The 63,985-nt window shown below is 35.4% G+C and overlaps 2 protein-coding genes across 7 annotated transcripts; one reads left to right on the top strand and one right to left on the bottom strand.

The window, feature by feature from the left end:
- The first annotated feature begins 29,551 nt into the window (after positions 1-29,551).
- LOC114306804 (FCS-Like Zinc finger 10) lies at positions 29,552-32,448 on the top strand. Of its 3 annotated transcripts, none has more exons than XM_028252116.2 (3): positions 29,552-29,827; positions 30,721-31,827; positions 31,929-32,448. In XM_028252116.2, the coding sequence occupies exons 2-3, from the start codon at positions 30,746-30,748 to the stop codon at positions 32,056-32,058; spliced, it is 1,212 nt and encodes a 403-aa protein (XP_028107917.2). In that variant the 5' UTR covers positions 29,552-29,827; positions 30,721-30,745; the 3' UTR covers positions 32,059-32,448. The 3 variants fall into 3 exon arrangements, with proteins under 3 accessions (XP_028107917.2, XP_028107910.2, XP_082759590.1); XM_028252109.2 differs by having other exon boundaries at positions 29,607-29,956; XM_082903464.1 differs by having other exon boundaries at positions 29,802-30,047.
- Positions 32,449-35,396: 2,948 nt separating this feature from the next.
- Positions 35,397-41,546, bottom strand: LOC114306817 (putative E3 ubiquitin-protein ligase RZFP34). 4 transcript variants are annotated; one of them, XM_028252145.2, is made up of 12 exons: positions 39,098-41,546; positions 38,519-38,974; positions 38,341-38,428; positions 37,709-37,768; positions 37,578-37,610; positions 37,126-37,203; positions 36,809-36,852; positions 36,417-36,457; positions 36,221-36,303; positions 36,016-36,107; positions 35,816-35,927; positions 35,397-35,736 (listed from the first exon to the last, which is right to left on the bottom strand). In XM_028252145.2, the coding sequence occupies exons 2-12, from the start codon at positions 38,659-38,661 to the stop codon at positions 35,623-35,625; spliced, it is 888 nt and encodes a 295-aa protein (XP_028107946.1). In that variant the 5' UTR covers positions 38,662-38,974; positions 39,098-41,546; the 3' UTR covers positions 35,397-35,622. The 4 variants fall into 4 exon arrangements, with proteins under 4 accessions (XP_028107946.1, XP_082759588.1, XP_028107956.1 ...); XM_082903462.1 differs by having other exon boundaries at positions 37,709-37,763; XM_028252155.2 differs by having other exon boundaries at positions 38,519-38,782; positions 41,289-41,546.
- Between the last annotated feature and the right edge of the window lie 22,439 nt (positions 41,547-63,985).

Below are 63,985 nucleotides of genomic sequence, written 5' to 3'. Positions count from 1 at the left end.
ATTAGATTGAATAATTAAACATGCCTAAGTTATTTTCTATACCATTCCCCTTTATTGTAACCTATGATGTAACATGGCTATGTAATTTTAGTAAGGAAAATGTCTCGTAGCTCAAATTTTGTGGCTCAAAAGTGGCTCAAATGGCCAAAACGACGTCGTTTTGGCCATTTTTATGTTGTTCTGTACTCAAAACGACGTCGTTTTGGCCATTTGAGCCACTTTTGAGCCACAAAATTTGAGCTACCTAACATTGTCGTTTTAGTAAATAATTATTTAAGAATTAAACAATTCATTCATTGGTGTCAAGCATTGGAATCACAGTTATACCTTGGGTAAAAAAATAATTAGAATTGACTACTTATAATACTCTTTTTAGCCATTGGGTCTTGTTTGGAATCTACTAAAAAAATAAAATTAGTTTTTTGGTTACAATTTTTTTTCAACACTTAAAAAAGTTAAATATTACATCAATTTTTTCATTTATAAAAAAAGAAGGAAATTTAGTCAAAACTACTCTATTAGACCGTTATTTGGTGAAAATGACAGTCTAATTTATTTTTCTTCATAAACCTCATAAGGAGAAAACACATAATTGAATAAGGACAAAGTAAAATATATATATATATATATATTTTCTTTCTTAAACGATACTGTCAGAGTAACATGTTACTGTGAACTAGAGTAGTATGTTACTGTCAAACAGAGTAACATGTTATTGTTACTGTTTACATCAAAAAAAAAATTCATAGTCAATATGAATCTTATTTGATGGATTTTTTAAAAACCAACATTTATATCAAAAGTTATATTATTTTAAAATTTAATATTTTGATGATAGTGATATTTGTTAGAATTTTTTTATAAAAAAAAAATTGTACTTATCTTTACATTAAAATTTTATTATGAGACTGTAACTACCCAAACACATTAATTTTTTTTTTTTTTATTTAAAAAAAAAAAGACAACTCCAAATGAAACTGAAAAATTTTAATACTCCCTCCGTCCCAAAATATTAGTCCCTTATTCCATTTTTCATTGTCCCAAAATATTAGTCCCTCTTCAAAAATCAAGTACAAAAATAATATAAATTTCTTATTTTACCCTTCTTTTAAATTAATAAACAACATAAAAAGTACAATTATGCATTGATATTCCCAAAAAATGTACTATTAAAAGGATAATTTTGAAAAATTAACTTTTTTCAAATACAATAATTATACTACCAAAAAAAATTAGATTCCCCAAAAGAGACCATTATTTTAGGACGGAGGGAGTATCTTATAACTAAACCAATTTAATTTATCACATAAAAGCACGAGGATGATTCTCATGAGTTGACGTTGAAAAATGTTACAGGTAAAAAAACTACTAAAAGGATACGTGCTTCAAATTCAGTTATATTATAGATTCATATTTGAAATGAACCTGGGTTAACTTTTTAATTTTTTGATTTTTTTAATTATTTTAATTTGGGCTAAAAAGTTTAGTTTGGGAAGAACTTTTTAAGTTTTTGACTTTTTTAACTTTTTTTGTGAGAGAAGAGTATAATAATTATAAATTAGATGTGATGTTTTGTTTGTTGGGACTAAAATAACTTATTTTATTTTTTATAACTAAAATAATCAAAAAAAATCCTGAAAACCTTCTCCTCAAACGGTGCAGTATTTTTATCTTGATATTTTTGGGTGGTTGATTTCTTGGCGTTTAGCATTGTTCACTTTTTTCAATTGCATAGTGCGAGATGCACATAATTTGTCCTACTATAACATGAAATATTGAAATATTATAACAAAGTTGGAGCCTGTGTGTTATATTGCCTATAGTGCTCCATGTAGTGTCAAGAACATCTTTTAAGAGGATGGTTAAAAAAAGTTTGTTTGGTTTTTTAGTCAATGTAAATAACTCCAATTACATTCTCTATTTTTCACTAATTAAAATATAAAAAAAGTATGCATCAAAAAAATAAAAATACAAAAAAATACACTTTTTATTTTATTTAATTACTTTAACTATTATGTTTTCCAATCACACTCTTTATTTTAGCTAATCATTCAAACTAATTTAATTAATTTTTAAAACAAAAAATAATAATTGCTGATATTTTACTAATATAAATTTGTAATAATAATAAATTTGCCCATACAAACATACAAAACCTGTAGAATGAGGAGAAAAAAATACAAAATACAAAATAAGTTATTCCGTAATTCATCAAACAAAATTGTAAGAACATATAAAATTACTACATACACATATACATATATAAAATACATAAAATCCCAAATCCAAGACATAAATATACAAAAATCCAAGATATATACATACATATTTGTTTGGAGAGCCTCTGGGACTCTTCAATTATAGCCACCAAAAAAGTAGGATGGTAAAGTAGCTAGTCCAATAGCCAACTCATTGGAGTTCAAAATTAGAGTTGCATTGGCTAAAATGCCTAACAAGCCTTTTTTAACTATCCCCTTGGAGATGCTCAATTTTGAGTTCCAATGGGTTGGCTATTGGGTTAGTTGCTTTACCATCTTACTTTTTTGGTGGCTACAATTGAAGAGCCCCAAAGGCTCTCCAAACAAATATGTATGTTTATATCTTTGATTTTTGTATATTTATATTTTGGATTTGGAATTTTATATATGTATATATGTATGTAGCAATTTTATATATTCTTTTAATTTTGTTTGATGAATTACGGAATAACTTATTTTGTATTTTGTATTTTTTTCTCCTCATTCTACAGATTTTGTATGTTTGTATGTGCAAATTTATTATTATTGCAAATTTATATTAGTCAAATATCAGCAATTAATATTTTTTGTTTTAAAAATTAATTAAGTTAGTTTGAATGATTATCTAAAATAAAGAGTGTGGTTGAAAAATATAATAGCTAAAATAATTAAATAAAATAAAGAGTGTATTTTTTTTATATTTTAACTAGTGAAAAGTAGTGAGTGTGGTTGGAGTTACCTAAGACTTTATTTTGAGAGGAAAAGAGTGTTTTTTTTTTTTTCCTCCTTTTTTTTCCCTCCTTTTTTTTCTTTCAAGTTTTGACCCAAAACGGTTGTTTTGGAATATGACAAGAACCCCTATAAAAAATCCAAATTATATTATAGCATCATAACTAATGTGATTAGTTCCTTTCAAAAAAATTAGGGTAAATTATTGATAAATCCCATTTAGAAGTGTTTTAACTCAAGAAGTCCATAAATGAGTTTTTTAACCCATTTAATCCCATGTATGTATAGTTTTATTTCATAAAGTTCTTTTTCTTGATTTACACTATTTTCTTGGACACTTATGCCCTTATATTTAATTTTGATACCCTTATAAATATTTTTTTAACGGTTAGCAATTTTATGATATGAACATTCATATTTTAAAATTCACATTGGTAGGAATGTAAAATTAGCCCGTGGGCGGCCCGAAACCCGCCCGCGAGCCGGGGCAGGCTCGGCCCGTTAACAATGTGAATATTCACATTGACATGTTAACATTTACATTAATAGGAGTGTAAAATTGGCCCGCGTCCCGTGGCTGCGCAAAACCCGCCCGCGGCCCATGGGCGACCCGGGGCGGGCCCGGTCCGGCCCCGTTGACAATATAAATATTCACATTGACATGTTAACATTCACATTGATAAGAGTATAAAACTGGTCCGCGGCCCATGGGCGGCCAAAAGCCCGCCTATGGCCCGGGGCGGGCCCGTCCCAACCCGGCTCGTTGACAATGTGAATATTCATATTGACATATTAACATTCACATTGATATGAGTGTAAAATTAGCCCGCGCTCCGTGGCTGCCCGAAACCCGCCCACGGCCCGTGGGCGGCCTGGGGCGGGCCCGACCCGGCCTGTTAACAATGTGAATATTCACATTGACATGTTAACATTCACATTGATAAGAGTGTAAAATTGGCCCGCAGCCTGTGGGCTGCCCGAAGCCCGACCGCAACCCGAGACGGGCTTGGCCCGACCCGTGACATTGTGAATATTCACATTGACATGTTAACATTAACATTGATAGGAGTGTAAAATTTGCCCGTTGCCCGAAGCTTGCCCGCAGTCCGGGGTAGACCCGGCCCAGACCGTTGACAATGTGAATATTCACATTGACATGTTAATATGCACATTGATAGGAATGTAGAATTGGCCCGCGGCCCGTGGATTACCCGAAGCCTGCCCAAGGCCCGGGACAGGCTCGTTTGGGTTCGGGCCCGAGCCGGTGGGTCGAGCCTCGGGTCGGGCCGATAGGCCTGGACCTAGCCTCAGGTTTAGGTCGGGCTTGGGCGGGCCTGGCCATTTTTTTTAAATTCTTTTTAATTTTTTCTACCAAAATTTTATTATTTTCCACAAAAAAAGACACTAGGCCTCGCGCGCGGGCCGGGCCTCGGACCGAGCCTTGAATGGGCCTTAACCGGGCCAATGGGCCGGGCCGGGCTTCGAAGTGATGGCCCAGGCCCTAGCCTAGGGTTTCGGACTAAGCTCGAGCCCGGGCCCAAACGAGCCTTTCCCGGGCTGAGGGTGGGCTTCGAGCAGCCAATGTTCTTTTTGACTATTCCATTAAGTTCTATTTGAGGTAAGAAGATCAAAATACCATTTTCATCTACTTATATTCTATTTAGTCCACATTATTTTCTTATGTTTTAAGAAGTCCTATGGGAGACATAATTACCAAAATACCCATAATATGAATGTTCACATCGTCAATGTGAATGTTCATATCATCAATGCGTAGAGGCCCGGGCCGGCCCATATTGAGCGTCGTGGGTGTCCGAAAAAATTCGGGCCGGCCCGGCTCGGCCCACGGGCCAAAAAATTAGGCCTAGGCCCTAGCCCTAGTACAAGGGTATTCGGGTTTTGGACGGGCCGATGGATCGAGCCCCGGGTCGGGCCGGTGGGCCTGGGCCTAGGCCTAGCCTCGAGCTTAGGTCGGCCTTGAGTGGGCCTGACTATTTTTTTTAATTTTTTTTAATTTTTTCTACCAAAATTTTATTATTTTCCATAAAAAAAAAATGCATTGCGCATCGGGCGGTCTGGGCCTCGCACCGAGCCTTGAATGGGCCTTAAGCGGACTGATTGGCCGGGCCGAGCTTCAAAGTGATGCCCTAGGCCCTAGCCTAGGGTCTCGGACGTGCTCGGGCCCAAACTCAAACGAGCCTACCTGGGGCCGTGGGTGGGCTTTAGGCAGCCCACGGGTTGCGGGCCAATTCTATATTCCTATCAATGTGTATATCAACATGTCAATGTGAATATTCACATTGTCAACGGGTCGGGCCGGGCCTACCTCGGGCCGTAGGCAAGTTTCGGGCAGCGGGCAAATTTTACACTCCTATCAATGTTAATGTTAACATGTCAATGTGAATATTCACATTGTCGCAGGCTGGGCCAAGCCCGCCTCGGGTTGTGGTTGGGCTTTGGGCCGCCCACAGGCTGCGGACCAATTTTACACTCTTATCAATGTGAATGTTAACATGTCAATGTGAATATTCATATTGTCAACGGGCGGGGTCGGGCCCTCTCTCGGCCGCTGGGCAATTTTATACTCTTATCAATGTGTATGTTAACATGTCAATGTGAATATTCATATTGTTAACAGGCCAGGCCGGGCTCGCCTCGGGCCGTCCACGGGCCGTGGGCGGGTTTCGGGCAGCCACGAGGCACGGGCTAATTTTACACTCCTATCAATGTGAATGTTAACATGTCAATGTGAATATTCATATTGTCAACGGGTCGGACCCGGCCCGTCCCGGGCCGCCCATGGGCCGCGGCGCGGGTTTCGCGCCACCACGTGACGCGGGCTAATTTTACACTCCTATTAATGTAAATGTTAACATGTCAATGTAAATATTCACATTGTCAATGGGCCGGGCCCGCCCCGGCCCGACTCGAATTTTTCCGGGCACCCACGAGGATCAACAAGGGCCGGGCCCCCACACATTGACGATATGAACATTCACTTTGACGGTATGAACATTCACATTAGGGGTATTTTGGTAATTATTTTACCCATAGGACGTATTGAAACATAAGAAAATAATGTGAACTAAATAGAACATAAGTAGATGAAAAGGGTATTTTGGTCTTCTTATGTCAAATAGGACCTAATGGAATAATAAAAAAGAATATGGATTGAATGGAATAAAACTCTTAGAAAATGGATTTATCCAAAAAGTTCTCAAAAAATTAATGTGATTAGTTCAACTGATGAAAACTTACTCGTTATTAGGAGATTAATTATTCGACTCTTCTAATATTCTCTCTAACTTTAATAACTATTTATATATAGGGCATAATTAAATTTTAGTAAAAAGTCGAGCATTTAAAATTATTCGAATTATACCTACTCAAAAAGGAACAAAATTAAAAAATGAATAAATAAATTATATCATATAATAACGACTACCTGACCACCATATCTTCTCGAGTTGGACACTAATAAAAATAATATTAATAAATATTAACATCATAATAATAACAATATATACGAATCTATATTTAATTTAATTTATACACCATTGGAATTTTTCGTTACTTGTGATGTACCATGCCCAAATAAAATAATGGTTAAAGGTTTAGCATTAACTACTAAGAATATAATTATATTAATGATTAAGTAATGTATATCATTCATCTGTGTCTACCATTGGAGGAACAATTTTCATGGTTAAGTATTTTGGATGTAAAATTCCAAACAGCCTAGGTTTTGCTACTTCCACGCACCTTTTTTATGCCATTAATAATAAAAATGTTAAAATATTTAGGAGTTGTTTGGTTGATGTTAACTTGTTTTTTGATTTATTTTTTTATTTTTTAAAAAATAAGAAACTAGTTTAAAATATATTTGTAAATTTTAAAAAATAATGTATGCCCACCCCCACCCCCACCCCCCTCCCAAAAAAATCATATAAAAATAATGAGTGTTTTCTTTTTTATTTATTATTTATTATTTATCAAACTAGGTATTAATCTATTTTTTTTAGAAAAAAAAATTCTAAAAACTCAACTAAACAATGAATATTTTATACATTTAATACACTTTTTATATATACATTAAAATTAATGATTACTTATTAAATAATTATTAATTATTTAGCCTCACAGGTGGTTGTAGCCACTTTATCGCCTACCAAACAAAAGGGAGTTGGTTTGTTGTGATAAAAAACAAAAATGATATCTATACTATTATATATGTGAGCACATGACTTGGTGTCTAATAGTGTGGTAGCTTCTCCTTCTGCCACGTGACAAATTTTTCTATCCTAAAATAAAAAAATGTTATTCAAAGGCATGAGTAAGATTTGCACCCAAAACCTTGGGTTTCATTAAGAACACTCTTACCATTTAGACAATATACATATTATTGCATTAATTTCTTTATTATTTGTTTTTATGCTTATTTATCTGAATTGCACATGCATCGCATGTGCCACACCACTAGTATATATATATATACATTGTATAGTGATAGTAAAGACTAATGTTTTCAAATCTGGACTGGATCAGGCGGTCGGACCGGCTGGATTGAGAACCGGGCCTTGTTCCGGTCCGGTCAACCCTCGAAACCCGGAGTGTAAGCAAAACCGGTGAAAACCAGTGACCCGGACCGAGTTAGAAGGGTCGACCTGTTTTTTTTTTTTTTTTTTTTTTCTTGTTTTACCTTTTTTTTTATTCTTTTCTTTCTTTCTTTCTTTATATATATATATATATATATATGGATAGATCCATTTGTAAATTGTTAAATATGTTGAATATTTTGACTATCAGAAGATCGTTGATTTTGGGAATAATTTTCATTGACAGTAACCCAATCGTCAGGAAGATTGATATCTTTCCATTGAATCATTTTTGGAACAGTAATATTGGTTGCAGTGGTACTGCCTTGAATTAATAAAGTTTTATCCTTTGGACTTTGGTTAAAGCTTGAACATTTAAATTCGTTTTAATACATTTATAATAGATTCGGTAAATTAAATCAATGTTATGAACACTTTCTAACATATTAGTAAATTCTCTAAATAGTTGAATATTCAATGTTAAAGCTCTTAATATGTGAGGATCTTGTAAACTTAAAGTAAAATCAAGAAAACAATTAAAATGGACAAGACTTTTATGGAGGCCGGATTCCATCATACCCATTACACTTGCATTATAATTAATAAATCGGGCATCTCTTAAACATAATAAAACATAAGTATTTTTACCTTGTTGAGTTAATGGATTTATTCCTACTTGAATTAAGCCTAAATAGATAAAATTATGACCAGCTTTGAGATGTTTTCGAATTGCATCTTTGGATAATAATTGGCAAGTTTCTCTTGGTTTACTTAGAGTATAAACTTGTTCAACAGTTTTGACTTGTAGATCAACATTAAAAGTGGACTGTAAAAAACTAGTTTTATATATTTCTTTAGTTTTAACTTTAGGGATATTCCAACCTAAATCAATTTTTACCTCTTGATATTCATGTTCTTCTGACTAAGGTATATATATATAAATATATTTCAAAATTTTGACTAAAAATTCTTATTTCAAGAGTCTCATTTCATAAGAAAGAGTCTCACTGAAAGCTTAAGAAGATTATAAAAGTCTATTCCTATTTATAGGAAAAAAAAATTCAAAAAAAACCTACAAAATTCTATGTGTGATTTAATTAAATTATTTGAAACATATTGATTGGAGGGAGGGTTGAAAATTTCATTTCTCTCCAAAATTAAATCTAGCATTTAGTCAATTTGTTTGGAGGGAAGTTCAAAAAATTTAATTTCTTTAAAATAAGTGACTTTTTTTTATCAATTATGACTTTATTAAATATTATTAATAAATACTATGCAACAATTTTTATTTTTATTTGATTATTTATATATATTTTTATTTATTTATAATTTATAGTTATATTTTTTAATTATATAATATTAATTATGACGTCACGGTTCGACCGCTTTGACCCAACGGTTGAACCAGTGATCCGTCCATCTGATCCTTTTTCCGGTTTACTCACCGGTCCGATTTTGAAAATATTGGTGAAGACCCATAGTTTTTTATTTAAAAAGTGAAAATTAACTCATGTAAATGGCATTGTTTATTTGAGACACATGCTAAACACATGTATCTTAATCTTTCATACAATTTTACTTTCCAAAATTTGTTATGAAGAACAAAGTCTACATCTACCTAAAGTTTGTACTTTTGTGTGCTCAAAGTGAGTTCTTCCCTTGTTATGCTTTTATCTTTTTCCACGCTATTTATTACAAAAGCTCATCACAAAACATGAGAGACACATTCAAATTGCATTCCAAGTTTCAAATGTTTAGTAGTGCCTTTGTAATAGACAATACTAGTGAACTCTATCATTAGAATGGAAAATCAAACATTCAATTTTGAAGCATACAAGCTACTAATTGAAAGGGCATATATTTTGTGCTAAGATTTGTCAAAAAGTTCAGTGTGTTTGGTTTGAATTTTTTGGATTAAATTTTTTGAAAATTGAGTTTTTTGATAATTATGTTTTTTTGTTTTTAGTGAATATTTTTAAAATTTTAAATATTTTTTTACTTTTTTAGATGCACCTTACTTAGATATATCCAAAAAGTAAAAAAATTGTGAAAAAATATTTTAAAAAAATAATAAATACATAAAAATATAAAAAATATACTGAATTCTTTTTTTTTTTTGTATTTTTGGTATTTAGTGAATTTTTAAAAGATTTTTTTCAATTTTTTTTTTTACTTTTTAGGTATATTTATGTTAGGTATGTCTAAAAATTAAAAAAATTGCTTAAAATATTAAAAAAAATCAGTAAAAACAAAAAAATACGAAAAATAAGAAAGTAGAATTTTCTAGAAAGTGTTTTTGAAAAATAATAACCAAGCAAGGTGATTCAATGATATTTCCATTCTATTTTAAGTTACGCACTTTATTTTTTGTCCTTTAACCTTAAAGAGTGTGAAAATTGTGAAAATCTTTACTAAAAAGATTAAGAAACAGACGGACAAATTACGAGAATAGTCTCTATAATTTGTTGTTTGTATTGTTTGGTTCTTGTAAGCACACGCGTTTCACATAACTTATTTTTATTAGAAAAAGAGTAATAGATGTAATTTATTGTTAAATTTGAAAGAGTAGGAACTAAACTGATAAATAATATAAAAACTATTTACGTAGTTTATTCCAAAATATATGTATTTTTGTGTTAATTAAATTGGTCATAACCAAGCAATATTCATACCTTTGAAACTTTAGGATTAAAATTAGTTGATAAATGATTGTGCTTTAGGAAATAAACTTGAGGAACAACATGAGCACAAATGATCATGACAGTTCATTTTGATTGAAATTTTAAGGACAACAATCCACTTCTTGTGTTGAATACAAGAAATTAAATGGTGACTTTTGCTCTTCACTATACGAATTGAGAGTTCCACAATATTATTTTTATTTATTTATTATTATCCCATAACTGCTCAATGGGTGGGTGTTTTGAAAATGTCTTGCAACTATTTAAAAAAGAGAGTGATGAGATAGGAAGGAAAAAAAAAAAAAGAAAAAAAAAGAGTTTGGGTTGAGGTCTTGAGATCAAGCCTTTGTAACATGTTGTGACGAAATGTGTTTTGAATGAGATACCCATTTAATATTCAAATACTTACTGGAATATGATAAAAAGAATTATCACATCATTCTAAAAGGTGAATACAAAATTTTTCATAATCACATTTTAAAAAATTTCATTTTGTTAAATTAATTTAAAATTATATCAAATAAAATACATAATTTAGTGTAGCACATATATTTTTTCAACATACTTAGCAATATTGAAAGGGTGGTGTTACATGTATCAATTAGTGTACTAACTAGTGTACCAACATTAGTCATGACATCATTGTTGACCCCACTTATTATACAAATTACAAATATCAAAAATATCTTAAATTATGTCACATCATCAATTGATACACTAATTAGTATATTAATTGATACATATAGCATTGGTCATTTTGAAAAATTTCAAACTTATTAACTTGACATTAATTTAACAAACAAGACATTTTTGCTGAATCATTTTACTTTTATCATAGCACAAACCCTTCTATTGTGTCAACAAATTTTAAGCAAAATTTACATCGTGCTAAAATTTAGCATTTTACTCCTATCGTGCTATCAACAAGATTATGAATACATAATTAATTACAAAACCAAACATATAAAATAATTTTGACCATATATATTACATGATAAAATCTATCATAAAATATATAATTTTACTCAAACTGTGTCATCTATATTTTATGTGGTTGAGTTTGTATACTTGACTTATCGTGTCAAATTATAATACTTAACAAGATACTCTTATTTCATAAGAAAATATATATATGCAATTTTGTTACAAATAATTTAAGTATAATAATTTTACATATATTAACAATTTTATTAAAAATACAAGAGGTCAAATATAATTAGTGTGTGGGTGATTTTCCGACCACACTGCCCGCTTAGTAACCAGCTGGAGAGCACTGGCAGAATAGATGGCACCTGACTGACCTGCAACAGAAATATAGGAATCCCGCGGTGGTTTCGACCACCCGGGGGCACTCCGACGATCAAGTCAGTATATCTCTCAAAGATAAATCAAGTACTAAACTCACAAGCTTGAGTATCAAAAAACATACCTTAGACCCATGGGGGTGCCTCTCTTTTATAGCCAATCCAATCCTAGTCCCAATAGGAGCCTGGCCCTAATGGACTTAGGATTACTGCTAATCTGGGACTCCCAGTGGGATTAGGATAAACTCTCTAAGAGTCTTATCTTTACCCAAACGGAAGTCTTCTTCCAATCTAGGACTCTTGTCCATATCCAAGTTGAGTTCCCTCTTCATTCTAGGACTCTTGTCCCTTATCCGCTTATCTCGGATTCCGATATCTTCGGAGGCAACCTCGGCCTAGCCGAGATCACCTCGGCGTCACGACCAGGACACGTGGCACCTCGGCTGACACATCGGCGTCACCTTGCCACGTGTTGGTACTCAGAAAATATATCCCCACAACTGCCCCCTAGGTTCTATTACCTCGGCATTCTGAGGTGATCGAACCTACATTGTTCGTTCATCTGTGCCCCTCTGTCTGAGATCAAACTTGCCGACCTCAAAGTTTCCTGGACTTCGCTGTCCACTGGTGTCAAGAATCAAGTTTCATGCTTTCCAAACTGCTTGAAATCGCACCTCCTAGCCGAGATTCTGGTTCCTTTAATTCGTAAACTCCAAGAGCTTTGCAACTGCTCCACTCACACTCTCTGGTGAGTTCCCGATTTCCAGTCACCTATTTGACTCCGGCGATTTTCATATCGGCGTTCACTTCACTTTGTAGGTTCATAAACTCTTACTTTTTTATTAAGCTCAATCTTTCATAACTCTTCTGATTTACTTTGAATCTGTTTATTTGCCCTCTGTTGTCTTCTATTTTTGTCTGTCTTCAAGTTTTTGAATTGTTAGAATGCCTGGAACTGTTCTTGTCATATCTGTTTTCTGTTGCTAGCATCATGCCTGGTTCATTACTTTCTTGTTCTTCACATACTTACTTAGTGCCTGTGCACTTAGCTTTATTCTTTGAACTTTGTCATTTTCTTGACTATTTTTCTTTTTTCATTCAATCCTCTGGCTTCTTCTCTTTCTAGCTCTTTTGCTTAAATCCGTCATTTGTTCCAAGCTTTTAAGCTTCTGTAACTGTCTTCTTTTCTCTCCTCTGGTGAAGCTTTACGTCATTCTGTCATTGTCGTCAGACTTCGGCAATTCTCATTTCGGCTTCCCTCTTTCTGGTAAGCCACTATTCCTCCTGGTTTTATTTCTTGTTGCTTTCCAAGAAGCTCTGCTTCATTGTTAATTACCATTGCTTGTTTTACCCATTATTTCCAAATCATCTTTCTTGAATACACACTGTTCACACACATCTGTTGATTTCTACCACTGTTCTTGGCTTGACTCACTTGTACAGTTTTTTTGTCTTGCTTTCTTGATAGCTTCATCATCATTCTTGATTACATTCTTGTTTCTGTTTTCTGTGTCTTTTTTCAGATTCTTGTTTTCAATCCTTGCTTTTAAAACTCCGAGGTGCCAATCGCCAAGAAGAGCTTTTGATCAAACTCTTCAAGAGGTTGATGCTGAGCTTGTGGCTGAGAAGGCTGTTGAGAAGTTCTTTCCAACTGTCTTCTGGGGGTGAGACACAACCTACCGCTGATGCCGAGTAGTTTTGCTTCCTTCTTGAAATTGATGCCGAGGTAATGACAGAGAAGTTCCTCCAACTGACTGCCGAGGCTGAGCCATTGTCGTCCGTTGAAGCAGATTAGTCCGACGTTCTTGCTTTCAGTCCCTAGTTCTTTAAGGTCTTTATTTTTGTACTTGCCAACCTTCTCAGCTCTTAACAAGCTAGTTGGTCATCTCGGTTGATCATATCTCGGAAAACGTCTTTCAGTGTTATCTCGGCTATACCAAACTTGTAAATTGCTATAAATTTCAACAAGTGGTAGACTTCATAATCTTCGGTTAACTCATCTTGTAATTTGCTCAAAAAAGTTCAACAAGTGTTAACATTCCTTGCTCCTTAATTATCATTCCTACCCCCCTACACCTTCTCCCTGCCCCCTAATGTGAACGCAAGTTGTACTTAGGATCACATTAGGGAAGTGGGCCTCGTGCTATAGACCTGATGTGTTCTTCTTTCGCCGATGTATTACAACTTCTGGTATTTAATTCACCCCCTTTAGACCCTCTTTCTCTTTGGCCTTTGCAAATTATAATCGCTGTTTCTTGAAGCATTTATTCCTTTTCACAATTCTGGTCACCACTTCTGGCGTGCATTTAGTGGTTCTAATCAAAACGACGTTTGACTCTGGAGAATCTTTTGCCGACATTTAACTTTGTGCACTCTTTAGCTTGTAAATTCTCTCAGAATTTCAACAAGTGTTAAACATCATTTCGGTTTAACTTCGGTTAAGTATCATCTCAGTTTAACTTCAGTTAAACATCACCTCAGTTTAACTTCGGTTAAACATCATCTCGGCTTAACTTCGGTTAAGCATCATCTCAGTTTTTGAAGTTTTTCTTTTTTTTTTTGTCGCTTGTACTCTTGTACCTTTTTGTTCTTTAGATAATGTAAGCTCTGCATATGGCCGATGTGCCTCCTTGTTCTTCAATGTCTAATTCAACTTTCCTTCTCTGAATGAAGCGTTCTTCGTCGCCCTCCCGGACGAGGATTTTCTTCAGTGTCTCTTCACTCTTTTTGGCTGGCTCCTTGCCGACATTATCTAGGACCTCCATGTCCTCGTCTTCAATCTCTGCCTTCCCTGGTTCCCGAATGTTGCAGGTAGTTTTCATTGCTGCCATGGAGCAATTCTTCGCCTGCAGTTGATCCCCTCTGACTCTTTCAATCCCATGTTCTGTGGAGAACCGCAATAGTTGATGCAACGTTGAGGGAACTGCCCCCATTGCATGCAACCATGATCTTCCCAAGATTTGTAAGGAGATGGAGTGTCGATGATGGTGAATTCTGTTGTGATCTTTCTGGGGCCAGCCTGCACCTCCAAGCTTACTGCTCTTAGTGGCCATGTCGGCGTTCCATTGAACCTAACCAATGGGCCATTGGGTTGCTCCATATCATCTAGATGAAGGCCGAGCTCCTTGTAACATCAGATATACATGATGTCACAAGAGCTTCCTTGGTCAATCAGGATGCATTTCACTTGGCACTCCCCAACCTGGAGGGATACTACCAAAGCATCATTATGCGGGTGCTGGACCATCTCGAGGTCGGCTTCGGTATAAGACACTACTGGTCCCAAGCATTCATCTGCCCAATGTCTCTTGTCCCCGACTTGGTAGACATGTTGCAGGTGTTTTCACCTTCTGAGTCTCCCCCCTAATTTCGTTCTCGTTAACCCTCGAGTGAATTACATTAATTACCCGAGGTCTTCCTGCCTGAGGTTGTTATGCGGGGGAAGGCGGAGCTGCTGGCGCCCAAGGAAGTTTTGCCTGTTCTTCCCTTGTTCTGGTCTCATCGACGAGGTCCTTTCAGATTGTCTTGCCTCATCAGATCTTCTAAGTGTGCTTTTAGTGTTCTGCAGACCTGAGTCATACGCCCGCCTTCAACATATACCTTTAACTGTGCAATCTCCTCGGGGCTACATACCTCGGGTATAAAACTTTTGCTTCGGCAAGATACTAACCTGTAAACTTTTCATAAATTCTAACAAGTGTGAAACATATACTACTCAATGTTAACTTTGCAAACTTTTTCTCAAGCTTCAACAAGTGTTTAAACGGTGATCTCGGTCTAACCTACTTGTAAATTGCTACAAATTTCAACAAGGATTAACATAACAAGTGTTAAACAATAATCTATTTGTAAATTGCTACGAATTTCAACAAGTGTTTAAACAATATACTTAGCTTTTACCTCAACCTGTAAATTGCTGCAAATTTCAACAGATGATCACATGTCGGCTTAACATTATCTTGTAAATTGCTACAAATTTCAACAAGTGTTAAGCATCTTCTCTGGTTTAACCAACCTGTAGATTGCTACAAGTGTGCAGACTATAACCTCGGCTTCACTTCGACTTGTAAATTGCTACAAATTTCAACAAGTGAAGAGAAACAGTAATCTCGGCTTAACTCCAACTTGTAAATTGCTACAAATTTCAACAAGTGAAGATAAGGAATCAGCTTAACTCCAACTTGTAAATTGCTACAAATTTCAACAAGTGAAGATAAGGAATCAGCTTAATTCCAACTTGTAAATTGCTACAAATTTCAACAAGTGAATTAAGGAATCAACTTGACTCCAACTTGTAAATTGCTACAAATTTCAACAAGTGAAGACAAGGAATCAGCTTGACTCCAACTTGTAAATTGCTACAAATTTCAACAAGTGGAGACAAGGAATCATCTCGGCTTAATTTCAATTAAGCATCATCTCGGCTTAACTTCGGTTAAGCATCGTCTCGGCTTAACTTCGGTTAAGCATTATCTCGGTTTAACTTCGGTTAAACATTATCTTCGGCTTAACTTCGGTTAAGCATTATCTCGGCTTAACTTCGGTTAAGCATCGTCTCGGTTTAACTTCGGTTAAACATCATCTGGGCTTAACTTCGGTTAAGCATTATCTCGGCTTAACTTCAGTTAAGTATCATATCGGCTTAACTTCGGCTAAGCATCATATTGGTTTAACCAACTTGTAAATTGCTACAAATTTCAACAAGTGGTAACCGCATTCTTCTTCTCTTTGCCCCCAATGTGAACTTAAAATCCACTTGGGTTCTCATCATGTAGCTTCGACCTTGTCGCCGAGGTTGAATTCAATCCGAGGTTGTCGGCCTTGGTTTCTCTATTGATCTTACTTGGCTCCAACCTGAGTTTGATTTTCGGCCTCGCATCGGCGAGCCGTTTCTCTTTTCTTGTTCTGATGCCTTTGTTCCTGGCATGTCTTCCTCGGCCCTAGCATACTTCTCAATTCTGGCCAACTTTAGTCTGATCTTGTGTGTTTCCTTTTTATCTTCTGGGATTTGAGATCTGCTCATTGTGCTCTTCTCTTCTTGGACTCAGGTCCTGAGATCTTATCTTCTGGAATCTTGGATCTACTCACTCAGGTTGAGCTCTTCTTTTCTCGGACCTACTCATCTAGGCCGAGATCATGTCTTCTGGGATCTGGGATTTGGGATTTGCTCACTCAGGTTGAGCTCTTCTATACTTGAATGTTATCTTCTTGGGAGCGCTCATGCCCCCTGTCTTTGTATCCCTTCTAGAAGGGTCTTCGTTCCTCCGCAGGTATCTATCCTTTCATATCTGGAGGTCGTCTTCGTTGCTTCGATCTGTTGTCTTTGGTGCGTCACCTTCCTGGCCGGCTTCTTTCACTCCGTGACTCTGGTCACGAGTGTCTGTGTTGCTATTGTCCCCTTCAACGTCGGGATCAATAGGTCTTCCACTCCCAGCAGGAGCGTAGTCTCTAATCTAGTCATTCTGTTCGTCATTGGCCATCTATTCTTCTTTCTTTCCCACAGACGGCGCCAAATTGTGTGGGTGATTTTCCGACCACACTGCCCGCTTTAGTAACCAGCTGGAGAGCACTGGCAGAATAGATGGCACCTGACTGACCTGCAACAGAAATATAGGAATCCCGCGGTGGTTTCGACCACCCGGGGGCACTCCGACGATCAAGTCAGTATATCTCTCAAAGATAAATCAAGTACTAAACTCACAAGCTTGAGTATCAAAAAACATACCTTAGACCCATGGGGGTGCCTCTCTTTTATAGCCAATCCAATCCTAGTCCCAATAGGAGCCTGGCCCTAATGGACTTAGGATTACTGCTAATCTGGGACTCCCAGTGGGATTAGGATAAACTCTCTAAGAGTCTTATCTTTACCCAAACGGAAGTCTTCTTCCAATCTAGGACTCTTGTCCATATCCAAGTTGAGTTCCCTCTTCATTCTAGGACTCTTGTCCCTTATCCGCTTATCTCGGATTCCGATATCTTCGGAGGCAACCTCGGCCTAGCCGAGATCACCTCGGCGTCACGACCAGGACACGTGGCACCTCGGCTGACACATCGGCGTCACCTTGCCACGTGTTGGTACTCAGAAAATATATCCCCACAATTAGTTGTTAAAAATCAATGATACTTAAACATACAATGATTGATGATATGCATTATTTTAATAAGATTGTCAGTAAAAATTTAAATTGATGGAGCATTGCTCATTTAAGCAATAGAAATTTTACAATCATCAAATTCAAGTACCTACATTTACAATTTGATATATAAGATACCAATTTAGACTCATATCAAATTTGATGAAAATTTAGTAAAAATGGTATTTTAATTATTTTATCAAATTGGTATAAAATAAAGAGAGTCGTACTTTTTTTTATCCAATCAAAAGAGCGTTTAACATTTCATCAACTTTTACAAGTGACTGTTGATAAACGACAAGATGAATGATCGTCCGATCAACTGGATGGATAATCGAATTAAAAAAGATTTGATAAAAATTTACATTAAGTTCCAAACAACCAATCAAATTTAATAAAACAATCGGAACACATCATCATGTTGATTAAGTCTGCCCTCCTCCGTACGTCGTCGCTTAGTCACCTGAAAACACAAACGTGAGCTAGCCGGCGGGTGTGTGCCGGAAACCTCTCCGATGCCTAAGTCAGTAAGCTTGACAAATAGACAAAAGCTCTATGTATTCAGAAAGCAAAGTTGTGTATTACCTCCTCCAAGGTGATGTTTGTGAGCTTTTATAAGTTTCGTGTAGCACAATCCTAGTAGGACTTCTACTTCTCCATGCAGAGTCCTCCTAGGATTCATACTCTTGAAAGATAATATTTATCCTTCAACACCCCCCTCACTGCTCAAACCAAGTGAGATGGTTTTTACCATGGCCGAACTACTACATGGCCGAAATAATACTGGCTATGCTGAGCCGCGGAGTAGGCCGAACTATCCTTAGTTCGGTTCTTTCTTTTCTACTCCCTATCTCGGTTCTTTCATGTACAAACCATGGCATGTTTAGACCGAGCTACCGAGTAGCAAGGTTTTGACTGTTCTAACCACAATACGTCATGACCGGACTAACTTTGAGACCGGCCTAACTCCAAGTTGCTTCCGGACCGGAGTAACTTTACAATTCTTGGGCCGGAGTAACTTTATCTCTCTTGGGCCGGAGTAATTTTTCGGCCTTTTTACCCAGTCCTTCGTACTTTGGGCCATAAAGTCCATCTCATAGCTCGGCCCTATTTTCACCAAAATTACCCTCTCAAATGGTATTTCAATTATTTTATCAAATTGGTATCAAATAAAGAGAGTCATACTTTTTTTTTATCCAATCAAAAGAGCGTTTAACATTTCATCAACTTTTACAAGTGACTGTTGATAAACGACAAGATGAATGATCGTCCGATCAACTGGATGGATAACCGAATTAAAAAAGATTTGATAAAAATTTACATTAAGTTCCAAACAACCAATCAAATTTAATAAAACAATCGGAACACATCATATCAAATGAAAATGCTCTAAGGTATTAAAATATAGGAAAATGTTTGATGGCCACAAATTATGTGGCTTAAATAGTCCGAAAATGCCAAAATGACGTCGTTTTGTCATTTTCAGAGTTATTTTGTATCCAAAATAACGTCATTTTGATATTTTCAGACCATTTGAGTCACAGAATTTGTGTCGCCAATCATTGCCCTAAAATGTATGTCTCATTAAATTAATTTATTCGCTATATTTATTGATGCTCAAATTTGGCCATTTTTTTATTATTGTTTAATTAACACAATTTAATCCGTAACAAAAAATAATAAAATTGAACAGTCTAATCCACTCAGGAAATGCCACGTGTGATGAACCCGTGCGGTGGCCCCACAAGTTTAAGGAGACGTTGGTGTTCGTATTACGAATGGCATGGAAAAGATAAATGCACGGGGTCGGTGACCGGTTCAACTGTGAAGGATGGAATCTTTGCCTTACGACCGTTGGATTCGCGAGGGGATTCGCGACGATTTGCGGACAGGTGGCGATCGTACAAAATACCAAAAAGCCGAGTCACCCACAAAACGACAAAACAAGTACAGTACCTAAAAGCGATTAAAGGCCAAAAGAAGTGAGAGAGGGCATGATGACCTGTGGTTAGAGATTTTTTAACTCTGGTTAAGTCAACTAACCCCTTATTACGTGGCACTTGAAAGTGACAGCCAATTATATAGTTAACGGTTGATTGACGGTGTTAAACGCCGTTATGTGTCACTATCAGGGGTTAAAATTTGACTTGGGGTTGAGGTTTGACCCTTAACCCGGGTTAGGAGTATGAAGACTCAATTTAAATCGCCGATTTGGGAAGGATGAGTGTTTGTAGCTGTGTGGACAATGTCGATAATACCCTCACACAATTGTGACATTCACACTCTTATGAATATTTTGTGCTACTTTCTATAGTTGAGTTTGTGTTAATATTGTTAAAAGAAAAATATAAACACATGTAAAAACAAATTTTTTTTTGGTCTTTTTTATTTATGCAACATAGATTATAAATACGAATTTTATTAATGAGTATTCTAAAGATATTAACTAACATATTTTTATATTTTTTACGAGTAAATAGAATTTTGTAATGTTTTGAATTTATTTATGCATAAAGTGATTTTTTTATTATGTCTAAAAGTGATGCTAATTACAATTCAATTTGACTATGATCAATAACTCAAGTTTTTTTCTTTTTTTTTTTTTCAAGTTAGATGATTGAAAATAAAAATACATTTGATACTTTACGAAAAGTGTGTAGAATGAAATTTCCCTTGATGTAATGTGTTGTTTTGAACTTCTTTTGAGTAAGTGAATTGCATGTGTTATAAATTTAACAAACGAAACATGTGTTGAGAAGACTTTGGATCATAGTTCATATATATGACTAAAATACGTGGATTGTATGAAAAATAATTATAAAGCATCATGTTAATGTCAAGTTTTGTTCTTTGTATAATTGTGATACCTTTCTTGAAATAATTAATCTCTTAAAGACTTTATAAAAGCATCCACATTTACACTTTTATTTTTTTTTATGACAATTATTCTATTTACATATATCATACACAACAGTCACAGTTATACAATTGATGGAGTCAATTCCGAATTCTACTTTGATGATTTCGTACATCAAATAGAACATATACATGAAAAAATTTAAATTAATCAAATATCAATAGTCCTTTTATCAAACTACATTTATGTTTAAAAAGATGAATGGTAAATGTGATTTTAATAATAAACTGAATACAAATGTAATTTGATGAAAGGACTATGATGCCTGATCAATTTAATTTTTTTTTGCAAGTATTCAGATTATTGAAGTAGGACCGGAGTGGGCCTAATCAGCTGCACAATAGGCACCTCAATCCCCAAGTAATTTGATAACATAATAGAACACAATTCTCCTATATATAATGAGACTAATTAAATATAAGGATCCCAACCCAAGTGAAAAAGTTATATTTAATTATGTGATTGAGGATTTAAAATTTTTATTCTTGTAATGGTAACAAATTCAAGCACATGTCAAATATGTAATAAAACATTTTGTAGCTACAGTTAAAAAATGGTACTTTTCACTAACACAATTTGCTAGTAATTTATCCTCACATTATCCACAGTAGTGTTTCGATTAATTTAATACAAGTAAGTAAGCACACAAGATTCACATGAATGAATATATGAATTTAAAAACATTGTCGCCTTCAATCTTAATAATCACTATAATTATTATTATTGAACTTCTTTTAAGACACCGGTAAAGAAATGAACATGGCATGTGCTGTGGACAAAAGTAGGTTTAGAGAGACCCCATCAATCTTAAAAAAAAGATAAATTACAGACACATTTCTTAAATTTACTTAAATTACAAATTACCTTTTGTGATTTTAAAAATTATATTACACCCTCTAAAATTTTTAATTTCATAATAAATAGGTTTTTTTATTAATAAATCATCAAATTAATTAACTGTATTTAATAATGTTAAAATTTTATTCAATTAATAATTCGGATAATTTTGTTATTGTATAGGTGAATAGTTAGAAATTTCACTTTTTCAATTAATTCTGTTAAACAAAGAATTCTGACAGGGAAATATTTGTAATTTTCTAAGTCACAGGGATAATTTGTATTATAAGCAAACTTCAGGGGGTGCATTGCCAATTTACCATTAAAAAAAACAAAAAAACAAAGAGTGTTGTTATGTATTTATCATATTTGAAAAAATAATAATGAATTTTGTGTATAAGATGTGAAAACAATAATAAAATCTATCATATGACATATATCATTATTCCAAAACAAAAGTAGAAAAAATATGAGAGTTAAAAAATATGAGATGAGAAATAAATAAGTAAAATAAAAAATTAAATATAATATTTAAATATTTTATTTTTATTATATTTCCGAAGAGTAAATTACAATTACATACATATAAATATATTTAATAAAAATACTTGGAATGAGAAGAGGAGATGAAAACCTGTCTACACTAATTTTCTCATTAAGCTTGTGGCCCGATAGCTCCGACTCATTACAACTATGATGTCTAGTTGGTTTTAATTCTTGCCATTTGCATCATCATTTTCTATTATATATTTGATGTTCTTCTTGATATTAATTTTTTTTTTTTTTTAAGTGAGAGGGGTGTTGGTTTCATTTGGAGATTACAAGAAAATTAGAAAATAAAACAGATAATAAGAAACATCAGTGTTAGATCCATTTTCTACAATATCATTATTATATGTGCCGATTTTAGTATTGTTCAGTACTTAGGCCTTGTTTGAGAACAGATTTTTTTAGCCACTTTTTGATTTTTTGATTAAAATGTGATATAAAAAAAATTAGAATATGTTTGGGATGACTTTTTAACTTTTAGAAAAAGATGTGTAAAAAGTAGAGAGAAAATGAAATCTTTAACTTTTTTGTATGAATTATTAATTTTTTAATTTTTTTAATAATCTTTTAACTTTTTAACTAAAATGGATACTTGCCAAACAAAACCTACTGGTACATAGTAGCATTGAATGTGATTTAATTTTGCAGTGAAGATACTCAAAAGTGACCATATTAGGTGTACCTGCAATTAAAAGAGCCCAACACTCAAACTTGTCAAAATTTATCCTTTTTTTTTTTTTTTTTTTTAAGTAACTCTAAATTCATTTTTGTCAAACAAAGTATGGAAGAAAATTTCATTTTTGTTTTTATACTTTGCCCTGATTTCCAATTAGATCTCAGATTTTGAATAATTTTAATTTTATCTTCAAAATTTTTGAAATCGTATAATTTTTATTCCTATAGTTATTATTTGAAACAGAAAACGTTAAAAAAAATTATATTTTGATATCAAATTTCAAAAGAAATATGCAAACTCACCATTTCTTACCCAACCCACCCTCTTTCCTCACCATCACTTTAAGCTATTCTATCTCCTTTGTCATAATTTTGTTTCGTTTTATTTTTACGTCGTTAGATTCACTTCACGACCTAAATTTCATATCACCGCTCACACGTATCGTTCTTCCTCTTTCTGCATACCGTTGAAACTCTAAAAAAAAAAAAAACTTTTCTTCTCGTTTTTTACTTTTTCTTGAGTCATCTTCCAGACTTCATATCTTTTTCGATTCTTGGTGGTTCTACTTCATTCTTTCGCTATTATCTTCACCTCACTTTCTATTTCGTCCTACACTGCCTCACTTTCTCATTTCATTGTGTGATGGACGGTTTCGGTATGCTGAAAGTTGTCTAAAAATTAACTTCGAAAATTTTGAAACATTCATCTTTTGTTTCTTTCTCTTTCATATTCCTTATTCTTCTTCTTCTTTACTTATAACATGACATGGAGTATGGTTCTAAGTGGGAGCGGAGCTAGTGATGGTGGTGGTGGCAATCCGACTATGATGGCAGAGCTCACGGTGATGGTGATCGTGGAGCTTGATGGTAGTGGTAATAGAACTTGGTTGTGAAAAGGGTTTGGTATTGAAAGGTGGTGGTGATGGTGATGGTAATGCTCATGGTGGCGGTAATAAAGTTTGGTGGTTGTGTACTTGGTGGTTTGGGTGGTGATGTTGGTAAAATTGATAAAGGTGATGAAGAGATGATATGTTTATATATATATATATATATATATATTGAGTGAGTGAATTTGGGTTTGGGAGAAGTTGGGTTGGATAATTGAGTGATTGTGGTGGTGATGGTTGGTGGTGGTAGCAGCGCTTGCAAGGGCGGAGGAGAGGGAAAAATTGGATAAAGATGAGAGATGGTGAGTTTGGGTAGGAAATGGTTGGTTTTCATATTTCTTTTGAAATTTGAGGTCAAAATATAATTTTTTTTTAACGTTTTTTGTTTCAAATGCAATGGTAAGGGTAAAAATGACACGATTTCAAAAATTTTAGAGGTAAAATTGAAATTATTTAAAATTTGAGAATATAATTAAAAATCGAGACAAAGTATAAAGGTAAACTTGAAATTTTCTAAAAATATTGTAAAAAGCATTATTAGCTTATTACATTTTAAAAAAATAAAAAATTATTAAAGAAATGGCTTCTCTCTTTAATGGTGATTTGACTGGAGAGAGTTTTGGTGAATTAGGGTTTATTTTAGTGATTTAAATAATTCATTTTGTAGATTGTTTGAGAAATTAATTCACGAAAAAAAATTAGATTGATCAGATATCAATAATTGTATATTTAGATTATATTTGTGTTATAAAAATTCAACAAAAAACATGATTTTTTAGAATATATGTTTTTTTCATAAAAATAAATGTAATTTGATTATCTAGTTCCTATGTTTGATCAATATTCACCCAAAAAAATGTTTGATCAATTTATATAGGGTAATGTTAGGGATATCAAATTTTCTACCAAATAAATGACCAAATGTCTCAAATGGGTGTGGGGTCCGCAATTTTGTGAACCTCACAGTCATGTGAGACATTTGGTCATTTATTTGATAGAAAATTTGGAACTTCTAACATTTTTCATTTATATTTTGTATAAACATTTTTCACATTCAAAATAACTTTTATATAGATCACGTCATGGTTTAAATTGGCGAGGAGAAACGGCGATCAAATCGGCCTCGTTAACTCAGTCAAAACTAACCATGGTTAGGGAGCAGTGGACGTTAAGTGAGTCAGGTTTTCATCATTCAATAAATAAAAACTTTCACAGTGAGAGTCACAAACAGGAGAGGGGTGGCCCACAAGGGTCAGAGAGGGGGTCAGCTTTGTCGTTTTGTGATGAATCATCACCTCAAAAAGAGTAAAGCTGGAACTGAAAGGATTCCCATTTTTTTTTTCCAAAAATAAACCATTTTAGTAATCATAGTTATACATATATATATATATATATATATATATATATGCCCAACTTGTACATACATATATACATACATGTAGTATACTAACATATATATATATATAACAAAAATTAAAAATATAAAAATAAAAGTGCGCAAAAGACACAAAATATGAGAGATAAAAAAAACTAGACCTTATGGGCATGTTTGATTGGGTGGATTAGAGCATGGGATTGGGATTATTAATCCGTGGGCCCAATTATCCTATATTTGTGTTAATATTTTGATTTAGGATTATTAATCCAATGGATAATTAATCCAACAAATTTGTAGGATTATTAGTAATGGGGTAGGGGTGAGGTTATTATTAATCCAATTGGATAATGAATACCACACTAATTTAATAGGATTATTAATACTTCACTATTAATCTTGTGAATCAAACATGACCTATATGTGAATAGAAAATATTACAACAATGATTCATCCCACTAAAAACATCACCACTAATAGCACTAATGCATTAAAAAAGTAAAAAAAAAAAAAAATACAACTCCAAGACCAAAACATCACATCATTAATGACGGAACCCACTGCCACCTAATTAGTGGGAGCACTAATTAGTACTCCCAAGCATTTTTCAAAATATTATTTACACACAAAATCTGTATACAAAATGTGCAGAAACTCTCATAGACGGGTAGGTTCCATTTGTGTCTGTGTGTCCTATCTTCATGTGAGATCTTTTGTGTATTTTGTGCACAAATTTTTACATTTGTATCATATTTGTGTCTCATTATATAAAATCTCATGTGTTCTTAGTTGACGTTATAATGCAATTTAAATAACACTTTAGTATTTGAATTTGTTTAAAAAATAAAATTATAAATATATATTTATTATGAGAACTTTTTAATCATTTTGTCCATAAATATGGTAAATAACTTTGATTTTTGTATAAAACATATATTAAAATATATTAAATATTTTAATATTTTTTTTAGCTAACACCATATTAAAGTTTTTAATTAAGGGTTGACTTGATAATTATCTTTTTACTTTACTTTTCTAAATTATTTTACTTTTAACACACCTCGTAATTGAGAGAGAAGACTATTTGATTAAGGGTTGATTTGATAATTATCTTTTTAATAAATCTTGTATGTTAAATTTGTTAATGAAAATACATTTGATAAATGTTACAAAAGTAGTTGTGGGAAAAATTAGTTTTTTTCACTTAGCTAAATAAGCCATTGCTAAAATAAAATTTAAAAAATAAATACAAATAAGTAGTCTTTACACACACACTGTGAAAACCCATCTTTTAATTATTCTTTAAAGAATTAATTAATTTTGTCCACAGTCTATCTGAATTATATATTAGTGTAAAAGTTAGTTTTAAATCGACTCAATTCAATCACTAACAAGACATTATTAAGAATAATAATTTTGTGGGTGTTCAATATTTGTTGTTTATAAATTATTTTAATTAGGATTCAATATAATAACTATTCTTACTAAATACCTTAGTTAAAAATCTTAGTGTGTCAATTTTCAGAAACCCACACAAAAAAATAAAAATAAATAAATAAATAAAATAAAATAATAAAAAAATAATAATAATACAAACAAACAAACAAACCGTGGGCAAACAACCCACAGCTCCTACTAAACCCACCATCCTTTATAAAATTTAGGGAAGAACTTATAAAAATTAGAGAAAGTTTGCTCTTAGAAATTGGAGAAAGGGAATGAAATGTTTTTGAGAAAATAAAATAATGGAAAGAATGAGAGGGAGAGAGAGATGTCTTCAATTTATATATATGCATGCAAGCCTTCCTTGTGCATGCAAGCATTCGATGGGAAAAAAAAAAAAAAAGAAGAGAGAAATCCCCAAAGCAACCAAGCTTAATGATAGGAGAGGAAGAAGAGTAGGAGATTAAGGAAGCCAAAATTCTCAACCATTTTGTCACCCTATTACTAGGTAAGAAAACTCTCTCAATTCTCTCATTTTTTTTACATAATTGAAATTTTCAGATTGTGTACATATGATACATTGTCTAAATTGTGTTGAAGATAATCTATGTTGAATCTGCCAGCATGTTGCCCGAATTTTTAGACAATTTTATACTCAAAATTTCGAGATGATTTCTTCTACAAAATTGTTGATAATGATGTCTAATTTATCCAGAAATTTTTGGAAATAATTTTTGATCTTTCTACGAATTTATACAAATTTTTAACTAAATCTGAAACTATGTTGAGAAATCCGTCTTGAATCTGCCAGCATGTTACCCGAATTTTTAGAAAATTTTATACTTAGAATTTCGAGATGATTTCTTCTAAAAAGTTGTTGATAATGATGTCTAGTTTATCCAGAAATTTTTGGAAACAATTTTTGACCCCTCTACGAATTTATACAAATTTTTAACTAAATCTGAAACTGTGTTGAGAAATCTGTCTTGAATCTGCCAGCATGTTATCCGAATTTTTAGACAATTTTATACTCAGAATTTCGAGATGATTTCTTCCACAAAGTTGTTGATAATGATGTCTAGTTTATCCAGAAATTTTTGGAAACAATTTTCGAGCTTTCTACGAATTTATACAAATTTCTAACTAAATCTGAAACTGTGAGACAGATTTTACCATGTATTTGAAAATTTATTTAAAATTCTATACTAAGCCAAATCTGGTAATTTCTAACTAGAAGATGAAATTTGAGAAGTCTAGTTTCATAATAAATTTTTAGATTATGGGTTTGATCTATAAATTTAAACATGGAATTAATGTAAGGAAATGTGACAAATCTGTGTCATAAACACCCTTGGAATTTGTTTAGAATTATTTATAAGTTATTTTTGGAAAAAGCTTTCTGAAAAATAACCATAACATGTTTATTGAGTATCCTGTAGATTGATATGAATTTTAGAGTTGTATAAGTAATGTATTTATAATTTTAATTGCAAGATATATACTCTGAAAATTTTTCTGGACAGAATAAAATCACCACTTTAATATTATGCTAGTCTAATTTTGTAAATCAAAAATTTGTGCATGTGTGTGTTTAGGGTTTAATTCTTGTATCTAAGTTATTATTTCATACCATGGTTTAAATAAATTGTTTATTTAAATTCTGTACTTTTATTTAGTATTGTGTGACACATGCAATATTTTATGATTGAGAATTTTAATGAGTTGGTATAACATTATTGGTGATTAAAAATTTGGAATTATTTGTGATTAATATCAAAATTAACTGAAATGATTAACGGCATATACAAAGTTAACAAATGACGGTTAATACCAGTTGTTCGGGGTGAGTCTTGGTTTAAAGACTTTACGGAATTAAGGGCTGACGATTAACACCGGTTGTTTAGGATGAGCCCTGGTTTTTGAGAATTCTCACGTAAATTGTGTTGCGAAACTCTAAGATGGCACGGGACTTATTTGAACCCTTTTCGGTATTCGGTTTTGGAATAAGGGTGGATGTGCAGGTGGCACACAGGGAGGTTGCTTACCCCTGGCAGACCGTTTCCTTGGGGCAGACCACGAATGCCACTACTTGGGTATATAACTCCGGACGTGGGCATCCCTGATAGTTACGGTTGGTAACACTTAAATATTTGACCAAGGGAGGGTTGCAAATTAACCGTTGCCATGGTTAGTGGTTGGTAAGTTAAATCTCTTTGGTGAGATTTCGAGTGTCACCTAATTTATTAAAATTACTGAAACTATTGTAATGGTTGTAATTTATGTGTATAATTATATTGTTATCTCATGTTTAGAATATTATTATTTGTCTCTTAAAAAGAATGGTAGGTTGGTTACGTTTTCTTACTGTGTTGCAAAACTCATGACATATATTTTGTTGTCCTGGCGTTTCATGCCAGATTATGTTGAAAAAGGGACTGAGACTGAAATTGGAGCTGCTGCCAATATCGAACCTTGGCTGACTTAGAGTCAAGATTTTGTCAGAATAAAATCCTATTATCCCTTGTATTAGGATTAAATTATGTTGTGACGTTGTGTGTGAACTCGTAGTTTTATTTTGTCGTTGGACTTTGGCTTTGTAAGAACTTAAAAGTTCTTAACTAGTAGTTAAAATTTTATCTAGCAAGTTATTTTTATTTAAAATCTTATGACGTTTCAAAAAAAAAATTTTGGGGCGCCACACACACACATACACACACACACACATATATATATATATATATAAATATATTGTCTTTTAAAAGGCCAAAAAAAAAGGATAATTATTGGGTATTTTGAAAATATAATCACAAGAGATTTTATGATGAAAAATATTAAGAATTCTAAATGTTTTATCAAATATTTTATATGAGTGTCAGACTCACATCATGTGAGTTTTATATAAGTCTCACACTCACGTGAGATATTTGATAAAATATTTGAAATTTTTAACATTACTTATATTATGATTGGTTTAAAAAATGAAATATTATGATTTTATATTGGATAATGTTAGGGATGCTAAATTTTTTACTAAATATGGATCTCACACTCATACCTTTCGTCATTTATTTGGTATAAAATTTAGGATTTATAATATTTTTCTTGTATATTAGATGATTGTATAATATGAAAGAAGATAATAAATGATTATTAGTAAATGAATATGGACATGTATCTAATAATTTTCCAGAAAGGGTATACTGTATACGGTATACAATACGTGTGAGAGAGAGAGAAAGAGCAGTAAAAGAGAAGCTCCCTCACTCACTGCTTCTCTGATTTTGATGCATGTAAGCAGGAGAGGTGAAACGATTACTGAACGAGTTTTACACACACATTCACACCGCAGAGAGAGAGAGAGAGAGAGAGGAGGGTCTTGTCTTGTCTAGACATCTATATTTTTTACTGCATTTGGGTATTCTTCTCTCTATCAGCTCTGTGAAGTTTTCAGAGGAGAAAACCAGGTGGGCATTCCCATCGCTCTCTCTCTCTCTCTCTCTCTCTCTCTCCAAGATTTCATTCCTTATTCCCACTGAACCCTATGATATGCATTCCTCATCAAGTTCTTTTCTTGGGTTTTCTTGGAACTGAGAGTAAGATTTGATATATATCAAGCTTAGTTTTCTCACTCTTCCTTTTCTTGTTCATCTTTTTATGTGCATCCATTGAGTTTTCCCTATCTGGGTATCTTCTCTGAAATCTTGATCATCTGATGTTAAATATCAGTGAAGGTTGATAATATCTATGTCTGAATATGTATTTATATATGTATAGAGAGAGATGATCAAGATCAAGGGGTTTTCTCATTTGGGATTTGGGGTTTTATAAAAAAAATAAAGTCCAAATGCAACTATATATATGATCAAGATTCAAGATGATCTTCAGAAATTTTTGTCTGCATTTGCAACTTTTGTGTGTGGAGTCTGTTCATCACTTTACTTTTATGCACTTGATTATGAAATTAATTAATTCTGTTTCTTGTTGGTGGTTGGGGTTTTTCGGATTTACAACTACTGTGAATAGTTCTGATATTATCTTGAATTCATGCAAGCTCCACAGGATCTTTATTTTTATTTATTTGAATCATCAGAAACATTTCTCATCTGGGCTGATCATTGTTCAATTGAAAGCAATTTATTTCTGGATTTAAATGTGTTGTTTTATAAATTATCTTTTTTATGATCTAGATGTTACTATTCCTTTGTCCAATTCATCTCATGGGTCTGATGTTCTTGTACAGTTCTTTGTCTTCACATGTCCATTGATTAACACATTCATACATTATTCAACTTGGAACATTGATTTTTGTTTTTGTTTTTGTTTTTGTTTTTTTAAAACACTGTTAATTTTGTTTCAGATAAAGGGCTTTTAGTGCTTTGAGAATGCTGAGGAAGAGGACCAGATCACATCAGAAAGATCAACACATGGGACACCTAATGTGTGATGCTGCTGCTATACCTGAGTCTTGTTTTCAATCTGATGTTTTGGGGCAAAAACAAAAACTCAAAAACAATTCTTTTTTCAATGTCCCTGGTTTGTTTGTTGGGTTTAGCCCTAAGGCTTCAGAATCCGATTCAGTTAGAAGCCCTACTTCTCCATTGGATTTTAGGGTTTTATCAACTCTAGCAAACCCCTCTAGGTCCCCAAGATTGTCCCATGAGGGACATCACAAGAGCTGGGATTGCAGGAAAGTAGGCCTAAGCATTATAGATTCGCTTGATGACGACCCAAAACAAACGGAAAAAATTCTCCGATCATCGAATAGCAAGAACATTCTTTTTGGACCCCAGATGAGGATTAAAACCCCAAATTTTCATACCCGGATTGATTCTTTTGAGGCTTCCAAGTCACTGCCAAAGAACTATGGAGTTTTTCCTCATACCCAGATGATTAAACCATCCAATCTTCAAATGGGTAACTCCAATGTTCTGTTTGGTATTGGAGAAACAGCATTTGAACCCGAACCATTTGGAAAATTTTTGTCTTGTTCACTGGATTCTGGAAGGTCTGGGGGGTCACATCTAGCCAGTTTAATGAACAGGAGTAGCGATTCAAGTACTGGGAATTTTGGTTCTGGAAATGGAACAAACCCAGTGAGTTCACTTAAAAATTTAGGCGATTCATCGGCTACAAAGTTGAATCCAACCCCTATTTCCATATCCTCTTCCCATGATTTTATTGGGTCCCTCTCGGCAAGTGAAATCGAGCTGTCTGAGGATTATACTTGTGTAAAAACATATGGTCCCAACCCCAAAACAACTCATATTTTTGGTGATTGCATTTTGGAATGTCACGACAATGATTTAACCAATTTATCTAAGAACAAAGAACAGAAGATTCAATTGCCTCCGCCAATGTCAATTCAATGCTCGGGAATCCCCGATCCGTACCCCTCCAGTGACTTTTTGAGCTTCTGCTACTCTTGCAAGAAGAAGCTGGAGGGAGAAGATATTTACATGTACAGGTTCGCGACAAACCACTCAAAAAATTCTGTGTTTTATATGCTGTTGTGATAGGATTTGGTGTTGGTAGTCCGGGTTTTTTATTGTTTTCGATTTCTTGCAGAGGTGAGAAAGCGTTTTGCAGTTGGAATTGCCGTTCAGAGGAGATTTTGATTGAGGAGGCAATGGAAAACTCTTCCAAGTCAAGCACGAGCGAGGAATTTCCCGAAACCAAACTGTTCATTGCGACATAAAAGGATAAGCCGTGGTTGCTTTATCCCCTAGCCGCTAAGCCCATGATTGATGAGATCATCTCCCGAAAGGTAAAAACCACTTGATCATCTGTTTTACCAAGAGCTGTTTTATGTGCATCTGTTATCAGTCAGCCATGGATGATCATTGTGTACATTGTTCCTTTCGCTGATTGTGTTTCATCGTTCATGGTCTTAGCGGGTATTGGGTTGTGACTGGCTAGTTTTGTTTTGTTTTTCATAGTCCTGACATGGATATATAAAACTTCTTAATATCGAAAAAGGTTGAAGCCAAATCTCTATGGCTCCCCTGATTTCTTTCTAAGATGGAGTTTTTTGACTGATGAAATATAAATCTCCTTTATATACAAGAATCATTTGCCTGTTTAATTTCTTGACGATGGTCTTGGAAATGAATTGTTAAGCAGTGTTTGTTGTTATGTTATTACTTTTTTTTCGCCTCGGGAATCAAAATTGAAACTGATGGAATTGCTTCTCTTTCTGAGAATTGGATAATAGTTATTGCAGGGGCTGTTTAGGAGTCCTTTTATCAAAATCTAGATTCCCACTATGGTGAAGAAGATGATGATAATTCCTTAATTTTCTTTTGTCTGATCTTTCTACCTTAAAGTGATTTTATGCAGATGTTGGGTTTGAAAATTTCACAGAAAGAAATTTAATTTTTTTTTCCATGCTTTATTTATTTATTTATCAAACTCATCAAAAGCATGCTAAAAACTTTTTTGTCAATATACATTTTGAACACTAGTCCACCAAAGCATTGCTCATAAACTTGTTGGATATTTTGAGTTGACCATGTAATCATAATTGGATTTGATACAGTTTATTAAAGGGTTTTTTTTTTTTTTTAAGGTCCCTGGTATTATGATTTTATAGCATAAAGGACACTCAATATTTTCATAATATCTAAGGTCTCTCAATATCAATCTAGAGAAAATTCGATCCAGAGAATTTCTCTGGACACATTATAGAGAAAATTTCAAATTTCTTTAAGTTTTTGTGAATTTCTCTATACTAGAAGGAAATTTTTACTGACTTTTTGTGAATTTCTCTGAATTGGAAGGTAATTTCTCTAGACTGAGAGAATCTCTAGGGCAACTTATCAAATCAATAGAACAACAGATTCAACTCTACCTATTTTGTCATAGAGAAAATCTCAACAGAGAAATTCTTAAGAATTTCTCTGGATTTTTTAGAGAAATTTTAATTTTGAAAATTTCTCTAACCTTTCCCTGACCTTCCTACTCTCCAGAGAAAAATTTCTCTGGCCTTCCCTCTCTCCAGAGAAATTTCCCCTTCTATTTACACAATAATCACAGATACAAACCAGAGAAATTTAGTCAATCCAGAGAAATTTACTCAAATTCAGAGAAAATTGCTCTTCGACCCAGAGAAATTCACTGAAATTTAGAGAAAATCCCAAGAAAATTTTAAACAACCGGACTGAGAGTCCACCATGAGACAAATATAGATGAACAGCATTTTCGGATTTATCAGAACACTAGAGATTTATATCATGTAATACAAAACAAAGAACAAAAAATCTTAAAGATTGTTCTTCTATCATTTTTCAAAGTTCAAACAAGCAACAAAAACTGCTTTATGATAAATTCATCCAATATAATTCATGTCGTATGTGTAAATTAAACTAAAAATACATGATAGAGAGGGAGAGGAGAGAGGCAAAAACAACATTAAGCAAATGTAATTCACTTTCACTCAAACCAGATACACATATATATATATATGCCTAACTATTTTGGCGATCGAGGGTGGCGGAGGCGAACTCGAGCATGAGTGAACCATCGGCAGAACTGTGTGTTCGGTGGAGGTCCGATTTGGTGATGACGGGGTTGATCTGAAGGGAGAGGTGTTGGCAGCGGTGCTGATGGCAGCAACAGTAGAGGAGACGGCAACTGCAACAGAGGTGAAGTGATGAGATCGGGAAGAGAGAGAGAGAGAGAGGGGAGATAGAGAGAGATAGTGGCGGGATTGGAATAACAAAGGCAAATAAGCTTAAGAAGAGAAACAACAATGAACGGGGCTGAATTGGAAGAGAGAGTGATATCGAAGAAGGTTGAGTTTGGGGATTTGGAGGAGTGGAAGAGAGCAGCGAGAGAGACACACACAGAGCGTGAGATATATACTAAATTTCTCTGTGATAGATGGGAGAGACCTTAGACATCAAAAAATAATATTGTGGATCTCTTCCATTACTAAAAATGAAAGAGGGACTTTAGACTAATTTTTCCTAAGATAAAAGTAACTTAAGTTAATTATTTAAAAACTAGAAGAGTGTTTTTAATTTTTGGTTTTATTTTAAAAATCTTTGTCAAAATGTTTAGTTCAAATCCTGCCTATAATTTATAAGATAAAAACAACCTAAATTATTTAAAAACTCGAAGAGTATTTTTAATTTTTAGTTTATGAGTTTTTATTTTTTATTGGAATAAAACTCCACGCTAAACAGGAATTTGGACATGATTTGAATTCCTAACAAAATCAAACTTGTAAATAACATTTAGACGTGAAATTTATTATTCTCTGTTTTAAAATTTTTATAATTTAACATAACCTTGTTTTCTTTATTTTGTTTTTTTTTTTTTTTTTTTTTTTTTGGCGGGGGGGGGGGGGGGGGGGAACTAAATGAATATAGAAGTGGTGGGCAGCAATTTGTTGGAATATTTTTTTTGAATAAATTACACTCTTTTTGAATAACATTTAGTCGCTTTTTTCAGTTTGGCCTTTCAAGTATATTTTTTTCTAACTTTGATCATTCATGTTAAAAAAAAAAATTCATTTAACTTTTAAAATTAATTTTTATTAAAAATTAAACAAAAAATAATACATTATTAATTACGTGACATAAAATATTTTATTATATATTATTTATATTTTTAATAAAAATTTAAATTTTAATATAATAATATATTTTATATATTTTGTAACAATTATTGTGAATTTTTTATTTAATTTTAAATAGAAATTAAATTTAAGAGTAAAATGAGAAAAATTTAAAACAAAAAAAATAAATTTAAAGGATTAAAATTTAAAAAACTAGCTAAAACATAAAAGAGACAGTAATTTTTCTTCCATTTTCTTTTCTTTTTTTTTCTCTTTTTTTTTTTTTTTTGAGGCTCTGCGAGCTAACACATGCATAGCACACGTGGAGATCCAAACGCAGTTAGTTTATTGAAGAAAATTGAGGAGGTAAATTACCAGCAAATAATATCTAAATTGCACGGAGAAAATAAAAATTTCTCCTAACAAGTTTTCCACAGAACTAACATGCAAATGATAAAGAGAGGGAGATCTGGAACTGATGGAGAAAAGAAATATATTCCACTAAAATTGATTAGGTAAAAAGAGTCTAATATGCTTGGAAAAAAATATGAAAAATACAAAATGGAAATAGATGGATGCAAGAATATCTACTAAACAAGCGGTGGTACTAGGACGAGTCACTCAGTCTTTCATGAATGAGGTGAACCCCAAAGTGAACAGCATCGCCGAGCGATCAATTGTGTTTGTGTTAACCATTCCAATTCAAATTTCTCTTATTTGGCGTGTGTTATAAGACTTGCAGTTGGGGCATTTCTGAGCTACTATGTGGAACTGCACTTCTGATTTGGTTCCACAGTCATTACAGAGGATCCGGACCTGTAAACACCAAATTCACATTAGTAAATCTCCTCCTGCAAAATATCCAATGAATTTTGAGAGAGAGAGAGAGATTGACCATCTTGTTTTGGTAAGGTTTGGGCATGGGTGTAGCCGCAATCTCCATGTCAAATTTCTCCCATACCTTCGACATATCACAGACTGACTTGGAGCAGATAGGACATGCATACCTATTCCATAACCAAGTAAATTAATATATACAAAAAAAAAATATTCCTCAAAACCATTTACCCGAGAATTAATTCTCTAGACCCTCACCGATAATGTTCATGCATATCCTTTAAGCAGCTCTCGTGAATAGTATGCCCACAGGGCATGACGGTTACATCATTTCTCGACTCAAATAGATACTGCAGAAACCGCTTTTGATTAGCATGTGCTTGTGGACATGTACTAAAACATAAAACACTGAAATCATTGGAGTATAGGAAGAACCAAAGCAAATATGGATAATGTCAAATACCTCAAAGCAAACAGGGCAGTCATTATGCATTGCTCCTTCAACACAGGGATGGCTATTCTTCAAAAGAACCGAGTAGCAGCATCCTAAAAGGTATGTCCACAATATAATTAGCACAAACAATTAAAATATACTAACATAAATGTAATCAAAACACCTATATGACATATAACCAATACAGGAAAGAACAGAGACATACGGCATTTATTGCAATGGAAGAAATTCTCCCGCCCGCCAATTCTGCAACAAAAGCAAGAGAATTAAATATGTATGTCACTTTAGGCACTTACTCTTGAGTGTTAAGGACAATCTTTTAACTATTTACATTCTTGCACTAATGGGAAATTGACCTCCAACATTAATCCTAATCTTAAGGAGACACCCTTGTTAAATTTGATCATTTGCACAATGTCGATTGCTTTCCTTCTAAAAAAGACCCACTAACTTGAAATTTTGTGCATAGACACCAAGCACTTAACTTCACCCTCGTTTCACATCCATGAGTTTGTAACTATTCTCGTTACTTTAAACAAGATATCAAACACAGATGCTAAAAACATATGTTAAACTGAGACAAGGAATGATTCATACCTGCATATACCACAGCCATTGCAATGATATTGTTTCTTTGACGTCTGCAAAATGACAAAATAAAATGGTTAGATCAGCACACATCGTCCACTCAAAAGTAAAAAGCATCATGTGCTTCAGCAATGAGGTAGTCCCTGTATGTGTGTGTGTGTTGAAGAGTTTATCCCAATGACATTCCATTTTAGCCTCCATTTTTTCACTGTTCAACTCTATTCAAGATATCAATAGTGGCGTCATAGTTATCAGGCTTTCCTATACAAGTTCCCTCTCACATAAAGCAAATAAGGACATCCATAAGAGAAGAAAAATCCACTCACATCATCATCAAACAGCTTGCAAGTTTCACAGAAGTATCTTCCCATACACACACCACAGTTGATACAAAATTGCTGAACCTGGTTATAGCAGCACCAAAAAAAAAAAAAAACAGAACAAGGTCAGAGATTTGCAATTTTTAATCAATAAAATGCAAACAGACATCAATAATTAGACAATTAATTTTAAAAATAATAATGAAAAAACTATTTTTAACAAGTCTCAATCTATTCAGTTTTTTTTTTTTTTTTTTTTAATTTTAAAAATAAAAAATAAAAAATTCAAGTCTCAATCCAAAAGAAAACCCAGTTTTTTTTTTTGGGGATCAAAGGCATCCTTTACAAAACCAGTTAACTAACAGGTCTATATGATGTTCCTGGTTTAGAAATCAGGGCCCAATTTTATGCTTGTGATGAGGACAAAATGCAAATAAACCCAATGAGTAATGACTCACCTCTTGTTCAGTGTCACATAGAGAACATATGACCTGAAAAAGAAAAGTTAAATATCAGTAATTATTTGGAGACAGACAAAGAAATGCATGGATCCGGAAAGAGGAGAAAAAGCAGCTGTACAAGGGTCTACCTGTTGGACTCGATGCCGTGGAATGTCATGTCTATGCTTTTGATCAATATTGATACTGTTCTGCAAACCAATATATACATATGTCAACAGATTCCAGAAATGTTCTGAAGGATTATATTAAAAAGCAACAAAGAGACAAAACTATACATTATAGCACACCACAATGTTCTGAACCCAATTAGGTACATTATTGGTAATGAAGAACCCAAATGCTAACATATGCAAGAAAAGATACAAGAAAATGATTATAATTCCAAGTCAAGATGGCTGATGACTGAATTCGTCTATTTGGCAATCAGACATGGCCAAGCTAACTGATCCTAAGTATATCCATAGGTATATAAGCATCATATCGAGCTAGGATAATTGATCAAATATTAGAACCAAAGTTGCGTAACTAATTGACATTTTATTCAGTTTTTCGTACTTCTATCTTATTGTTCATAAATTTATAGCTTATAATGAATGTGTCTTCCATAGATTATATAAGCACAATTACCATTTGTCATAAACTCCAGTTCCTTATATGTGTACAGTGACTACTATGTGGCTGTCCTTGTCAATTGTTTCTACAAGAGAGAAACATATAAACAAACAAAACAAACTTATGTATGAAATTAGTATGAACAAACCTTTGCCTCGTTATGACAATGACGACAATCAAAAATCTCATTGCAACATGGAGCTCTAATGCGGCATCTTCGTCGGTAATGAGAACACCTGTCAAAGTAAGCACAAAATATTATTTTTCTCAAAAAAATTATAAGGAACCTGTATTAAAGACAAGAAGAAAACGGATAAGAACCATACCCATACTGCATGCATCCTTTATCCAGCAGTTCTGTGCTGCTGCTGGTTTTTGCATCGCATGTTGGTTCAGTTGGCACACACTCTCCATAAGAATGCTGAGAACAAAAATCAGCCGCTTCCATGTTTTGCTCTTCACTGGTCATGTGTTGGAGGTTTTTGGGCACAAATTTTAGAGCTTCAGAACTATCGACTGCTACGCCCGCTGGTTAATCTTTTGAATGAATATTAAAGACTACCTAGCAGCTGGTTATGAGCCTAAAGCACCTGCATTTGGGAACAAGTTAGGCAAAAATTCTAAAACCTATAAAGGCATATCTAGTCGCCCATCCAAGCAGAAAAACACTTCAAAGTCTTCAGCTGGGCATAGTAACCATTGGATGATCGATTCTTCAAGAAGATGATCAAACGCATCTAAATTGGACAACACCAATGGACAACACCAATGGACGCCCCAACCTATGGTAAAAGCAATAGATCACAACATCAAATGTGTTCTAAAAGTGATAACAAATTCAGGGGAAAAAGTGCGAGATATTGCAGAGATGAGTTAAGTTGATTGTCCATAAAGGACAAGCCTACCTCGATCTGCGATTCTGCACCATGTCTTCTTCAATAGGTGAAACTTACCCAAAACAACTTCTATTATCATCCAGCCTCCATGGGCTTCTCTTCAATCAGAAGATTCTAGCTCATTTCAACGTTAATCGTCTCTTGTTATCTAACTGTTTGGGTTGCTTTGTAGAAGCCACAACATAGCCTGCTTGGCTGAAAGTAAAGACATCCGACGAGATCTAGATTCCCCACTTTTACAAGATGAATTCTTTGGCAAGATTAGTGGAGTTTGTCTTTAGTAGCATGGATTTCAATTGCTGTTTCAAGTGATTTCACTATTTTCAAGGAGATCGGAACATAAAGGGAATGGGGAGCTTTGAGAAAATATGCCATTGTGAATTCTAGAATTCCAGTGCCTATTCAAAGACTGGTAATCCACAAGCACATGGTCCATACTTAGCTTCCGTTTGGAAAATGAGTTGGCTTTTTGGCTTTTTAGTTTTTTTTTTGACTATTTTAGCCTAGGGCTAAAAAACCTAGTTTAGGAAGAGCTTTTGGCTTTTTTAGCCTTTTTTTTAGAGAAATAATGTAATGATTATGGGTTGGATGTGATGTTTTGTCTTATTGAGCTAAAATAGACTATTTTGTCTTATATGACTATTTTAGCCCAAATCTTGCTTCCCAAACGGAGGCTTAACAAGGTTAAAATGATCTATGGCCTGAGCAGCTGGTAGACAAAAGGAAAGAGACTGTACTTTGAGAAGTGGAAGGGAAAACCATGTGAAAGAAAGAATCGGATTATTGCAATTTAGCTCCTTGAGTAATTTGACACAGTTTAATGAACCAAAGTTTAACGAACATATATCTTCACCAGCACCTAAGTGGACACCACTACTGAACTGACAGCATAAACCTAAGTCTACTTGATCAATCAAGGACCCTAAGCATCCTGCACACTGAATCCAGATGCAGCGTGCATTTCATATCCTTTAGAAATATAGAAGAGTTATTAAAAGAATGAAATAAACAAGTTACTATCGTTCAATCTGATAAGAATTCCATTAAGTCCCTGTTTATGTTGACACTACAGTTCTATCAGGGTTGAGCTTCAAAGAATTTACCCGACTCAATGACAACATGATTAAATGCTAATGAACAATTGCACTTAATGCAAAAAAGATTTGCCCCAACTAAAGTTTGGAAGAAGATATTTCAATTGTTCCCCCTTCAAACAATGGAACATCTATCAAATATTTTTTTGTTCTTTCTCCAACACGATAATATTGGCACCCAACTTGAACAATAACTATTGGCACTCAATACCAAGCAATAATAGCATCCCGTGTCCAGCATTCAAGCTGGTAAAACTTCAAGTACAATTGTTTCATCCACTAAAGTTTGGAAGAAGATTTTTCATTTTCCCCCCTTAAGTACAATTGTTTCCTAATACTACAAGGAACCAAAGACCTGTAGAACCCAATGGAATATAGTCCAACACAACAACAGTGGCACCCAACTTGAACAATAGCATCCAAACCAGTACAACACAAAATTCATGTAAAATATCAAATCAGGTATTGATTGAACGCATCCCCCTAGAATCTAACAATAATCTAATAAACACAAAACAAGAAAGCTAGACAAATAATTGTGCTTAAACAGAGACAGCAACCCTAGTAGTACTAGTTCATGCTAGTTCATGCTAGTAGACATCAAACAAATGTGAGATTAACAGCAGCAACCAAAAAAAAATAAATCATCATAAGTGATAACTCTATGAAGTCGAGCTACGCATGCATAGAGATGCAGACAAAATTGCGAATTGCCAATCTAGGAACACACACAGCAAAGAGAGGAAATCCCAACAATACATCTGGTCCTGTGAAAAAAACTTGAAAATCAAAATAAAATGCCTGAAAAAACCCAAAAATCAGAAATTTCTACACGCATTCAATTATCTCCTCTCAGTCCCTAAGAAAGCCAAATCAAATGCAACACGATACCAAGCTCGGTTGATGAAAAACCATAAGAAAAGAAAACAATAATCTCTTTTTCCCGAGCTCTCTCGGTAGCCCAACAGTCCCTAATTTCATCACTCAAAACTAATAATCCAGAGTTTTGGCGAGATCATTACCTAAATTCAACAAAATAATATACAAATCAAAGAAGAAAACAAGGTAAAGTTGAGAGATTTATATATAATTCACAAATAACGAACTTTCGATTTTCTTCGCCGATTGATAGAAATGTCAGGATCGAAATTCTCCGACTCGACCGTCGATCCTCTCTGCGCGTCTATTTTTCTTTAGAGAGAGAGAGTTGTGATTGTTTTAGAGAGAGAAAGGTGGGAGCTGAGGGGTTTCGAATCGAAGGTTTTTATAGCCCACGCGAAAGCCTCTGCTTTCGAGAGGCTTCGAAGACGGTGACTTCTCAAACCGACAATGAAAGCTGGCCGTTGATTTCTCTATTCAAATCTGACTGATTACGCATCCTGATTTTACTTAAATACCCTCCAACCGCGTAAAAAATCTCCAAAATAGGATTTGTTTGGAGTGTGAGTTGATTTTTTGATTTTTAGGTTTTTAGTTATTTTAGTTTTGGATTAAAAAAATTTGTTTGAGATATTTTTTTGACTTATTAATTTTTGTGAAAAAAAAATATAATGATTATAAATTAGATTTGATATTTTATTTTATTAAATTAAAAAATTTATTTTATTATTTTCTTAGGGTTAAAATAACCAAAAAGCCCGAATTTTTTCTTAACACTAATGAGAGATTGCAATTATACCCTACGTACACTGGTTGGTTTGGGATGTTCTAAAAAAATGTATTTTTTGACTTATTGACTTATATGAGTTGGGTTTGGATTGGGTTTGATGTGATGTGTTAGAGAGGTGATGTGATTTAAATAAAATGATGTAACTTAAATAGAATAGTGATTTTTTGACTTTTTGTATTATTTAATAGATGCCAAACTTAATGCTGCACTCTCTGATTGCATGAGGACCACTCCTTAGTTTGACAAGAAAAATTTATCCGCTCAAAAAATTTAATAAATGATGTGATATTATTATTATTATTATAAATAAATAAATTTATTTTTAATAATATTTTATTTTAAAATCAAATTCACAATGAATTACATTATTATATATTAAAAAAAATTGTATAACATTATTCAATTGAAAAAATTGTTTTCTTTATTTTTTAAGAAAAATGCTAGCAATAGCACCAATTGTACTAATTAGGAATGTGAGAATGGGTTGATTCGAAAAGTAGATTAAAAGTTAATTTTTCTATTTTTTTTAAAAAAAATTATAAAAAATAATAAAGAGATGTTAAAAGTAAAAACAATTAGTAATTTTAACCTCTTGCCGAAAAAGGCCAAAAGTGTAAAAACATTATAAACTGTTTTGAGATTAATAAAAACTACTATATTTAATAAATTTTTGGTGATGAACGAGTCATTTTTTTGTGCCCTAGAAACATTTGCTAGTACTATCCTTACAATAAATTTTGATATCTACGTTTTAAAAATGAATGATATATATGGATGGTCTGAAAAGGTATTTAAAAATTAATTTTTTAATTTTTTATCTTTTTATATGTAAAAATATAAGAGGTGATATGACTAAAAATAAGTTAAAAATTAAAAGCTAACTTTTAATCAGCTTTCCAAATTATCCCATATTTTAAAATATTTATGATTATTTTTTTTAAACAAACTTGATAAAATAAAAATATTATAATTATTAAAGTTATTTAAATTTTTTATATATAATATTTATTAAAAAATTTATAAAATAAATAATTCAAATTATTAAAAAAAAATTTGACGGTGAGCGTACGGCCCTCAAGTTACGGCCAACTCTTTTTGTTTTTATTTTATTTTAAACGAATCAGAGAGTGGAATAGAGCGAGATCACCGAGGATGAGTTTATCCTTACGGACCATCTAAACTTTGTGGAGAAATGGACAGTTGAGATCTGAGGGGGACGTGCGCGTTGTGATGAGGTGGACATCGTTCATATCTATTGCAGGTCTTTGGTACGAAAAATAGAATCAGGATCTCTCCTTGATCTTTCTGTTTGCCTCTCTATTTGTTGGCTTAATGGAATCACTTTTGGACTTAATTTTAATAATTTAAATTATTTATATTTTAAAATTTGTTAAGTATATTATATTTATAAAAAATTAAATTAATCAGATATTAGAAACTATTTATTCAGATTATCGAATTAAAAATTATTTTCTTAAAAAAATTAATAAATAATTTTTCAAACACATATTTTCTGACATCTGATCAACTTAATTTTTTTACAGATATCATATACTCAATAAATTTTGAAATGTAAAACAGTTCAAATCATCAAAATTAAACTCAAAAGTAGACCTAATGATCCGGTAAGTAAAAAGACAAGGAGATAAATTAAGGAGAGGATGCTGATTCCGAAAAATGATTGGTTAGTTTTAAAATCACCTCACATGTTTTACATCAATCACAAATTTTATATATTTTTATTATTTAATATAAATTTTATTATTTTTATCAATCAGAGCACACGTGAGATACTACAATCTTGTTTGATTTAACTCTCAGATCATAATTTTTGAAAAATAAATTCAAAATTTTGTTTGGTTAAAAATTTTTAAAAAATAATTTTAAAAATTACTTTCTCTCTCCTATATATCAATCAATTATTTTTTCTCTCTCTTTTATACTTCTCAATTATTTTTTTCTCACACACATCTACTGAATTACAATAAAATATCAAGTCATTTCAAACTCTCAAACTCCAAAATTATTTTTAAAATTTACAACCAAACAAACTAAAAAAATTTCTAGACTTTCTTCCCAAAATTTTTTAAAAAATTTATCTCAAAACACAAATCAAACACACCTTATATGGTTGTATATCAGGATCAAAGAATAACTTCTACTTCAACAATGATAAAGAGTTCTAATTTTAGAACTCTAAAGAAAGCTCTAATGATATGGCAAAAAAAAAATAAAAATATTGACACACACATCATATCACATGTGAGTCTCATTCTTTGCCACATTACTATAACTCTCTTTAGAGTTTCAAAATTAAACTCTCAGGTTGCATTTGGCAGAGTTTTGTAAATATGATTTGAGAGTATGAGTTGTATTTTGAGTTTGTGAGTTATGAAAATATGATTTAAGTGTAGAAAATTTGTTTGGTTATGGTTTTTGAATAGAGTGTTGAACTGAGTTTTGAATTGAGTGTGGAATTGAGTTTTGAAAGTTTGATTTGACATGTGAAATAAGAAAAATTGTTTGGTTATGAGTTTTGGAAAGAGTTTTCAAAACTTAATTCAAATTGTTATAACACATAATAAAACACACAACTTCCACACTATTAAAAATTCTAATCAGCACTCATAATCAAACTATTTTTAAAACTCAATTAAAAAAAATTATTATTAACAGAAAATAACATTAATTAATTTTGTAATTGAAAATACTACAAAGGAAATAATTTTTTTCAAAATAGATATTCAAAAAATTTAAATCATAAATATTTAAATAATTTAAATAATCTAAAAAATTTAATAAGTAAAAAATTAAAATAAATATTCAAAAAATTTAAATCGTAAAAATTTAAATAATTTAAATATTCAAAAATTTTAAATAATTTAAAATGTTAATATTTTAAATTTAAAAACAACTCTATATTCAAATCGTAACCAAACACATAAGACAAAATTCAATTAAGAAATTATTTTTAAAATTCATAACCAAACACATAACTCCAAACTCCAAACTAATTTCACAACTCTACACGCAAATCAAAAACAAATACATAACAACAAAATTAAAATATTTAAAAATATTTTTATAAAATAGAGTTTGAATTTATTTTTATAAAATAATTTAAATTTTAAAAAATTAAAATCGTAATATTTTGAAATTAAAATATTTAAAAATATTCAAAAAATTAAAAAAATTATAACATATTTAAATATTTAAAAAATTTTAAAAATTAAAATATTGATTTGAATTGAGTTTTGAAAAGAATTTTAAATTATGTGTTTGGTAATGAGTTTTGAAAAGTACTAATAATTATATTTTGAATTGAATTTTAAAAAATAGGTGTAAAATTATGATTTAAAAGTTCCAAACAAACAATATACTCAAATCAAATAAGTGAAACTATAATTCAAAACTCTTACCAACCGGAGCCTCAATGTTTATTCCTTCTCCTTTTGATTGAGAGGACAGACAACTTGTAGGGTCACGACACGTGCTACTAAAGTCGTCTCTGTTAACATTATTCGGACACGTGTTCTGATCAACTCAAGATATTTAGCTAAAATCACGGGAGCTGACGTGGATGGATTAGCATAGCATATATCTAGTTAGATTGATCTGCCACGCAATCACATTAAAATCACTCTCTCTTATGTACATCAAATCAATCACTTTGTTTAAAACTTTCTCCTCAACATAATTTTTTAAAACTATTTTTAAAAAAAGACAAACTAAACAAATTCTCATACTTTTTATCTTAAAAACTATTCTACAAACATAAACCAATCACCACCTTAATTTTTTGACACACTACATAATTATCCTTTTAAAAAAGAAAAAAAAAAGAGTCAACACCAACACCAACACCAAGAGCGCGGATTGTCGGCCGCCCTACCCGGCAGCCAAACCCAGCAGCCCCCAAAACGACGTCGTTTTGGGGGTAAATTTTCAAAAAAAAAAAAAAACGCAGAGGAAGAGAGGGGAGGGAGGGAGGAAGGAGGAGGGAGGAGGAGGGAGGAGGAGGAAGGGAAGGGAGGACTGGAGGGGGCCATAACCAGTGGGGGAGGAGGAGGAGGAGGAGGAGGCGACGAACTGCGACGGCCGGCGACGGGCTGCGACGAGCTGCGATGGCGAGGCGAGACGACGACCGGACGGCTGCGACGGCCGGCGAGGCGAGACGACGATCGGCTGCGCAGCCTCCCTCCTCCTTCCTCCCTCTTCTCCCTCTCCCCTCCCCTCCCTCTGGTTTCCGTTCGAGAACGAAGAAGACGAGAACGAAGAAGAAGAAAAGAAAAGAAAAAAAAAAAAAAAAAAACCCCCCAAAACGACGTCGTTTTGGGGGGCTGCCGGGTAGGGCCGCCGGGTAGGGCGGCCGAGGATCCGGATTCCAACACCAACACCAACACCAACACCAACAAATAAATAAATAAATAAATATTAAAAAAAGGAGCCTCGACATTCGAGGCCGTAGCATCGCCGTCCAAAATAATAGTCTTGCACGTAACTAGTTGTTAAATGCACGTGATAAAAAATTTGGGAGCCGAAGAGATTTGAAAACGGCAACTTTTGACAGTCAAAAAAGATCAATTAGATCAATTAACGCTTATTATTATGGTGTTGGCGGATCCATTTTGAACAGTTTGGTTTGTGATTTGAGCTTATTTATATATTTGTAGTTTAGTCCAGAAGAAATTAAATTTATAACTGTTTGTAAAGTAGATTGTGATTTATACGGATAAAGTTTACAGTAATATAGGCAGTTTGCAAATTAGATTTTTTTTTAAAAAAATTTATTTTTTTGCCTATTTTTTTTCATTTTTTAAATATTATTTTAGACATTTTCTCCTCTTTTTCTAAATATTATTTTGGGTTATAAAATCACATATTATAAAATCATTATTTTCGAATGAGAATGAAATCCTTAAAAAACAGCAAATATCAATAATTACTTTAGAATATTAATAATTAATGAATTAAAATTTATATAATAAAAACACAACAAAATTAATTTTTAATACAAGCAAAACATTAAAAAATTTAAACTTTTAAATCAAATTATAAACTAACACAAACACATATACGTATATAAATAAAAACAGTTCAATTTATTAGAAATAAATAAAGTATGGGATTTGTTTGTTTAGAGTTTGGGTAAGTTGGGTTGTGGCTAAAATAGCCACAAAAGACAAAATAGGCTATTTTAGCCACAGCAAACAAAATATCACATCTCATCCATAATCATTACACTCTTCTCTCACAAAAAAAACTAAAAAAGTCAAAAAGTCTTTTCCAAATCAAACTTTTTAGCCCAGGTTAAAATAGTCAAAAAGGTCAAAAAGTCAACCCACTTCCCAAATGGAGGCTATATAAGTGCGGGTGGGTGTGTGCGGGTGAGGGTGAAATCCGCAACCCGCCTGCAACCCTCAACATGAATATATTTTAAATTGCATCCGACCCTATTGTCGGTTCGAAACCGTTCGCAGATGTACGGATCGGATCAAAATAGACAGTTTTTACCGTTCGGATGATCTTATAACCAACCCTATTATTTCTCATGTTTAAAATACATTTATGAAAGAAAGAGAGAGAAAAAAAAAAGTTTTGTTAGTAGAGTTTTCATAATTGATTTTTTTACAGAAATAATTTAAAATGAATTTGATAACAATAATAAATATATTAAAGTTGTTGTTAATGTTAAAAAATATAAAAAAATATTTAAAATATGTGAAATTAAAATTATAAATATTTTGACATTATCTACATTATATGCTTCTTAATGACAACTCTTATCATCTCTAAATTTTTTAAATTATTCACTCTAAAAAAGAGAAAATTTTATGAAATAATGAATATTTTTATACTAAATTTGGGTTTGACTTATGTAATAAAAAAAAATGCTAAAAACAGTCTTAAGACCTCATTTAGGAATAGACTAATTTAGTAACTTTTTAATTATTTGGCTAAAATATGAGTTAAAAAAACTAGTATGTTTGGGATGACTTTTTAGTTTTTTACGAAAAAATGTGCAAAAAGTAGAGAGAAAAGAGAATCTTTGACTTTTTGATATGGGTTGTAGGCTTTTTGGCTAATTTAGCAATTTTTTGACTTTTTAGCTAAAAATGAGAGTTCCCAAACGAGACCTAAGAATGTTGTTAGCATGGAAAAAATGTACAAGAAGTGTATTAAATGATATTAAAATATGTAAAAGTGATTCACGATATATAAAAGAAAGATTTATTAAAAAAAAAATTTCAAGTGTTGGATTAGACAGACTGGAAAAGGGGGATTAGAATCCATCGAACTTAAAACGTAAGACTGTGAATCCCCAGACTATTTGGTTGGATTGGATATGTATCCCATATTTGTTTTTTCATAAGATTAAATGTGTGGAAATAACTATTTTTAGTAAATCTAATGTTTGGTTGGACGGACTAAATAGGATAAATGAGCAAAAGACTATTTTACCATTTTTCAATTGTTTACTAAGTAATAGTAATATTAAATATATCTTTAATATTTTAATTATTTTTGGCTAGATTAAATAAAAATTTATTTTATTTTATTTTTTACACAATTAAGTAAATTTATTTTTTAAAGATTAAATAAATAAAATATCAATAAACATATTTGTTATTTTTGTAATTAAAATTTAAAATAAAATTATTTTAAAAAATAATAATAATTAAATAATGAAATTAAATAAAACATCTATTAAAATTTAAATAATGAAATTAAATAAAATATAAAATAAATTTAAAATAAAAATCAATGAAATATCTATAAAAAATTAAATAAATAAAACATCAATAAAAGTTAAATAAAATTAATTTATTTTTAAATTGAGACATTTAAATTTTATTGAATCTTACTAAATATAATACATAATTAAATAGTAGAGGGTCAAAATGGTCATTTTACCACATAATCCTAACAATATATAATCCCATGAAAATTTCCCCCCACACCCCTCCCAGGATAGTATAATCCCACATATGGAGGATAAGGAGTCCGGCCAGACTCCATGTCCGACGGATTAAAAAAAAAACAAACGCTAGACTATTTGGCTCTAATGGATTACAATCCGGACAGTAAATAATCCCCCCAATCAAACGCACCCTTAGTCCATAAGATATTCTTATATTTCAATAAGTCCTATTATTTGAATATTTGATCTACCAAATCCTAATTCTCATATTTAAAGTATTTTATAGATATTTTTACCCTTACAAATATTTTTTGAACGGTTAGCAAGTGATATGACTATTCATATTTTACAATGTAAATATTCACATTGACGTGTGAATTTTCACATTGACAGTGTGAATATTTACATTGATGTACGGGAAAAAAATAATTCTCCTCGTATAATCCTGTTGACTAAGTCCGCGCTCCTCTGTACGACGTTACTTTGTCACCTGAAAACACAAACGTGAGCTAGCCGGCGGGTGTGTACCAGAAATCTCTCCGATGCCTAAGTCAGAAAACTTGACAAATAGATAAAACTCAATGTATTCAGGAAGCAAAATTGTATGTTGTGTTATGTTACCTCCTCCAAGGTGATGCTTGTGAACTTTTATAAGTTTGAGTGGCCCAATCCTAGTAGGACTTCTACTCCTCCATGTAGAGTCCTTTTAGGATTCATACTCCTGTAAGATAATGCTTATCCTTTTACACCCCCCACTGCTTAAACCAAGTGGGATGGTTTTTACCATGGCCGAACTACCATTCTTGACCGAAGTAAAACTGGCTATGCTGAGCCACAGAGTAGGCCGAACTATCCTTAGTTCGGTTCTCCCTTTACTCCTTCTTACCTCGGTTCTCTTCTGTTCAACCCATGGTATGTTTGGACCGAACCAACGATTCGCGACCGGTATAACTCCAAGACCGGTCTAACTTCAAGTTGTTACCGGACCGAAGTAGCTTTACAATTCCTGAGCCGAAGTAACTTCATCTCTTTTGGCCGGAGAAACTTCTCGGCCCTTTTTTACCCAGTCCTTCGTACTTTTGGGCCATAAAGTCCATCTCATAGCTCGGTCCAATTTTCACCAAAAATTACCCTCTCAATTGCCCCTTAATTCCATCTGCACAGCATGATTGGGATTACCTGGTGACCAACCGAGCTAACGCTTTTAAGCCTTTCCAGCCGGGCTAAAAAAACCCCTTTAGCCTCTCCAGCCGGGCTAAAAAAACCGTGTAGCCCCTCCAGCCGAGCTTATTTCACTTCGACTCTACTCGTTCGGTCAAAACGTCTCTTCAATCAGTGACTGTAACGCTTCACTTTCTAATGACACGTGGCAGGCTCTGATAGGCTGAGGACGACTGTCACGCCGTCTTCGTACTTCGTGAAATTTGAACAGTCCCGCCCTTTTTTCCTTTCGTCCTTTTCACAAAACAACCCCTTCTATATTTTGGATTACCACTCGACTATCACTCTCTTCTCTCTCCTTCCTGTGTTATTGCTGTTCTTCCGTTGCACTTGAAGAGGCTGTGACTTTGCTGTCATTTTTCCCTCTTTAGCTTCATCTTCCTCTGGTAAGCTTCAAGAAACCTGCTTTGCTTTTCTTCTTTCTGCTTTCTATGTTTTTACGAAACATGCTTGTACATTTTTGTTTTTACTTCTGAACTTCCATGGAAAAACATTAGCAGAACCCATGTGTGTGAACTATTCTGTAGAAAATAAGTTTTGGATCCAAAATCATGTAGCAACCGAACTAGGATATTGTTTGTCCTACATAGGTAGATCACTTTGGACAATAACCGAACTAGAACTTGTAGAAATAACAGCAGTTTCAGTAGGTTGTCAACTCCCGAATCACTCTGGCCGAGATAAGCTCATTGAACGATGTTTGAACCCATTAAAATAGGAACCTCGGTCTTAAACCGAGCTAGGCCTTGGGGCTAAGCCAGCTTTCCTAGTTTCTAAACCAAACTCAGAAAGCTGCCCCTAGAGGCCCAACTGGAGTAACAAAACTCATAGTTCAACCGATTTATGCCTTTGGGGCTAAACCAGCTTTCTTAGTCTTTTAGACCGAACTCAGAAAGCTGCCCTTAGACGATGAACCGGTCTAAAAATTGATTCCAAAGCCAATATGCCGAGATATTTGCCAAGGTCTGGCTAATAAAAACCCTGCTCAAACCGAGCTACCAATCATTTTTGCTGAACCGAGATAGAACCTGTCCATAAAACCGAAGTAGGGTTTTTTTACCTTGCTTTTAATTTGTAGCACGGTCCTATGATCTGTGCTTAACCCCTTTGTTTTCTACTTTGCAGACTTAGGTTGCCCAAGCACTCCTCCGTGTGCTCAACCGAGCTACTGAGCACAACTTTTGCACCGATATAACTTATTCTTAACTTATTCCTTAAATGGGGAAGTATAGGTACCTAGTAAACACTCCAGGCGGCTTAGCTGAATTCAGGAAGGACTATAACATACCTGATGATGTCCACCTGTCTTTAGCCGAAAAAGATGTCATTCCCTGGGATAACGAAGGCTTTGTCCCCTTTACCCTTTTATCTATTATAGAAACCGGACTACGGTTTCCAGTTCAACCATTGATCTGTGAATTTCATAGGCAGACTAGATTATGCCCTACCCAACTGTCCACTAATTCATACCGCATCATTATGGGAATAGCCGAACTGAACCGTCAAGCCGGACTAAACCTTGGCCTGGCCGAAATCTTTCATCAATATTCCATTGGCTCAAAAGAAGATGGGTGGGTCTATTATCTTAGGATACGCCGCCACCGAGAGAAGATAATTAAATATACACCGGACAAAGACTTAAACGACGACGATTTTTTCTGGGTCTCTGGGAACTTTGAGGATTTTCAAGCCCAAATTCCTGGCCGACCTATAAATTGGAAAAAAGGAGAGCCCGGTAATTCAACTTCGGTCTTCTTCCTTGCATTTTTTTATTTCGGTTTGTTAGTCTATCAATCGAACTAAAAGTTCTTCTTTCGCAGATTCTGCCCACCTTCATTCCTTATATAGCTATCCAAACCTTGCAACTTTGCGAGCTACACTGCGATATCCTGAACGTAGTTGGGCCAAATCGCTGAAATTCGAGCCGACCTACCGATACAGTGGTCGCCGGAAAGCCCGAGTAACTGACTTTCTTCTTGAAGAGGCTCCAGAACCGGACTCATCCTTGCCCGAGATTAGACTGATCCCACTGACAGCTGAAGAAGAGATGGCAAAAAAGAACAGAGTCAGGGCGCTTTTAACCGAGACAACCAGGCCCGAAGTAACGCCCCCCAGCCAATCGCAGCCTGCTGTTGTAGCCCTCCATTCTCAACAGCCGTCCTCTTCCCGCCGAACCAAACGCGCCCGGACTACCGAAACCGAACGAAGTTTGGTTGATGAAGAAGAACCTGCTCTTCCACCGAGCCTGCCAGCGAACCCCCAACCGGAACCATCTGACCAAACTACCGGAAGCTGAGCACCGAAACTTACTTTCAACAACCGAGACATCCAAGGCTCAGACTAGGTTGTTGCTGAGAAAGACCACCAGTTGGCCTTCAACCTGGCCAAGAGTGTGTGTCTCCCCAAAGACATGGAGCACCACCAAAAACAACTGAACACCGAACTGAAGGCCATCCGGTCTTCGACAAAATCCATGATTCTGGTAAGTAGCTTCGGTCGTCTCTCTGTCTACTTTCTTTTTTCAACTTTTACTTCAGCTAAAGGGAAATATTTGCTTTGTCAGGCCATTCAGAAAAACTAAATCACTCATAGAAAAGTGCTGGAGCTTAGGAAAATAACAAGGCAAGCCGCGGCAGAAGCTGAAGGAAAAGCGACCGAGCTAGAGGAGGCCAGAAAGCAAATGGCCGAGCTACAAGGTGAGATTGGCAGACTGACCGGACTGGTTAGTTCGGCCGAAGCCGAAAAGTAGAAGGCTGCCATTGCTCTGAAGGACAAGTACCTGCGCGAGCTGGTGAAGCTTGAAAAGAAGAAAGACACCGAGATAAACCAGCTGAAAGAGAGGGAGCCAAAAAGAAAGGCTTTAAGAAGACAGAGGATATATATGTCAAACAGTATGAGGCCGCCAAGGAACTGTAGTGCGGCTGGAGGGGAGCCGTTGAGAAGCTCGGTCATGATCCACAGACCGAGGTTTTCAACCCTCCAGCCTACTTTATACCGAACTCCCTCGTGGAATATGCGAATGCCATGCAACAGCAGTTTCTTAAAGGCTCTGACTCTGATGAAGACTCTGCTTCTGATGACACTCCGGTTGTCAATGTGGATCAGATAGTTCGGCCGGAGCCCACGGTGGAAGACCTAACTATTGAACAACCAGGTGAAACCGTGGTTCCGACCAAAACCACCCTTGTGAACGAGCTCCCGCCAGAAACCGGTCTTCATGTTGATGCTGATGCTGCCTTTGATGCCGAAATTGAAGATCTTTTCTCATGATTTTGTTCATTCTCTCTTTGTTGTTACCTTTTGTCTTTGTAACCGGGCTATGCCCCTCTGTACTTGCTTTTCAATGAATGAGAATTTTGTTTGGACTTTTATTCCGGTTTTGATTTGTATGCTTGCACTTGTAATGTCTTCTATTATTCCAACTGCTATTCCGGTTTTTTGTTAAACTGACTATGCTTACCAGCCAACCACTCCTTAGCCGAAATAATTACTTCGGCTGAGGAGTACTCAGAGTTGGTGTAATCCAGCCAACCACTCTTCAGCCGTACCCATACTTCGGCTGAAGAGTACAAAGAGTTGGTTTAATCTAGCCAACCACTCTTTAGCCATACCTATACTTCGGCTGAAGAGTACAAAGAGTTGATTTAATCCAACCAACCACTATTCAGCCATGCCCATACTTCGGCTGAAGAGTAAAAAGAGTTGGTTTAATCCAGCCAACCACTCCTTAGCCGATATAATTACTTCGGCTGAGGAGTACTCAGAGTTGGTTTTAATCCAGCCAACCACTCTTCAGCCATACCCATGCTTCGGCTGAAGAGTTCAAAGAGTTGGTTTAACCAACCACTCTTCAGCTATTCCCATACTTCGGCTGAAGAGTACAAAGAGTTGGTTTAATCCAGCCAACCATTCTTCAGCCATACCCATACTTTGGCTGAAGAGTACAAAGAGTTGGTTTAATCCAGCCAACCACTCTTCAGCCATACCCATACTTCGGCTGAAGAGTACAAAGACTTGGTTTAATCCAACCAACCATTCTTCAGCCATACCCATACTTTGGCTGAAGAGTACAAAGAGTTGGTTTAATCCAGCCAACCGCTAAGTTAGTTTTTTCCAGCTAACTTAGAATAATGTTTGGTTATTCCGACCAAACATCCTGCAGCCTGGATCCTTATCCTGAGCTTAGGAAGGGTGTTGGTTTATTCCAACCAACCTCTAAGTTAGTTTTTCCAGCTAACTTAGAATAAAAGGTTTGCAATATTCCTATCTTTACTAAAGCTAACTTTTACAAAGAACATCTCATGCTGAAAGGAATTGATTGTTTTATTGACGAAAAAGAAATTACACATGTTTGAAAGGAAAAAGCTAAAAATAAAACAACTTGAGATTGGCCGTGTTCCATGGCCTAGGGATTGCTTTGCCGTCCTTGTCTTCTAGGTGGTATGCCCCTTTGCCTGCTAACCCAACCACTTTGTAAGGGCCTTCCCAGTTTGGCCCTAACTTGCCATCTCCTAGTACCAAGGTGTTTCTCATTACTTTGCGCAGTACCCAATCGCCGATCTTGAATTGTCTTCGATGCACCTTTTTGTTGTATTTTCTAATTAACTCTCGTTGGTATGAAGCAATGTGAACCAGTGCTTTTTCTCTTCTTTCTTCTGCAAGGTCGAGTTCGAATGTTATAGCTTCTCCATTTAAGTCTGGATCAAAATTTTCGCTTCGAATTGTGGGGAGGCCAACTTCCAGTGGGATTACTGCTTCCATTCCGTAGGCTAAGGAGAATGGTGTTTCTCCTTTTGATCGTCGCAGTGTGGTGCGGTAAGCCCATAAAACATGAGGAAGCTCGTTCGCCCACTTGCCTTTTGCCTTTTCTAACCTTTTCTTCAATCCATCCAAGACGACTTTATTTGATACTTCTGCTTGGCCATTTGCTTGAGGATATGCCGGTGTAGAATTGTAGAACTCTATCTTGTACTCTTCACAAAAGCCTCTGAAGATTCTGCTGTCGAACTGAGTACCATTGTCTGAGATTAGAGCCTTTGGTATGCCAAATCGAGTGATGATGTTTTGCCAGACGAACTTCTTCACATCTTTTTCCTTGATTGATGCCAATGCTTCTGCTTCCACCCACTTTGTGATGTAGTCTGTTGCCGTGAGAAAGAATTTCCTGCCGCCGGGTGCTGTTGGAAGTGGTCCTACTATGTCCAAGCCCCACATTGCGAAAGGCCATAGGCTAGTCAATGGTAGGAGTTCTCTAGCTGGTTGATGTATTTGATGTGCAAATTTTTGGCATTTTTCACACTTCTTTACATATTTCTCTGAGTCTGCCTGCATATATGGCCACCAATAACCTTGCGAAATGGCCCTGTAAGCTAGCGACCTTCCCCCTTGATGGCTTCCGCACACTCCTTCGTGTATTTCGAACAAGAATGCTTCCACTTTGCTGGGATGAACGCACTTTAGGTAAGGCCCTGAGAATGATTTCTTGTATAATGCCAAAGATGGAGATAGCCAAAATCGCTACGATTTCGCTCTTATTCTGTTGGCTTCTTTTTTCTCTTCTGGGAGGATGCCGTCTTTTAAGAACAGGATGATGGGATCCATCCAAGAGGGGCCTAGTTCTGTGCAACATACTTCTTCTGCTTCGGGGTCTTCTATGCTTGGTCTAGGTAGGTAGTCGATTAGTAGTGGATGAGGTATGGAGGAATCTGCCATTGAGGCGAAGCCTGCTAGTTCGTCTACTCTGTTGTTTTCCTCCCTGCCGATTTGCTCTATCCTTACTACTTCAAATTTCTTGATTTCTGTTCTGACCACCTCTTGGTACTTGGCCATCCTATCATCTTTTGCTTCGTAGTCGCCAGAAATTTGATTTACCACCAGCTGTGAGTCGCTGTAGACCATAAGTTTGGTGGCCTTCAAGTAGTATGCTGATTTGAGTCCTGCGAGAAGCGCTTCGTATTCTGCTTCATTGTTTGATGCTGGGAAGCCAAGGTTGATTGCTTGCTCTACAACCAGGCCGTCTGGTGAGATGAGGACCATGCCAAGTCCTGCACCATGCCGGTTGGATGCTCCATCCACAAAGAGTTTTCACATCTCACCAACGAACAACTTCCAGCAAGTGGAGGGGTCAGATGATGTCGTGGGGTCAAGAATGGTGGTTTCTTCAAGGTCCATGCTTGCTGTCTGCCCCTTGCCATCTGATTGTACTGTTGGTGAGCCTTGGTTTGTTTCTTTCTTGTTGTCCTTAGTCTGGTCTGCCTTGGAGTTTGACTGAGTACCTTCTACTAGGGGTTGCGCTATTCCGGCGTCAACTTCCGTCCCTAGTTCGGTTGTGTCAGTTAGGTCGACTGGGCAGATATGATGACTTCTAGGAGTAAACTTTGCGACGAAGTCTGCCAAAGATTGGGCTTTTATTGCAGTCCTGGGTTGGAACTTGATGTCGAATTGTCCCAACTCTACTGCCCACTTCAAAATTCGCCCAGAAAAGTTTGCCCTCTCAAACAAAGCTTTTAGTGGGAAAGCTGTCAGGACGATTATGGTGTGGGCGTGAAAGGAGTGTGCCAATTTCTTGGAGGCCATCATCAAGGCTAATGCCAATTTTTCCAGTGGCAAATACCTTGTTTCGGCTCCCAGCAGCGTTTTGCTGACATAATAGATGGGCAAGTGTTGGATTCCTTCTGCACGAACCAACACTGCGCTAACTGCGTGCTGAGAGACCGCCAAGTATAAGAAGAGTTCTTCACCAGGCACTGGGGTAACAAGCAGTGGTGGGGAAGACATATATTCCTTCAAGCTTTCCAGAGCTTGGTCGCATTCTTCATCCCACTCAAACTTGGCTTTTAAGGCATGAAAAAATGGTCGTAGTCTGTCTGACGACCGGCTGATAAATCGGTTGAGTGCAGCCGCCATGCCGGTGAGATGCTGTACTTCTTTCACAGAGTTGGGTCTCTCCAAATCTTGGATTGCTTTGATTTGGGAGGGGTCTGCTTCTATACCTCGATTGGTTACCAGGAAGCCCAAGAATTTGCCAGATCCTACTCCGAATGCGCACTTGGAAGCGTTGAGGCGCAACTTGTGTTTCTTCAAGATTTCAAACATCTCCCCTAAGTTCTTGAGATGGTCATTCTCATCCTTACTTTTGACCACCATGTCGTCGATGTAAGCCTCCATTGTTCTGCCCAACAATGGTTCAAACATCTTGGTGATCATCCGTTGAAATGTTGCCCCTGCGTTTTTCAGGCCAAAGGGCATGACCTTGTAACAGTATAGTCCTCTTGGAGTTGTAAAAGATGTGACCTCCTGGTTTGGCTCATGCATGGCGATTTGGTGGTAGCCTCTGTATGTATCCAGAAAGCTAAGTCGGTTGTGCCCCGCCGTTAGGTCCACCAGTTGATCTATCCGTGGTAGAGGAAAGCTATCTTTTGGACATGACTTGTTGACTGTTTTGTAGTCGACGCAGACGCGCCACTTTCCATTCTTCTTTGGCACTACGACTGTGTTGGAGATCCATCTTGGGTAGTGCACTTCTCTAATTGCTCCTGCCTCCAGCAGGTTGCCTACTTCCTCTGCCACTATTTCGGCATGGTGAAGTGCCGATCTGCGTGTGCGCTGAATGACTGGTCTGGCGGATGGGTGGACATTGAGCTGGTGACAGATGAAGTTTGGATCAATGCCTGGCATGTCGTAGGGCGTCCAGGCGAACACTTCGATGTTAGAGGTCAAGAACTGTAAGACCTCTAATCTCTCAGTGCTGGACAACGACAAACCGAGCAGAAAGAACTTATCCGGGTTCTTTTCATCAATTTTTACCTCTACCAAGTCCTCCACCGCTTTCTGATCCGCCGCTTTTCCGACGTCTGCGAATAGTTCATTGCTTTCAGGTTCTTCCACCGAGTGAATGTATCCTTTGGCAGCGCGACTGCTATTTACAGTGACGAAACATTGTTTTGACATGATTTGGTCTCCACAGACTTCTTCAATTATACCGGTGTCGTTGGGGAACCGCATTACCTGGTGGTAAGATGATGCCACCGATCGCATGGCATGCAACCATGTTCTACCCAGGATGATGTTGTAAGTGGAGGGGACCTTCAATACCCAGAACTCCACTTGTTTCGTCACGTTTCCTACCCTAACTGGAAGAATTATTTTGCTGACGGGCCATTCTGGCATAGAGTTGAATCCAATTAAGGGTGATACAGCAGGCGCCAAGTCTTTGTCCTGTAGTTTTAATTGTTTGAATGTTTCGTAGTACATGATTTCACATGAACTACCCTGGTCAATCAGAATCCGCTTGACGTCAAAATCCTTGACTCGGAGAGTGACGACTAGGGCATCATTGTGAGGATAGTATATTCGATCCAAGTCTTTATCTGAAAAGGTCATGACGTTTGTCGCCTCTGTTTTACCCTTCTTGATGGTAGGTTGGGCACTTAGCACCTCTCTAAAATGCTCAGCCTTTTTGATTGACCCCCTGAGCTCGCATACACGCTCAGGTTCAAAGACTCCATGTATTACATTGATAGTACCTTGAGGTGGGGCATCGATTGGCATTCCGTCGGGGTTATTGTGATCCTGGGGGGCTGGTTGCGTCCCTCCTTCAATGTACTTGTCCAAGTGGCCTGCTGCCACCAACTCTTCTAGGTGCTGTCTCAATGGTGTGCAATTCTCTGTGCGGTGTCCCTTTTCTTTGTGGAAGGTGCACCACGATCTTTCGTCATAGTACTTCTGAGCTTCTCCTAGTTTGGCTGGCCACTTGACGAAAGGCTCATCTTTTATTTCACTAAGAATCCGATATATCGGTTTCTTGAACACCGTGGTTATGGCAGTGCGGATTCTCAACCATCTTTTATCCTGGTCTTCTCCGTTATCTCGTCTGCCACGTCCGTTTTTGCTCTGACAATCTACTGTATTGACCTTCGCTGAGGTCTTCTTTTCTGGTACTGCGGTCGCACTAGATTTTGCTTTGGCACGTGCGCCATCCTCTTCTACCCTGATGTGCTGATGCACTCTTTCCATCAGGGCTTCCATAGTGAGGGGTGGCGTCATGGTGATCGAGTCCCTCAGTCTGTTCCCAACTGGGAGGCCTCTTTTATACTGTGCAATGGCGAGATTGGTGGGGCAATCCCCAATCTGATTGAATGTCTCCCAGTAGCGCCTGTTGTAGGATCTTAGGGTCTCTTTATCACCCATGTCGATGGAGAGTAGTTGATCGATCTCCACCGGGGTTTTAGTGTTTGTTCGGAACCTTGTTACGAACGCTTCTGCCAATTGTGCCCAAGAGGCTATGCTGCCCTCAGGAAGTTTCTCGAACCAAGTCAAGCCTAGGTCGCCAAGGCTCGACGGGAAGAGTATACACATTAAGGCCTCGTTTCGCCTGTAAACGGCCATGACTTGGCGAAAGTGGCGAAAGTGTGAGTACGGGTCCGTCTTCCCTTCATATGTAGTGAACTTTGGCTGAAGGAAGCCTGATGGTAGGGGCGCGTTTTTGATCGCTGGAACAAACGGTGAAGTCTGTAGCCTCGCTAATGCCTTGTCCGTTGGTTCGTAGGCAGGGCGCGGTATTGGCATTCCAACCTCGACGCTTCCATGCGTCCGAGGAGCCAACCGCTGTAAGGCAGAAACTCTGTGCGAATCCCGCGCCCTGGAATCCTCCTTGCATCGTGCTTTCTCTTCGAGCACGGTTCGTAAGTTGGATGATCTGGGTAATTCCGTCTGTCTAGATCTGGTTTGGTGCGAATGCGAGGGCCAATACGTGCTTCCTTCAGTGTATGATCTTTCAGATCTTGTCCTTTCAGACCTGGAGTGACGAGTTCTGGAAGACCAGGATTGAGTGTCGCCTGTCCTGAGGCTTCTGCTCTCTCCTTGCGAGGGTGTAGTATTCCTACTACGATTTTCTGAGTAGCGAAGGGGGCGTCTTGTTTTTGCGCCCCTCTCCTATCGCCACTTCTTTTTTCTTCATCTGCAATTTCAAGGCCTCCATGTCCGCTGCCATCTTTCTTATCAATTCATCTTGCTCTTTTACGCGGTCTTCTAGAGCTTGAGGGTCAATCCTCCGTCTTTGCCTGTCAGGACTTTGCGAACGAGAGCGATGGGGGCTGTTATTTCGCCTTCCCCTAGCATCCCTTCTGGAGTTATGTTGTTGGGGCTCCAAGTCCGCCATGGGATTGACAGAAGGTAATCCTTCACGCCTTGCGCCCCCATCTGGAGTTAGTCCGTCGACGGCGGACTGCGGCAATTCTTCAATGTGTGCCATTGATCGTAAAGGGGAGAAGCTTTAATCAAGAGGTTTTGTTCTGTCTGTTATTCCCACAGACGGCGCCAATTGTATGGGAAAGAAATAATTCTCCTCGTATAATCCTGTTGACTAAGTCCGCGCTCCTCCGTACGACGTTACTTTGTCACCTGAAAACACAAACGTGAGCTAGCCGGCGGGTGTGTGCCGGAAACCTCTCCGATGCCTAAGTCAGAAAACTTGACAAATAGACAAAGCTCAATGTATTCAGGAAGCAAAATTGTATGTTGTGTTATGTTACCTCCTCCAAGGTGATGCTTGTGAACTTTTATAGGTTTAGAGTGGCCCAATCATAGTAGGACTTCTACTCCTCCATGTAGAGTCCTTCTAGGATTCATACTCCTATAAGATAATGCTTATCCTTTTACACCCCCCCACTGCTTAAACCAAGTGGGATGGTTTTTACCATGGCCGAACTACCATTCTTGACCGAAGTAAAACTGGCTATGCTGAGCCACAGAGTAGGCCGAACTATCCTTAGTTCGGTTCTCCCTTTACTCCTTCTTACCTCAGTTCTCTTCTGTTCAACCCATGGTATGTTTGGACCGAACCAACGATTTGCGACCGGTATAACTCCAAGACCGGTCTAACTTCAAGTTGTTACCGGACCGAAGTAGCTTTACAATTCCTGAGCCGAAGTAACTTCATCTCTTTTGGCCGGAGAAACTTCTCGGCCCTTTTTTACCCAGTCCTTCGTACTTTTGGGCCATAAAGTCCATCTCATAGCTCGGCCCAATTTTCACCAAAAATTACCCTCTTAATTGACATATTAACATTCGCATTGATGGTGTGAACATTGACATCACGGAACATTCACACTATAAATATAAATATTATTAAGAGTATTTGATAATTATTTCACTCATAAGACTTATTAGAATATAAAAAAATAATGTAAAATAAATAAAATATAAATATATAAAAAGAGATTTATAAAAAAAATATGCTTATATAAAAAGTATATTGCAGTTATAAATTTTTTAATGTGTTATAATGGTTGTTGACACCGCTAAGGACTATCATTAATCACCCTTTATCTTGGATTTCAAAAAAATACTATTTTTAGAGATAACTAAACAAGACTTGAAAATACAAAATTCTAACTTCGCCACATACCATGACTTGTCTACTAAAGCCATCGCCTCATCTTTTTTTTTTTTTTTTTTCAAGGGAAAAGTTAGTGAAACAGGAGTTTAGAAATATAACAAATACAAAGTAGCAGGAGGGTTGGTCCCTCAGCATAGCAGCTCCAGTTAAGTCTGCTATTAGTAACTCCTGCATTTCTTGAGGTGGATCTTCCAGCAGCACAACATGATCTTCCTGTGCAACACCAATGTTGGCCAGTTTATCAGCACATCTATTACCCTCTTTGAGTGTGTGTTGCAGAGAGCAGTTGCATCTGCTGAGAAGGAACTTTGTATCCTCAATAATAGCTTTGTAGGGTGAATTGATGCATGGACCATCTTGGATTTGATTCAGGGCCAGCTCAGAGTCTGTTTCAAATTCCACATCCTTTGTGCTTTTTTGGAAGAGAATGGTAAGACCCCTGTAAATAGCCCACGCCCACAGCTCAGCTTCGAGACTGGAACAGTGTCCCAGTTTTCCATAGAAACCCCAGATCCATGTCCCTGTTTCATCTCTTAGCAAGCCTCCATATCCAGTTTGTCCTGGATCCCCTTTAGAACAGCCATCAACATTCAGTTTCAATTTACTTGCAGGTGGGCAAAACCATTGTATTAGTCTAGGATAAGGACTGGGTTGGAGGGTAGATTGGTAGGCCTCCTCAATCTCAGTCACATAATTTCTTATGTTCTTGAGACTTACTTAAATAGGAGTAAACTGGTTTTCAAAAACAACTTTGTTTCTATCCTTCCAAATCTGCCAAAGGGTAGTGATGAAAATGAGCTGCCAATTTTTTCCAATAAAAACAACAGTTTTACTTTTCAAATTGAAACCAACCCATTCAAGTAAGGGTTGTCTACATCCCTCCTCCCACTAGTTGGTGTTTCTAATTTCAGTCCAGTAAAGCTTTGAGAAATTGCAATCACGGATAAGGTGATTCATATCTTCACTGGCTAGTCCACATCTAGGACATAAATTCGATGTTGCCATGTTTCTAACAACTCTCATTTGATTGGTGAGCAGTCTCCCCTTCAATAAGACCCATGTAAAGCTTTTCAATTTCTGGGAGACTTATTTTCCATAGCCACTTCCAATCCTCATTGGTTGTGCCCTGATTGATAACGGTGTTATAAGTAGAGACAGTTGTGAAGGTACCACTGGGGGAACCTATCCAAACAGGAGCATCAGTAAAAGTGACAAACTGGGGTCTATGAATCTTAAGGATATCTTGTAAGGTCTGGGTATTAACAAGGCTTTCCAAAACATTGACATTCTAATTGCATGCCTCATCAAGAATAGAGCTAACCTTAAGATAGCCATTAATCTAATGGGAACTATGGGTTTCAGATAAAGGCTGGCTTCCACACCACCAGTCATTCCATAGGGATATATTTTCTCCATTCCCAACATTTCATTTGACTCCTTTCTTCAAAACTTTTCTATTTTTGCATATGCTTTTCCAGATATAAGATGAATTACATTTGATTGGCCAATGGAAAAAGCTATCATTTCTCAAATACTAAGACTGAAGCTATCATATCTCTTGCCTTTCTAATACCCAGCCCCCCATCAGCTTTGCTTCTACAAACAGCATCCCAATTGACAAGATGAACTTTTCTAGAATTATTAGTCTCTCCCCAAAGAAAGTTCATATTGAGCCTAGCTATATCATCACACAAACTTCGAGGTAGCTCCATGGTTTGCATATTGTAGCTTAGGATTGCAGAAGTTACGGCCTGAATGAGTGTAATTCTACCAGCAAGTGTGAGGTTTCTAGCCTTCCAACCTGAGAGTTTATTCTGCAGATTTTCTATAGTAGCCCTAAACATATTTCTATTAACTCTACCATGAATCATAGAAGATTCTAGATACTTTCCAAGGTCTTGAGTTAAAGGAATGCCACTATGAAAACTAAGGGATAGAGCTTTATTGCGAGGCACGTTAGGGGACACAAAGAGTTTGGATTTAGAATAGTTGACTTATTGGCCAGAGATAGCACAAAATTCAGATAGGATATCCATGATAACTTCATAATTTTTCTAGTTAGCTTTGGCAAACAAAATGAGATCATCTGCAAAAAATAGATGTGAGATGGGTGGGCAAGATTGGGCTGCTTTAATACCCTTCCAGCTGTTGCTACCCACTCTAAAATTGATCATGCTGGAAAGTCTCTCTATGCAAAGCACAAATAGGTAGGGAGAGAGGGGATCACCTTACCTTAGACCTCTTTCATTCTTAATTCCTTCAATCACTTCCCCATTCCAAAGGATGTTTGATTGGTTGTTGGAAACACATCTCATAATAAGGTCAATCCAACCCTTACTCATATTAAACTCAAGAAGAGTATCTCTAATGAAGTCTCAAGAGAGTTTATCATACGCTTTTTCCAAGTCAATTTTAAATATCATGCCTTCAGTTTTACCTTTTTTATGTCTCAAAGTATGAAGGATTTCTTGGGTTAGGATGATATTATCAATGGTATTACGCCCAGGAATAAAGCTGCATTGGTTGGGGCTTATCAAATTGTCAAGTAGCGGACGAATTCTACTAACGATCAACTTGGAAATGATTTTGTATG

The sequence above is a fragment of the Camellia sinensis genome, chromosome 13 (genome assembly GCF_055761805.1).
Source record: "Camellia sinensis isolate YWXY chromosome 13, ASM5576180v1, whole genome shotgun sequence".
Classification (NCBI taxonomy): domain Eukaryota; kingdom Viridiplantae; phylum Streptophyta; class Magnoliopsida; order Ericales; family Theaceae; genus Camellia; species Camellia sinensis.
This window is presented reverse-complemented; position numbering and strand designations above follow the sequence as displayed.

Excerpts from the sequence above, each read along its gene's own strand:
- LOC114306804 (XM_028252116.2), top strand. The coding sequence starts at position 30,746 with ATGCTGAGGAAGAGGACCAGATCACATCAGAAAGATCAACACATGGGA. Across the intron at positions 31,828-31,928 it reads GAAGATATTTACATGTACAG|AGGTGAGAAAGCGTTTTGCA; the intron begins GTTCGCGACAAA and ends GATTTCTTGCAG.
- LOC114306817 (XM_028252145.2), bottom strand. The coding sequence starts at position 38,661 with ATGACCAGTGAAGAGCAAAACATGGAAGCGGCTGATTTTTGTTCTCAG. Across the intron at positions 37,204-37,577 it reads TATGTGACACTGAACAAGAG|GTTCAGCAATTTTGTATCAA; the intron begins GTGAGTCATTAC and ends TGCTATAACCAG. Across the intron at positions 36,108-36,220 it reads ACTGCCCTGTTTGCTTTGAG|TATCTATTTGAGTCGAGAAA; the intron begins GTATTTGACATT and ends CGGTTTCTGCAG.